Source organism: Mustela lutreola, chromosome 16, assembly GCF_030435805.1.
Source record: "Mustela lutreola isolate mMusLut2 chromosome 16, mMusLut2.pri, whole genome shotgun sequence".
Classification (NCBI taxonomy): domain Eukaryota; kingdom Metazoa; phylum Chordata; class Mammalia; order Carnivora; family Mustelidae; genus Mustela; species Mustela lutreola.
Genome location: NC_081305.1, coordinates 60125544 through 60193272, shown reverse-complemented (window position 1 = coordinate 60193272; position 67729 = coordinate 60125544). Strand labels below are relative to the sequence as shown.

General features: G+C 55.5%; 2 protein-coding genes across 6 annotated transcripts; one reads left to right on the top strand and one right to left on the bottom strand.

The window, feature by feature from the left end:
- Nucleotides 1–3818: 3818 nt before the first annotated feature.
- Nucleotides 3819–9585, bottom strand: ZNF574 (zinc finger protein 574). 2 transcript variants are annotated; one of them, XM_059150988.1, is made up of 2 exons: nt 9371–9585; nt 3819–6793 (listed from the first exon to the last, which is right to left on the bottom strand). In XM_059150988.1, the coding sequence occupies exon 2, from the start codon at nt 6771–6773 to the stop codon at nt 4083–4085; it is 2691 nt and encodes an 896-aa protein (XP_059006971.1). In that variant the 5' UTR covers nt 6774–6793; nt 9371–9585; the 3' UTR covers nt 3819–4082. The 2 variants fall into 2 exon arrangements, with proteins under 2 accessions (XP_059006971.1, XP_059006970.1); XM_059150987.1 differs by lacking the exon at nt 9371–9585 and adding an exon at nt 9211–9358.
- A 3371-nt stretch (nt 9586–12956) lies between these two features.
- On the top strand, nt 12957–64841 carry GRIK5 (glutamate ionotropic receptor kainate type subunit 5). 4 transcript variants are annotated; one of them, XM_059150983.1, is made up of 20 exons: nt 12957–13984; nt 17402–17530; nt 17832–17996; nt 20263–20360; nt 20482–20647; nt 21831–22009; nt 23281–23334; nt 23435–23596; nt 25104–25256; nt 25640–25744; nt 25852–25959; nt 32363–32566; nt 46093–46209; nt 46423–46532; nt 46876–47049; nt 57169–57334; nt 58108–58333; nt 60125–60253; nt 60347–60468; nt 63840–64841. In XM_059150983.1, exons 2-20 carry the CDS (start codon nt 17452–17454, stop codon nt 64266–64268), a joined length of 2946 nt encoding a protein of 981 aa, XP_059006966.1. In that variant the 5' UTR covers nt 12957–13984; nt 17402–17451; the 3' UTR covers nt 64269–64841. The 4 variants fall into 4 exon arrangements, with proteins under 4 accessions (XP_059006966.1, XP_059006968.1, XP_059006967.1 ...); XM_059150984.1 differs by having other exon boundaries at nt 12958–13984; nt 46096–46209; XM_059150985.1 differs by lacking the exon at nt 23281–23334.
- Nucleotides 64842–67729: the final 2888 nt, after the last annotated feature.

Here is a 67729-nt window from a genome sequence, read left to right as displayed (position 1 = left end):
TAACATATGGGCGATACCAAACCTACCGGGTTGAAGAATTAAAGGAGATGACGAGGTAAGTGCTTAGAACAGATCTCTAGCAACACTGCCTTCGGTAAATGAGAACTATGGGAAAGCCGGGAAGCCAGTGAATCCTTCCCCACTTCCATGCCCAGAGGACTAACAAGACTCTTGAAAAACAGTTGACTTTGAAGTTGTCTGGTGGTACAAGGTACACTCTTTCTCAGAGTGACATGAACACTCATTCAAATTTTTGTGCCCAGCTTGACTAGGTCATTTGGCAAGAACAGTCGCTTTACAGGCCAGGCTATGGGCTGATCCCCATGACCTCACTACTGAAAATCAGAAATGCTGTCAACAACTAGGTTTTCTCACTGGCATCATGTCTCCTTGTCACTGTTCCACCCCTCTGATGTATGCTTGGCACACAGATGCTGGGATTCTGCAAATTCAACAGGAGGGGGTGGGAGAGATAAGAGAAAGGAAAAGAACAGAAGAGGGGTTGGATCACTGAGGTACGAAGTAGTGGCATTGCATCATTTTGGCAAGATTGAAAGAAAAAAAGCACCTTTTCTTCTCCTTATGCAGCTCCCATATCCAACTAAAAATAGGCACTGCAAGGCTCCTTAGAGGGATCAGCAAGTCACCTGCATCAGAAATGGTGTTTGTTTATTGATTGGAGGTGGGGTGGGGTGGGGAGAGAGGCAGAGACAATCTTAAGCAGATTCCACCCCCAGCCTGGAACTTGACCTGGGGCTCAATCCCATGACCCCAGCCTTCCCTATTTATTTTTAAATGTTTTATTTTTAAGTAATCTCTACACCTGACATGGGGCTTAAACTCACAATGCCAAGATCAAGAGTTGCACACTCTACTGACTGAAAACAGCCGGTGCCCCAGAATTGGTGTTTAAATGCAGATTTCTAGGGGCACCTGGGTGGCTCAAGTTAGTTAAGCATCCAACTCTTGATTTCCGCTCAGGTCATGATCTCAGGGTCGTGGGACTGAGCCTCAAGTCAGGCTCTGCACTGGGTATGGATCCTGCTTGGGATTCTCACTCTTTTTTTTTTTTTTTTTTTTTTTTTTTTTTAAAGATTTTATTTATTTGTTTGACAGAGAGAGATCACAAGTAGGCAGAGAGGCAGGCAGAGAGAGAGGAGGAAGCAGGCTCCCTGCTGAGCAGAGAGCCCGATGTGGGACTCGATCCCAGGACTCTGAGATCATGACCTGAGCCGAAGGCAGTGGCTTAACCCACTGAGCCACCCAGGCGCCCCGGGATTCTCACTCTTAAAAAAAAAAAAAAGGGGGCGCCTGGGTGGCTCAGGGGGTTAAAGCCTCTGCCTTCGGCTCAGGTCATGATCCCAGAGTCCTGGGATCAAGCCCCACATCGGGCTCTCTGTTCAGTGGGGAGCCTGCTTCCTCCTCTCTCGCTGCCTGCCTCTCTGCCTACTTGTGATCTCCTTCAAATAAATAAATAAAATCTTAAAAAAAAAAAAAAAGAATGGAGATTTCTGGATCTCATCTGGACACGTTTGCTGGATCTGACTCTCTGGGGGAATCAGCCTAACAAACATTAAAGTTCAGGGGCACCTGGGTGGCTCAGGGGGTTAAGCCTCTGCCTTCAGCTCAGGTCATGGTCTCAGGGTCCTGGGATGGAGCCCCACATCCAGCTCTCTGCTCTGCTTGGCAGGGAGCCTGCTTCCCCCTCTCTGCCTGCCTTTCTGCCGGTTTATGATCTCTCTCTCTGTGTCAAATAAATAAGTAAAATCTTTAAAAAAAAAAAAAAAAAAAGTTCAAGAGCCTTTTGCTGTCCAAACCCCAGCATCCAATAAGGGCTTGATTTGTGCCATCTCTTTTTTTAGGACAGTGGTTCAACTGAGGACCATCAAGTTTCAGCGGGGTGATGGTGAACAATGAGTCTTGTTCAGCAGTGTTTGCACACGTCAGCTTTTCTCAGGGTAAGTCTGAAGTTTTCATCAGAGGCTCTAAAAAGCAACCTCTTGGGGCGCCTGGGTGGCTCAGTGGGTTAAGCCGCTGCCTTCGGCTCAGGTCATGATCTCAGGGTCCTGGGATCGAGTCCCACATCGGGCTCTCTGCTCGGCAGGGAGCCTGTTTCCTCCTCCTCTCTCTCTCTGCCTGCCTTTCTACCTACTTGTGATTTCTCTCTGTCAAATAAATAAATAAAATCTTTAAAAAAAAATAAAATAAAATAAAAAGCAACCTCTTTTTGAACAGCTGAGGAAGAGAGCCGTTCTTCTCTTCGGAATCTGGGAGTCAACCAGCACCCTCAGCGTCCCCTTCCCTATCCCCATCCCTTTTCTTTATTCACCCTGTCTGGTTTGGCAGGGACAGACCCTCCAATTGTTCTAAGCACTTACTTGATAGGACTTTTAGGACATTGCTGCTCTTCTTGGGAACAGGCAGTTTGAGAATGACTCTGCCTGGGGACCAAAGGGGATCCGGCATGCAGGGCTGAGGTGGCCTGAGGCCTTTCTGCAGGGTATGAGGTCGTTGAAAGCTGGCGTCCATGCTCCACACACTCTGCTGGAGAACAACTGCTCAACAGGTAACTGCTCTTCGTGAGGGCAATCAGGTTATCCCAGAACCCTGAGATCATGACCTGAGCCAAAGGCAGAGGCTTAACCCACGGAGTCACCCAGGCGCCCCAGAGTGTAGTCAGGTTATCAAACAGGTGACTTGTTTTCTTTAATAATAAGGCTTAGTAAAGTTTCTGTTACAGGTTAGAAGACTTGGCTTTTATAGTCTGTGGCCTGGGCAAATCTCTCCTCTTTTGAGCCCTCACTTTTCACCTGACATAAGGAGAAACCAGTGTATGTCTCCGAGTCTGGGGCCCCGAGACCCCAGGACTAGTGACAGGGCCGAGAGTAAGAGAGTCTGAGTGGGCAGCTCTCAGGCCTCCCTTTCCCTGGTTTCAATACAAACAGCTTCTCTCCACCTCTCAATTATCAGGGTTCCAAATATGAATTTTCTCCAGCAGAAAGATTGGAGTGGGGAGTAACCTTAGTGAGGACTTTTTCTGGGGCTGAGGCCCTTAGAGACAACGCAAGCAGAGCAACTGAGCGTTCCCTCCAGTCGCCATCTTCTCGACTGCCCTCCCCCTCATATGTAGAAGGCAGCAGACTGCAGGGGAAGCATATGGGTGATTAAACCAGATGAAACCAGGCTTCAATTCAAGCTCTGTCCCATGTGGGTTGAATGACCATGGGCAAATCACCTCCCTGCTTCCCTCTTCAGACTCCTGTCCTGCAGGATGTTCTCTTCACAGAGGACTCTGACAACTGTTATAAAAACCTAGGAAAGTTCTTGAGACAAACTAGGCAAATACCACTCCAACCTGCCCTCTCCCAGTCTGTTGGCTAAGTCAATTCAGTTCCAGGCGGGTGTCAAGGTAGCTCTCCTTATGAGGCTGCCTCCCCCCAGAATCTTTTCTAACCACACCATTGGGTCTGTTCCCAGGAGCTACCCTCTTCTACTGCCCTGGAGATCACACCTTTCCCAGACCTACATTTGCGGGCAGAAGCGGTGAGAAAAAAACAGGTTTCCCCAAACTTGTTCTTGCAGCCAACGGAAACAGCTCCAGGTTTTTCTATGGGGCTATGGGGACCTCTAGTGGCAAGACAGCCACACTACTTCCCATGCCGCCCCAGGGTGAAGTCCCAGATCTCTCTGGGCCTCTTGGATTCAGTAAATGTCTACTAAACTACTCCTCCTAGCCACACAGTTCTGGATGTCGACAAAGCAAGCCATTAAGGCAGCTCCCAAATTCCCCCCACACAGCTGGGCCAGACAAAAACACATAAAATGTCCAATTCAGTCTTTATTTTTCACCTTGGGGCCACCAGCACTAACAGGTGGAAGGTGGGGGTGGGGTGGGGCACCTTTTATGCATATGAAGGACCCCAGAGCGACCCCCTTGGAAAAGAGAATCCAGTTACAGAACTTACACGGCGGTTAGGAAAGGTGGAGGAAGGGGCACAGTATCTACAGAGACTTAAAGGGATGCTGGAGAAGTTCTTCGGCAACAGGGCCTGGTGCTGCTGAAGAGGGAAGTGGGGGCAGGGTCAGCCACTGATCTGGACCCCCTCAGCCTCAGCCAGAGGGTAGATCTCAATGGCCTCCACCAGGGGCAGTGCCTCCACGGCAGTCTCCATGACGGCCAGACCAACGGCGGCCTCGGCCTCAGCCAGCTGCTGCCGCACAGCTGCCTGATGCTGCTGCTGGTGGGTCTTGCGGTGCTTCCAGAGGTTGGAGAAGGAGCGGTAGCTCTTGCCACAGTCAGGGCAGGAGTAAGGCCGCTCCCCCGTGTGAATGCGGCGATGTTCTGCCAAGCGCATGGAGATGGCGAAGGCCTTGCCACACACTTCGCAGGCAAAGGGCCGCTCACCTGTGTGCAGGCGCCGGTGGTCCTTCAGGTGGGTACTCTGGCGGAAGGCCTTGCCGCAGTCCGGACACGGGTATGGCCGCTCACCTGTGTGGATGCGCCGGTGCACCTGCAGCGAGGTCTCTGTGCTGAACAGCTTCTTACACTCACTACACTCCAGGCCCCGGCGTCGGGCAGGGGCCGTGGGAGCTGTGGGGGCCGCACCCCCCAGGGTGGTCGGGGAGGTGACTGGTGTGCGAGTGGCCCGGGGGACCCGGGGGGCGGGGGGCTCCTTAGCCAGGACCTCGCCCGGCCCAGCAGCTGCATGGGCTGCCTCATGCGCCTGCAACCGGGCTGCCGAGCCCACTTTCTTGCCACAGGTGCCGCACTCGAAGCGCCGGGGGGCCTGGGCTGCAGCAGCGGCGCAGCGATGCTCACGGAGCCGCAGGGAGGAAGGGAAGGCGGCCCCACAGGATGGGCAGCGGTGGGGCTGGCGCCCGGCATGGGCCACGAGCTGGTGCACCTCCAGCAGCCGGCGCAGCAGGAAGGAGCGGGGGCACTCGCGACACTTGTAGGGGTACTCGCCCGTGTGGTGGTAGCGGTGCATGAGCAGGCGGTAGGGGCGATGAAAGCGCACCCCGCATTCCTGGCAGCGGTAGGGGAAGTGCTGGGCGTGCACCAGGCGATGCTGCCGCAGTGTGGAACTCTGCGTGAAGGCCTTGCCACAGTCCCCGCACCGGTAGGGCCGCTCCCCTGTGTGCGTGAGCCGGTGGCGGGCCAGGTTGGCAGGCGAGTTGAAGGGCTTGGAGCAGTCCGGACAGGGGAAGGGCCGCTCACCGGTGTGCGTGCGCAGGTGGTTACGCACGTGAGACTTCTTCTTAAACATCTTGCCACAGATGCCACACTTGTGGCGCCGCTCCAGCCGATGAACGAAACGTTGGTGCCGGGTCAGCTGCAAGGCCTTGCCGAACTCCCGGCTGCATAGGAGGCAGCGGTAAGTGCCTGGGGCAGTCGGCCCTTCTGAGCTCTCTTCAGTTGCGGGAGGCTCTGGCCCCTCGGACTCTCCAGTCTCTGCCGGGGCTGGCTCGGGGAACCCAATGACAGGCTCCTCTGGGGGGACTGGTGTGGTAGGCAAAGGGACGCCCCCTGCCCCATGTGTACGCCGGTGATACAGGAACTTGGTGAGGTTGACGAAGGTCTTTCCACACGGACACGAATGCAGAGGATTCGGGGTATGGGCTCGCCGGTGGGCCAGGAGCAGGGCCTCTGTGCCAAAGGCCAGGCCACAGTCCACACACAGAAAGTGAGACTCACTGCTGTGGTCTCCGAGGTGCTGGTCTAGACTGGAAGGGCTGGGGAAGACACGACTGCACAGAGGGCATTTAAAGACACCCTCCCGGTGACTCCGCAGATGCTGCTGTAGTTGGTGAGGAGAGAGAAAGAGCTGGTCACATGCGGAGCAGAGGAGCTCCTGGGTGGCTGTCCCGCCTGGCTCTCCGCTGTTGTTCCTCCGGGCCTTGCGCCCCCGGCGATCCCGCCCAATGGCTTCACCGTTGCGCAACTCATAACTGTGGTCAGAGGATGGCAGGGTGTCGGGCTGGGACACAGGCACCTCTGCAGGTGACGGAGTCAGGGTCTCCGGATGCACAGCAGGCTCCTCTGACTCAGGGACTGGGGCAGGGAAGTGGGTGGCCTGGTGCTCCAGGAAGTCGGCTGGAAGCTGGAAGAGCTGGGAGCACTCTGAGCACTTGTAGAGGAGGAGCTCCACCTCAGTGACCACCTCAGTGGTGGCAGCGGCAGCAGAAGGGACAGCTGCCCCTTCCCCACCCTCCTCTGCCTTGCGGTAGGAGTGCTCCACAGCCACACGGGCCTGGCCCACAGGGGGCCCCAGGACCACCGGGGACCCCAGGACCACTGGGGCTGGAGGCTTGGTGGGAGTGCCCCGGAGGTGCGTCTGCCGGTGGTTCAGCCAGAGCTCCTGGCTGGCAAAAAGAGCCTTGCAATCCACACACTCATAGTGGATGGTACTGGAGCTCAGCGTGGGGCCCTTGGGCGGCGGCTCCGCCGGCACTGCCTCTGGGGGAGCCATCATCTTCAGGTGCAGCTCCTGGTGCTCCAGGAGCTGGCTGGGGGACATCAGCAGCTGCCCACACTCCAGGCACTGGTACTGGCTCTCTTGCACCAGGGTCTGGTAGAGGCCCGTGCCTGAAGCTGCCTCCGCTGCCACTGTGACTCCGGGGTCAGCCACACCCACCAGCTCAAAGTGCTGCTGGGGCACATGGGAGTTCTGGTGCACGAGCACCTCCTCCAGGGACCCATACAGCTGGTTGCACTCGGAGCAGACATAGCGGTGCTCGATGTACAGGACTGTCTCCTCGGACTCCTCAGTCATGGCGGCAGCAAGGCCCTGGGCTGCGAGAAGAAAGAGGTGGGGACAAAGCCCAGCTCATCTGCTATTTCCTCGGTCCTTCTCAGGGACAATTCTTTCCCTTTAGCACTCCCCGCCACGACCTTGTCTGTATTTTTTACCCTCTAACTTCTTGCTTCCGTTTCCCACTCCCCTCTCTTCCTCTCCAGAACACACAAGACTACCAAGCACAGAACCTTCCCAGCAGTCCCTTCCCAGAATCTACCCAAGTCTCACCTCTGAATCAAAGTGCATCAAACTCCACCCACCAGATCCTTACAACCTGTCTCGCCCCTCACCTCCCATGCCTCTCAGCGGGTCCACAGCCATGACCATCACACAAGAACCTATGTCCTCTGTACTTGAGCTTCTTCCGCTGAATTCCTCTCCTTACCAACTCACTACCCCATTCCTGCTTCCCGGTGCTTGGGGGAGTCCTCAGGGGCCCTAACCGCTGCTACTTCCCAGCCTTGCTCCTCCTCTGCCCCCTCCCCCAGGTTTCTGACATCTTTTCCACCTGACAACTCAAACTGCCCCAAGGCCCCGCCACTTTGCGCACCCTCACATGGTGCAACCCCTCTCCTTTATGTATGCCTGTTTATACACTGCCTCTTCCTCTGCTCCCCAGACCCCTAACATCAAACCCGCCCTTCCATCAACCAACTTGTCTGTCTCATGTTGGCCTAAGCCATCGCTATACCTACACGTTTCCCTCCTTGACCACTTCCCCATGATACTCAGATCCCTCTTTAAAGTACTTACACCTCTCTACAAATCAAAGCCCCCTCCCACAGCCCTAACTATCCCATCCAGAATACCCAGCCCCACTTCACAAAACCCTAACCCTTTCTTGATACCTATCAACCAAACTCCTGTCTCAGACCCTCTACACATTAATTACTTCTTTACACGGAGAACTCACCTACAATACTAATACCCCCCGGGGTACCCAGATCTCCTCTTCTACCCCAACCACTACAGGGATGCCCTAGGTGCTTCTTCATATCAACCTCAGCCACTCTTCTTTACAAATGACTCAGTCTAACCCATTTCAGGGATGCCGAGATACGTAACCCCTCCTTTACAAATCCATGTGCCTAACCCATGCCAAAAACATCCTGATCCCCTTTCACATTATTAAAATACCTAAGCTCTTCTTCTTTGCAAAAAGACCCTTTCCCACCCTGGCCCATTCTGGGATGCCCAGATCCCCTCTTCATATCATCATAAACCCCTCCTCTTTGCAAAAAGACCCAACCCTGCTCGAACCTATTCCAGGGATGCTCAGACCCACTCTTCATAACTTAGTCTCTCTCCATTGCAAAAAAATACCAGCACATGCTACAACCCAATCCAGGGACATCCAGACAACCCTTCACAAAGGCTTAAAGTTTCACACATACCACCCCCACCCCACAAATTCCCTTTAGTAATATCCAGACCCTGCCTTCTTCTTAGCTGAACCCCTCCACGCTGCCCCCAAGCTAGACAAAGGATACCCAGACCCCTCTCATCAGTTTATTACCCTGGGGGATACCCAGAGCCCCCAACTTCTGGTCAGACTAACAGTTCATTCTCATTCCAGCGATACCAAGACCATCCCCCACTTAGCACAGAGAACTCTCCATGACCCTAACCTCCAGGGACACCAATTCCCACTCCTCACCTTGACCTAATTCCCTATACTTTTCAAACACATTACCTCTCCCCAACCTATCCTAGGGACACCCAGACACCCTTTTCACATAACCCTTTGCACAGACACCCCTCTCAACCCATTCCGACGGTACCTGCCCCCCGCCCCGCGAACTCTTCACATAATGTAACTCCATTCTCAATGCCCCGACCTGGGTTCAGCCCCAAATCCTCCCTCCAGGGACATTCATTTGCTAGTATCTTTCCACACCAAGCCCCTCTCACTGGTCGAATTCCTCCCAGGCATAAATAGGTTTATATCTTTACGTTAACTTAATTACTTCTTTCCTCACGCCCTAACCCCCCTCCCCGGACACTCAAACCCCCTCTAACCGTCCACCCCGCTTCGGTCCTAGACGGCCCCACCACCAGGCTTTGGCCCCGATACCCCCCGGAGCCTTGGAGCCTCTCTCCGGGGGCAGCTCTAACGCCTCCCTTCCCACCCGGGTCTCTCCCAGCCCCCAGCCCGGGGCCCCGCCCCTCCTCACTCAGCCCAGCACACACGACTCTACCCCCTTCCCCACCCGCTGCCCCGGCCCAGACCCCCGCCCGGGCGCCCGCGCGCCCCGCGGGCCGTTAGTGCCGCTCCGCCCTCCCCGCCCCGAGCGCGCCCCCTCCGGCCCTCAGTGCGCAGGCGGGGTGGTGTGGGGAGGCCGGGAGCGGGGGAGGCCGGGAGCGGGGGAGGGGGGTAGCCGGGCCAGCCTGCAGCGCGCCCGCCCGCACTCACCCGCCTCGGCCGTCTCGCACGCCCCGGGCCCAGGCCCGGGCCGCCGCTCCCCCCGCGCGGCCACCCTAGCGCTGCGCCCTCTCTAGCTCCCGCCGTCGCTTCTCGTCTGCTCCGCAGCCTCGCTCTCGCCCCCAATCGCCCTCAGCAACGCCCCGCCTACCTTCCTTCTCGGCCGCTCCGGGAACGGCCGAACGCGCCCAATCAGCGTCCGTCTGGCTCCGGCCGTTCGACCAATCAATGTTCACGTCTCTGACTCTTGGGCCAATAGTGTGGAGCGTCGGGATCTGCCGCAGCGCCCAACCAATCCTCCGGCGATGTCCCCACACCTGCCAGCCCCCAGGTTGATAGTGTCCGCCCCCTTAAGCCCAATGGAGGATGCTCCTCCTCCAGCTGCTCCTGGACTCTGCCTGACGCCTGGGGGCAGCGCAGTGACGTCAGGCGGCGGAGCGAAGCTGCGGGCGCCATCTTGGGGACGCAAGGTGGCAGTCGCGTCGGTTCGAGGGGAAGTTGGAGAAACTGAGGCACACGATACCCAGAGGGTGGGGGCGGGGGCACGGTGCGCAGGAACCCCCGAGGAGCGAAGCGAGAACGTGAAGCTCCCGTCAGCGCGAAGCGGGGAGGGGAAACAGCAGCACCAAGCACGTGGAGGGAGTAAAAAGGGAAACTGAGGCTCCAGACCCCTTTTATTAGAAAGAGGAACGAAGGCAGCAAGAAGGAAGGGGAGAAGAACCGTGGGACTCTTGAGGAAGGGGAAAGGAGAAATATCAAAGGGGAAGCAACGCGCAAACGAGGAAAACCTAAAGAAAGGAGGAAATGGGAAATGGAGGGGATAAAGAAAAAGCAAGGACAGATGCACTGGAAGAAACGGGGAGTGTGGGGGGTAGAAGACCTGAAGGACAACTAGGGTGAGAACCTTCAGGAGGTGACCCTGTAGCAGATGGAATTCTGCTCTGCTGCCTTCCAAGGTGCCTGCATTCTAAGCTGACCCAGGGCGACTCGGACGGCAGAGTTTGTAGGTGTCCACGGGGCCCTGCCCATCCTTACTCATCTGCTGTTCGGGACGTGGGCAAGGGTGGTTACTTTTCCAGAGCTACTCTCTGACTGGGGAGATGCAGAGATTCCCTTGTTCTAATTAGCCGTCCCACATCCCTCCATTTCTCAAATGAGTAAACTGAGTCTCAGGGGAGGTGAATATTTCCCTTCCTGAAGCTAAAAGCTGCTGAGGGACCCCAAATACAGAGTAGGACCTAGGCCTGACTCTTTGGTTCTCAGCTTTGCTGTGTCCTTCAATTGGTTTCTCAGTGGGTGTCCTAACTTCCCACTATTTAAAAATCCCTAACACCAAGCCAGTGTAATTGAACTAGGCTGTCTGGATTGAAATCCTGACCTGGCCACTTCCTAGCTAACGTCTTGAACAAGTTAACTCCCCTGTGCCTCGGTTTCCTCATCTGTGAAATGAGGATTAATAGCCCGTGTCATGGTTGTAAGGCACAGATCAAATGCTGTTGGGAATTATTTTTATTAGGACCTCAAGGAGCCTGGTGACAACAGCGAATGTGTCCTGAATGTGTTATGATGTGCCAAGCATTGTGCTTAGTACGATGTGATTTAACGGTTGAATCACCTCAACAACCCTACAGGGGAGGAGCTACTGTTCTCACTTTACAAAGAGACTGGGGCCCAGAGAAGTTAAGTAGCTTACCCATCTTCAGGAGGAGACAGAGCCAGGGTTCCAACCCAGGAGTTGACTCCAGGGTCTAGGCTCTTGGCCCCCAGGCTCTGCTGCCTGACTGGTGTATGTCCTATCCCTCGTGGTGTGTTGAATGATGAATGCAAGAAGTAGAGGAAAGAACTTGGTGGGAATGCATGAGCTCTAAAGCTGGTAATCTGGGTTTGCCCTCAGTGGAATCAACTGAGGCGGGAGCCAGACGACCTGGAAGCTAGACGCAGCCTTTGATAGGCTCCATGCACTTGGGCATGTTCTCACTCCTACTGAAGCCCCCTTTTCCACCTGAAAACCCAAGGGTCCAGCATGGCATGTCAGGCTCCTTTCTGCTCAGACCTTCTGCTTGGAGTTCCCAGTTTAGCTCCGTTCCTTCCCTTCTGATGATACAGGAGTAAGCTGAGGCCTGGATCAGTCTTTGTGGAGGTGGTGGCATGGGCTAGATTTCTGGGGTAGGTTTATTTTAGGATAGGCATTCTTTGCTGGGGTCCCTGGATTAGCAAAGGCCTAGAGGCTGATAAGAGTCTGGGCTTTCAGCCTTAGCGCGAGGTGAGGGTGAGGGTTAGGAGACTGTAGTTGTTGCCCATGTAGGGTGAGGAGGTATATGCAAAGCTGGTGGTCCTTCAGGGTCCATTGTATGTGTCAAACATATGTCAGGGATGCTCCATGTGGATGAGGGCTTTCTGTACGAGGCTGGTGTAAGGGTTGCCATGTGCTCTGTGTGTGTGTGTGTGTGTGTGTGTGTGTGTGAGAGAAAGGCATATGGTCACGTGGGCTGGGGGGCTGCACGTGAGTGTGTCATTGTCTCCTCCCCATCACGAGCATTGGGGGTGGTGGTGAGTCACGGGCTCAGCCTTCAGCGCCAACTGTCATGTTCCTTCCCCCCAAATTTCACCCCCCACCCAGCCATGCACCACCCACCCCCACTCCAAGATCTGTGTCACTGCTGCTGTCTTCCATCCCCCTGTCCTGCTCAGTTCCCTCTGAGAAGCTGCAGTGGGCTCCCTGGGAGGGAGTCTCCCACTTCTGCAGGCTCTGCCCTCCAGCTTCCTGCCCTCTCCCACTGCCTCTTTGCTCAGGTAGTGGCTTGAGAAGGAGGACCTCCTCAAGCCACCTGCTCATGTCTGTGGGGCCCAAGGATTTCTCTATGCATTATAGACAATCCCCATACTCCCCACTCATCCCTTCCTCTCAGGGCTATTTCTCCTTCGGGGGGCTTCTCCCTTATCTCCAGGGGCTGGTTGCTCCTGCCTTAGTGGACCTCTTGTGTCCACACATCCTTATTTTCATGGGTTCCTGGTATCTGTTCCCCCATCCCCATTTCTGTGACCTTTTCCCACTTTGCTTGGCCCACCTCCCTGTCTCTGTGATATGCATCCTTGTTCCCATTTCTGTGGTCTTTCTCCTATCCCCATGCACCATTCCCCATATCCGAGGAGTGCTTTCTGTTCCCATGGACCTCTCTCCATCTTCCTGGGGGTGCTCTCTGTGTCCACCAGCTGCCCTCGTCTCTGAGGTCCTTTGCTGTCTCTGGTCTGCTCCCATGTTTCCATGGGCTTTTCTGTCTTTTCTCCGGGCTTTTCCCTGCTCTTGTCCTTGTGAGGTTTATGGACCTTGGCTCACCTCTGTGAGTTTTGATGGTCTTGCTATTCCTTTTCATTTTTCTTTATCTCTGTAGCACCCTGCCCCACCCCCAGCCCCAGCCCCATGGCCTTTTCCTCAGGTCTCCCTGCTCTCATCTCCATGGGCTCCTGGGCAGGGCGGTGGCATGGTGGTGGAGGGGGTGGCCCAGGGGTGGGCCCTCTGTCCAATGCAGTGCCTTCCCCTCATCAGCATTCTCCTCGCGGGGGCCCCCCAGCCCCGACCAATACAGGCTCCCCCTCCCCCCTGACTCCCCTCCCTCCTCTTTCTCCGCCTGCTGCCCTCCCTTCCTCCTGCCCGCCCTCCTCCCTGCCTCCCTCCCTCAGCTTCCCCCCCCCCCCCCCCCCCCGCGCGCTCCAGGACCCAGCGCGGGCGGGCGGCGGGCAGCAGGCGGGCGGGCAGGCAGGCGCGGCCTCGGAGGGGAGAAGGAGAGGTGGCGGCAGTGGAGGTGGTGGTGGTGGTGGTGGTGGTGGTGTTGGCAGCAGCGGCGGTGGCGGCAGTGGAGGTGGCAGCGGTGGCCAGCAGCAGGGAGGCAGGCCCAGCTGAGGACCCAGAGCCGGTGGCTGCGCCTCGCAGGGGACCCGAAGTCCGTGGCCAGGCCCTCCCACTGAGGCCCTGCACCGGGCGCCCCCGGGACACCCCACCCTCCTCCGCCTTCCTCTTCCACCTGCTCCTCTCCATCCTTCCCTCCTTCCTCCTCTCCCTCCTCCCTACCCTTCCACCTTTCCTGCCCCCCTCTCTGCTCTGGGTCTTCCAGCACCCCATCATCTCCAGCCCCTCCACCCTTCTGCTTCTCCCCACCCCTAGCATGTTTTTCCCTTGGGGGCTGAGGGCTTGAGGACTCCAGGCCCTCGCCTCATCCAGGGCAGGGCCAAGGCTTTGGGGGGAGGGGGGAAGGGGTGGCCCCCTCCCCCCAATCCAGTCCTCCCCTCCCCCACTCCTCCTGATGGCCGGCTTCCTGGTCTCCAGCCAGTCCTCACCCCCCGTGGCCCCCCCAGGCCGGCCCGGCTAGGGGAGGGGGCGGGGGCCCTTTCCTGGGCCGGCTTCCCCCTCCCCCGGCTTTGCCTGTGCCCCCCTCCCTTCCGTTTTCACCTTCCTCTCCTCCTTTCCTCCCTCCTTCCCCTCCATTTGCTCCTTCCCCCTCTCCTCTCTCCCCTTCTCTCCTCCATTTTCTCCTTTCCCCTTCCTCCCTGCCCCGGCCCGCCCTCTCTGCTTCCACCTGTCCTTCCTCCTTGCTCCCGGGGAGCCCCGTTTTGGACTAGTTGGGGGCCACTCTCGGTGGCGGGGGAGGGGGCCCTGTGGACTGCCCTCTCCCCCCGCCCCAGCCACACCACCACCCAGCGCCAGAGCATCTCCCCGCTGTCTTTCTCGGGCCTCGAGGGAGCCCAGCCCTCCGTCCCACCAGGATCCGTGAGTGTCTGCGGGGCGGGGGTTGGGCTGGGGCCAGCCTGGGTCTTGGAAGGCTGGGCTCATGGCTGCCTGGTGGGGCCCCCACTTTCCCCTGCTCCTCCCTGAGTAGGGGCCTGCCTTGTGTCCCCCATCTCCCAACCGCCATTCCCCTCAGCCTCTTCTCACCGTTCTTCTGGGTGCATAGCTCAGCCTCACCCCCAGCCCCGAGCCTCTGGGGTCCTGAGGGGCTGCCTGGCTCTTACTTGTGGGCGCACTCCTTGTCCGGGACTCTCAGCCAGTCTCCGCCCCTGCTTTCTCCAGCCCTGGTCCCGTGGTGACCGGCTCTGCTCTCTCTCTCTTTCCATCTCTCTTCTTTCCTCCAAGGCTCGTCCTCTCCGCCTGCCATGGGCCTATCCCTATCCCATCCGCTCTCCGTCTCCTGGAATGTCTATGTTTTACAATCTCCATTTCGTGTTCTCTTGGGCTTCTCTCTGACTCTGTCCAACTTCTCTCTTCTTTGCTGTTAGCCTAACTCTTTCTTGGTGTCTCTCTGTTGATCTCTCGCTCTCTCTCTCAAAACTCCCCTGTGTCTTGTCTGGCTCTTCTGGTGGTGCCCACACCACCAGGTGTGGCTCTCTATCCACTTCTCTCCGTCCGTTCCGTGCTCTGCCTGTGGCCTTGCTCCCCTGCCCTCCTCCTCTGCCCTTGCACTTGGAGGCTGTCTTCCTGTTCACTTTTCCGCCCTCTTCCCCCAAATTCACTCTTCTATCCTTAGCCACTCTGGGGCCCACTTTGCCTTTTCCTTGGTGGTCCTACGCCCTTCCCCGCTCATTTTTGCGCCCTGGGCTGGCCTTCGGTCCTCATCCCTCCCCATGCCTTGGGGTTTGTGGGCTCTGAGGATTGACCACCCCTCTTCCAGACCCCCTGGGTGGATGCACCTCAGTGTGAACCAGGCTCCCTTCCGTGGGCGCTTGCCCTGTCCCTGCCTATGCCTCTCCAGGTTACTTGCTTTTCCTTCCCACCTCATTTCCCTCCCTGGCCCTCACTGTCCCTCTTCTAGTTTGTGCCTGTCCCCCTGGTCCCTTCCTCTTTCCACCTGGCCCTCTTCCTTTTCAGAGTTTAGCGATTTTTCTCCTCCCTGTAATCCTTTGCACCTGTGGTCTGTTGTTTGGTTTAGCTTTTTTTTTTTTTTTTTTTGCCCTCTTCCTCACCCCATTTGTCTCACCGATTTCCCTTCTCACCTTGGCCATGTCTCCTGCTTGCCCGCTTGTCTGTCTCCCTCCCCTGGCGGGGCCCTCACTCGGCTCCTTCTGCCCACTTGGCTGCTATGCTTCCACCTTTATTTGGCTTTGCCTGAGTGTCCGGGCCTGTGGGGCTCAGGCCTGTCTGCTTCCCTGCCTCACGCAGGCCATCTTGTCTCTGTTTCTGTTGGTGTCTCATTCCTAGGTAACATGTGTGTGTTCTTCTCTCTTACTTCCTTTTGGTCTGTCTTTCTGTCTGTGCCTTCACGTTAGGTCTTTGTCCGTCCGCTCCCCTGCACTTTTTCTGCTCCCTGCCCCTGTCTGCCACCTGTGGGACCCTGCCCACCTGGCCCCAGGCTCTCCCTCGGGCTTCCCTCCCCTCCAGTGTCTGTTCCCCTATTTGCCCCCAGAAGCCCTTGGTGTCTCGGGATGACCCCCTTGGGCTCCTGTCTCTCTCTGAGCCCCACCCTCTACAGCCCTCCCCTGGAGACTTTTTTTCCTGGTCTCCAACTTGCCTTGCTCCTCCACCCTTGAAGCCTTCACCTCAGATCCAGATGACCATTTGCGGCCCCCAGTCTGTCCAAGATGCCCTTCCACCCACAGCCTGCCTTTTGCAGAGGCCCCGAGAGAGGGACCTGCTCAAGGTCAGGTGGGAGTCGGGGCACAGCAGGGACTGATGGCCTCCTGCTGCCCTGGCCTAGGTTTCCCTGGCTGCTGGGATGGTCTGAAGCATTCATTGCTTGTTGTGCCTCCACACTCCACTGGCAGGTTTCTTTCTGCTCTCTCACCAGCTCAAGCCCCCCTTCTATGGGGATCGGGGAGGGGTGCAAGAAGACCCCTCCCTCCCCACCCCCCCACCCCCGGCTCACCTCATAGCACTCTGGGCCTCACAGTAACCCTCTACCCTGGATACCCAATATTCCTTCCATCAGGGTATGGCTCTTGGCCAGGAGAAGCTGTGCATCTAGCCCAACTCATCCCTTCCCTGGGTGGGGGTGGGGGTGGGCAGGTGCTCCTCAGAAGCCTGGGGCTTCCCTAGGGACTCCAACTGCATGGGGTTGGAGCTGTTATGGGGAGCAGAGATGCAGTGTCTCCCCCTCCTCCTCAACTCCCCAGAGCTGGCTTGGGGGTTGCAGCGCATCACCTGCTTTATCAGACAGCTTCCTACCTGCCTTCCTCACTCTTCCCTTCCAGCTGCTTCTGGTGGCATCTCAAGCGGGGTTGTGTTCTCTCTCCATTCTGTCTTCCTGTTCTATTCTGTGTCTCTCTGCTGCCTTGATTTCCCTCTCTGCTGCCTGTCCTGTGTTCCTCTCCCCATTCTGCCCTTTCTCCACCCCCATGGCTCCCTGCCTTCCTGCCTCTTCCCTAGGCCTGTCCTTACCTCCCAGAAACTCCGCTCTCTTCTCCATCTCTATCCCCCCTTTTCCTGTCTTCTGATCTTCTTGTTCTTGTATTTCTGCCTGTTTTTCTCTTTCCCCTTTTCTGAGTCTCTGTATTTTCTCTGCCTCAGCCTCTTTTCCTATTTTTGTCCCTCTGTTTCTCCCTTTTCTCTCTCTACTTTTTTTTTTTTAGCCCTTGGCTGCCTTGGGTCCATCCATCTGCCTCCATCTGTGTGCCTCTGTGTGTGTCTCCATCTTTCGCCATCATTCCCTCTCTTTCCAAGTTTCCTTAACTCCCGGATACTCTCCCCTCCAGACCCCGGATGTCCAGGCCTCTCTCCCCGTGGGATTGTGGGAGCCAGGGACGTCAGGAAAGTGGCAAGTGAGGCCTGGGATGGGGTTGCCTAGCAACCACAGCATCCTCTCCAGCCAGTTTCTGTTGCTTAGTAACAGCTGCCTGCCCAGAGACAGGGGTGGAACTGGGTGTGGGGGGGTGGCAATTCCTGGTTTTCTTTTGCAGTGGGGTTGGTCCTTGGAATTTGCTCTTACCTGAGATCCCTCCCATTTTGGTAGCTGTGAATGTCCTGCAGTGCCTGTCCCACTCAGCGCTGGGAGCTCTTCACTGGTAGTGCTCTCAGAGCCTGAATTTCCTTCATAGTAATGCCCTCTGTATTGTCAGCTTCTGACAAGGGCAGGGCCCTTCAGAGCTCACCCACAATGTCCCGGGGTCTGTGGTCACCGCCCCGTCTCGAAGTCTTCCAAAGGGCTCTGAGGCCCCCCATGTCAGCAGTCTCCCCATGGGCGGGGGCTCCCTGCAGGTGGCAAGTGGGGGCCGCGGCAGCTGCGTCCCCATGAGGAGGGGAGGAAGATGCCGGCTGAGCTGCTGCTGCTGCTGATTGTTGCCTTCGCCAGCCCCAGCTGCCAGGTGCTCTCATCACTGCGCATGGGTGAGGCCCTACAGCCCCTGCCCCGCCCCCGCAGAGACCCTCCCTAGCAGGCCAGTCCCTCAGAACCCAGGAATCTGGGCTTTAGGTCTCAGCTTCCCTCAGCAACAAGGAACAGCAGTCCCCAGCTTCTTCCTCCTGGACCTAGCAGTCCAGAACTTCAGCTCTGTCCAACCCTAGATCCAGGAGCCTAGACCCCTATGTCTGCATCCCCACCCCCACCTCAGAGCCCAGGGGTGTAGGACCCCACCCTCTCCTTTCTCAGGACCCAGGAGTCTGGTCCCCAACCCCTGTGTCCCCTCAGCTGCAATCCTGGACGACCAGACAGTGTGTGGCCGCGGTGAGCGTCTGGCCCTGGCTCTGGCCCGGGAGCAGATCAACGGGATCATCGAGGTCCCAGCCAAGGCCCGGGTGGAAGTAGACATCTTTGAGCTTCAGCGGGACAGCCAGTACGAGACCACGGACACCAGTGAGCAGGGCCACAGGGGGCGTGGGGTGAGGCAGGGCAGGCTGGTAGCCCTCAGTCTGTTTCTCAGCTTGCTTGCTTGCTTTCTAGCTCCACCTGCTCCTTCCTTCCTTGTCTGCTCTGCCTTCCCCTTCCCAGAGATGGTGCTTCGGGGCATGAGGGGGTGGGGAGAGCGCCAGCCCCACCCCTACCCTATAGGAGCTGAAGACCTCATTTGAAAGATAAGCTGGCCAGGGACAAAGGCCCTAGAGCTGAGTAAGGATGGGCATGGCCACCGAGGCCAGGGGACCTCAGGGGCAGGGACAGCAAAAGGTCTGAGCTCTGAAAGTTGAGCAGGATATAGAAGGAGTGGGATTGCTCAAAGTATGCCCTGTAGCCACATAGTAGGGGTGCATAAGTATTTGCTGGATCCTAACAGATCAAGTGAATGTTAATAGGTATCTCTTGAACAGACATGCTGGCTTGGTATACCCTCAGGAGATGCTGTCTTCAGTGTGTTTTCGAGTGGCTGATTTCTTACAGGCCTTATCAGAGCCTTTGTTATATTCATGCATGTTTCAAATCAGTGAGAGGAAGAATGGGATACAGTGTTTCTTGTACTTTTCCCGACTGGTGTGGCACAGAACACAAACTGGGAGAAGCTGGGATGGAGAGTAAGGAAGCAGATGGTGTTCCAGGCATATGCCTATACTCTGAAGCTGGAGCCGAGGAGGTGGGTATATGGAGCCAAGGAATAGGGTGTGGGGTTGCCCCGTCCCGACTACCTGGGCTTAGGACATGTTTGGAGGGATCGTGAGAGACTCTTGGGCTGAAGTGTAACGGAGCAATAGGAGGTGAGGCTGGGCTGTTGGGCAGGTCAGTTCAAGGAGGCCTACAGTGACAGGCTGAAAGGCGCCATCCTCACCTCTAGGCAGATGAGAGCCATTGATGAGTTTAGGCTAGGGACCTGGGCTTCTGGAAGGTGAATCTGGAGGCTAGATTTGGATGATTAGTGAGGAGACTGTTGCATGTGTGAGATGAGAGCCCTAAAGTAGGGCAGGGGAGGAGGGGGTCAAAGAGAAGGAAACAGATGTAAGAAAATATGAGGACAAAAAAGAGACAAGATTTGTTGACTAATTTGCCTATTGAGAGAAGGATTGAAGGCAAGGATTGTTCCAAGTATTTGCTTTGTGCATATGTGGCCTTACCAATATGGAAGGCACAGAAGAATCAAGTTTGGAAGAAGGTAAGGGATTTAGTTATGAGGCTTTTAGTTGGATGTGGCAGAAGCCCCACTCGAGCTGCTTTAAGGGAAAAAGGGAACTTATCAGCTCATGACACTAGAAGGCCTAGGGACTAATTTCAGGCATGGCTTGATCTAGGTACTGAAATGATATCCCAGGATTGTTTCAGGCATGATTAGATCCAGGTACTCCAATGATGTCCCAGGGTTGTTTCAGGCATGGCTTGATCCAGGAACTTTAATGATGTCCCAGGAATCTCTGTGTCTTTGTGGGCCCTAATTTCTTCTAAGTTGGTTTCATTTTCAGGAACACTTTCACTAATATCCCGGCCAAACAGCTCAAAGCTTCTATCTTACCAGGATAGCACACTTAGTCATAATTGTAGCAGAAACCTGGGGAAGGCTCTTGATGGCCTGGTTTGAGCCTGTCCCTATCTCTGCACTGATCACTGTGGCCAGGACAGCATGGTTCTGGTACTGGACTGGGTGCCGGCCAATCCTGGGAAACCTACGGTTCCCTGAGGAAAATTAGGGTTCTGCCATGGGAAGGGGCACCAGGCAGACAAAAGGAACAACTCCTACTTCCTAGTGTTGAGAAGTGTATGTATTTAAGGGGAAAGAAATCAGAAGAAAGAGAAGTGAGTGAATGCAAGAGAAGAACCATGTTTGGGATGTGGGGCAGAGAAGGGGCCTTGGCTGTGGGTTTGGGGTAGAGGGGCTGTGGGACATACCCCAGGTTGCAGCATGGTTAGAAAGGGGGAGTAAGAGAGAGGCTGGGGAAGCAGGCACCAGCTTTGCTGCCAGGAGGCCCCTGCTCTTTTCTCTTTGTCCTTCCGTTGTTTCTCTCTTGGTCTGACCCACTGCTCTTGCCATTTCTCCCCATCTCTCTATTTGTTCAATGCAGTGGGTGGGGTCAGGGATTGGGCCTCGGGGTCTGGGGTGGCCAAGGGGGATCGGGCTGCTCCAAGCATCAGAGGTGCTTCTGGGCCAGGTGAGGACGGAGAGGAGGGCCCCTGATCGCCATCTGTCTCTCCCCACCCCTTGCAGTGTGTCAGATCCTTCCCAAGGGAGTCGTGTCTGTCCTGGGGCCCTCCTCCAGCCCTGCGTCTGCCTCCACCATGAGCCATATCTGTGGGGAGAAGGAGGTAAGCCGAACGTGGGGCAGGGCAGGGGTGGGTCCCTGGGAGGCGAGGCTGGACGGGGGCAGGGGGCAACAGGACAGGCAGGGGGCAACAGGGCAGAAGCAAAGGCTCCTTCTTTGTCCAGATCCCCCACATCAAAGTGGGTCCTGAGGAGACGCCCCGCCTACAGTACCTGCGCTTCGCATCTGTCAGCCTGTACCCCAGTAACGAGGACGTCAGCCTGGCGGTCTCCCGCATCCTCAAGTCCTTCAACTACCCCTCGGCCAGCCTCATCTGCGCCAAGGCCGAGTGTGAGGGAGAGCTGGATGTTTTGTTTTTTATTCCCCCCAGTTCCCCTGCCCAAGAGCACTGGTTTCCCACACAGCACAAGCTCCCCTAGTCCCCTACCATCCTTCCCCTTCAGCGACCCAGACGCCCCACCATCACCCTAAAGAGATCATCTGGGGAGAAGCTAGATTCAAATTAAAATTCAGTATAGTGCTTAAAAAAAAAAAAAAAAAAAAAAAAAAAAAAAAAAAAAAAGAGATCATCTGGTCCTCAGCTACTGATGGGCACCCACGTGCAAGACCCCTGCTAGGCCCTGGTGGGTGCACACTGGGTGTGGTCCCTGAGGTCACTCCAGGGCCAGCAGGGGACCATGGCAGCCGAGCACCATCAGTGGTCCTGTGGGGTGCTGTTGGAGCACAGAGAAGGGAATCCCACCTGGGTCCAGAAGGCTCAGAGCCCGGGTCACGGAAAAAGGGGCCTCTGAGTGGGACCTGAAGGTTGGGGAGGTGTTGGGGGTCAGGGAGAGGTAGGGTGTGTGGCCGGGCAGAGGCCAAGGGCCCAGGGGCGTGTGGCCCCTGTGAGAGGCTCGAGAAACCTCCCAGTGAGCCCATGCCCGTGTGTGGGAGCCATGAAGCAGCACGTACAGGAGCCACGATCACGCGGGGCCTTGTGTCAGTCTGGAAGGTTCCCACATGGGGCGGGGTAGTTTGCACAGGAGGAGGCACACCTTGGCTTCACTCGCTTGTGGCTGCCCTTTCAGGGATAGCCTTGGGGGCAGGTGTGGCTGTTGGAAGGGCTGAGAGAAGGCTGTGGTTCAGGTGCCCCCTTCCTCCACCCCTGCACGGTGGGCTCTGCCTTGTTCTGCAGGTGGAGCCTGGCATGTTGGGTGTGGGTGGGAGATAGCGGAAGCAGGGAGGCTGGGTTGCCATCAGGGTTCAGGTCTGAGCCCCAGGCAGGCTGGTGGTGGCTTGCATGACAGGAGTGGAATGTGGCTTGCACAAGCGAACTGTGAAATCCCTGTCACACATCCCAGAAGGCAGAAAGGAGGCAGGAGACCGTCGCCTGGAGGTTGAGCTCGGGGTCCCGGGACCCAGTACCCCCAAGAGAGCCACCATGCTCTGGGCAGTGAAGCCCTCGTCCCCTTCCAGGCTCCCCTACACCGGGCACTTGCCGTGGACTCTGACCCGGGCCCTCTGGCTTCCCCAGGCCTGTTGCGGTTGGAGGAGCTGGTGCGTGGCTTCCTCATCTCCAAGGAGACGCTGTCGGTGAGGATGCTGGACGATAGCCGGGACCCCACACCGCTGCTCAAGGAGATCCGCGACGACAAGGTGTCCACCATCATCATTGATGCCAACGCGTCCATCTCCCACCTCATCCTCCGTAAGGTGGGTCCCCCCATCCCTGATTCCCTGCAGAGTCGGGGTAGAAACGTGGCATCACAGAGCAAGTCACCCCATGCCCACATGCCTCAGTGATCCCATGGGGCGTGGAGACCCACTTCCTAAACACAAATGATTAGCTTGCTGCTTCCTGGTTGCACCCCTCATTGGGCCCTGGAGAGTCACCTCCCCTCTCTGCACACTGGCTGCCTCAGTGGATGGCTGCTGTGGAAGCTCCCTGTGATCTTCACTAAGTGCTTGTCCTGCCACGTAGGGGCCCTTGAATTTGGCTCCCACCCACCCTACTGGGTGGGTGTGATAATCATTTTGTAGCCAAAGGAGCTGGGGTTCTGGGGCGGGGGGAGGAAATGGGCTGGCTCAGGGGTACCCAGGCGGGGTATAGTGCTGGGACCTGCCCCCAGAGGCCCGCCTCATGCCCGCCAGTGGTGACCTATGTTCATTCATCACCCATTGCTTCCTTGCACCCTTCCAATAACCATGTTACTGCTGATCATAGCACACAGGAAGATGTGTGGACAGAATCCATAGGGCCTTCGAGGCAGGAAGGCTTAGAGAAAGGATTTCAGGCTTCGGAGGGAGGCAGGCAGGCCTGGGCTGGGGTCCCATAGCCGAGTGACCAGTGGTCACTTTGCTCTCGAGCCTGCACGTCCCCAGCCCTCAGGAGGACAGTACCTGCCACTCCGGCAATGCAGGCTGATGCCGTTTACTGTTCTAATGACCATAGCAGGGACAGGGTTCCCACACCCCTGGTAGGGAGAGGCCTTCTCATTTTGTTCTTCTTGAGGACTGTGAAGAAGGGGGGTGACTTACCTGGCCCGTGAGCAGGCTGAGCCCCACATGGGAGCAGCCCACACTCGACTTTGGGGCAGTGCGGGGAGAAGGCTAAGGTTCAGGGTACCCTCCCAGCCTGCCCCGTTTCTAAGGCATCTCTGTGCCTGCCTGTCTCCAGAAGGCAGTCTTATAAGTGCCCTAAAGAGAGGTGTGGGCATCCGAGGGTGCCCTTTTCTCCTCTGCGGAGACCTCCATCTCACCTGGGGCACCAGTCCACACAGTGCGACAGTAGGGACCGAGATCTCCCTCTGCCCCCACACATCTTCTTCTCCCTGTCTCTGTCTCGGGGTGTCTCTTACTGCGTCTCCCACGGGTGTCTTCGCTATGCCTGTCTCTATATCTCTCTCCCTCTCTCGGCGTCTCCTCTGCTCGGCCCATGGCTCTTCATTTCTCCCACTGCGTCCGCACCGCCCTGTGTTCTCCAGGCCTCAGAGCTGGGAATGACCTCAGCGTTTTACAAGTACATCCTCACCACCATGGTGCGTACCCCATTGAGCTCCTCTGGTCCCCCGCCCCTCCCGTGGTGTCTGGCCTGCCCAAGGCCCGGCCCCAGTCCTCACGCCTTCCTCTGGGTCCCAGGACTTCCCCATCCTGCACCTGGACGGGATTGTGGAGGACACGTCCAACATCCTGGGCTTCTCCATGTTCAACACCTCACATCCCTTCTACCCGGAGTTTGTGCGCAGCCTCAACATGTCCTGGAGGGAGAACTGTGAAGCCAGCACCTACCCGGGTCCTGCGGTGAGCACTCGCCTTCCCCCCCAGGCACACAAACATCTATGTGGGTCCCTTCAGACCTCGAGCAGATGGTGCTCAGAACCCTCTGGCACCCCCACTCGCTTTCTGAGTACATGCTATGAGCCCTCCCATGCCATCTCTCATGCTTCCCAGCCACACTGGCCTCTTCCAGGTGCCTGTGTGGCCCCAGCACATACCCACCCCAGGGCCTTTGCACTCGGTCCTCCTGCTACTTTGTACTTCCCCAGAGAACTAGCGACTTTCCCTCATTGCCAAGTCAGCACTCCAACGTTCCCTCAGTTATAAGACCTTCCTTGGTCCCCCATCTGAAAAAAAAAAAAAAAACAACTGCCCAGTGTTTTAGCTCCCTTCCCTACTGAATTTTTCTCCCTAGCTCCTGTCCTTGCATATCTAATCACCACAGGGGTTGTTCTATATTTTGCTTAGGCATAGATGCAAGTAAATAGATTGTCCCAGGATGACAGGGGTTTCTTCTTTGTTCACCATTGTATTCCCAGCACCAAAATCAGTCTGGTTTAGGGTAGGCATCCAATAACACATGTTGAATAAATACAAGCATACCAAAGACGCATACCTATGTGTGTTTGTTCCCAGACACGTAGTTACCCGCCAAGGCCCCGAGACGCTGTTCCTGCATACACACACATATACATACACACGGAGCCAGGCCATCGGACATCAGGGACCTACCTGGGCAGAGGTGCATTTGTGTACACCTGTCTCCACAACACAGCCGTTCAGACCCTCCCACCGACCCGGCAGAGACGCACTCTCTTGCACACACACACGCACACACCACGGGTCGTCAGCCACAGCGCGGTGTCCGGTGGGTATCACTCACTGGGTGCCGGGCGGTATTGAGCCCGTGTGCACGTTATCCTGTTTGATCCCCATGCTAGAACGTGGTGGAGGCAGAGGACAATCATCCCCATTCTACAGGGAAGGGGACTGAGGTGGACATAGGAGAGTCAGGCCCCCAGCTCAGAGCTTTCCGCTGCACAGGCCCAGACTCCCTCCCATGCCTGCCTCCTAGATGCCACAGCCATGCTGTGTGTGGACAGACAGGCGTGTGTGTCCTGCCTGCGTGTGTGAGCATCAGGCTGTGGCCCTCTTCCCGTGTCCGCATCAGCCATGTGGACACAAATGGCAGGACGTGCCCTCAGGCCCGCGGACATCTCCCTGTGGAGGTGACCCGGCTGGCCATCTAGGCCAACCCTCTTTGACTTCCCCTTCCCCCAAACAGACGCGTGGCTGCATGACTCGGGGAGAGAGGCTGCATGACTCCCCCAGACACGCGGGCAGCATGCACTTTTTCCCCATAGCCATCTGATTCCCTGGGAAAGGCACCCCCGCCACCGCCCCGAGACCCGTCCTCACTGCCTGCCTGCCTGGTTCCACATTCCTGGAGGGATGGGCCTTGTCTGAGGCTGTGGGGTGCCCGGCTGAGCTGCCTCTCTGCCATCCTGCCCCCCCTCCGCCCTCCCTCCAGCTGTCGGCAGCCCTGATGTTTGACGCCGTGCATGTGGTGGTGAGCGCCGTCCGGGAGCTGAACCGCAGCCAGGAGATAGGCGTGAAGCCGCTGGCCTGTACGTCGGCCAACATTTGGCCCCACGGGACCAGCCTCATGAACTACCTGCGCATGGTGAGCCGGGAGCGGGGAGGGCCGAGGGAGCAGGGCCGCCCGCCTCAGGCTGGGACGCTCACTGTGTCCACCCTGTGGCCCCTCTGCCCTCTCCCCTGCTACCAACCCCACCCACCGCCTGCTTTCTCTGGGCCTCTTCCTCCTCCTTTCTGTGGTCTCTCCTCCTGGCCTTCCTCTGCCCGTCTGCGCCGCCCTCTCCCGGCTTCTTTGTCCCACCTTCTTTCTTTTGCTGGGAGTCGTCTTTCTCTTTTAACTGTGGTCTTCCCTGGTCCATCTCCCTCTCTTGTCTGTCTCTTCCGTCTCCATCTCCTCCCCTCTGGGCCTCTCCCGCTTGTACTTCCGGGCCCCTGCCACCCCCCTCTGCCCGCCTCCCGCCCTGCTAGGTAGAGTATGACGGGCTGACTGGGCGGGTCGAGTTCAACAGCAAAGGGCAGAGGACCAACTATACCCTGCGCATCCTTGAGAAGTCCCGGCAGGGCCACCGCGAGGTGAGCAGGCCAGGGGGACCTCCAGAGTCCCAGTGGGGTGGGGGCAGCCCAGGGGGCTGAGGCATCTTCAGGCCGGCCTCATGCTCACGGCAGCTTCTCTGCCCCAGATTGGGGTATGGTACTCTAACCGGACCCTGGCCATGAACGCCACCACCCTGGACATCAACCTGTCGCAGACGCTGGCCAACAAGACGCTGGTGGTCACAACCATTCTGGTGAGTGGCCCTCGGCAGGGACGGCCCTTTCCTGAGTGACGCCCCAACCCAGTCCCAGTGAGGGGGATGCCTTGGTTCAGGCGGCACGCGGACCAGCAGGGAGTGTGACCCATGCACCCAGCAACTCCTGACTGTGGCCAGGGTGTCCCCAGCTTTGTGGCCCCTGCAAGAGGGGAGGGCACAGGCTTTGGCAGCTGGCTGTCACATGGTGGGTGTCATGGGGAGTCCATGGGGCCACACAATGTGCGGCTGGGTGCCACCCCCCGTGTCCGGCCCAGAGTAGGCCCCCGAAAATCACCATTGCTGGCATGGTCATTTTGCCACACTGGCCGCGTGAGGGAGTTGACATGTAACAACTTCATGTCCGTCTTAAAGTTGTGGAAAGCAGGGCTCTGAGAGGCAAGGTGTCTTGCCAGCGGTCCCACAGCGAGGACATGGCAGAGCCAGGGCAGGGGTCATGTCCCTGAGGCTCCAGAGCCTGAGCTGAAGCCGTGGTGCTCTGCACCTGCAGTCCTTTGTACTTGAACTTGAGCACCAACTAGGGACATGGTCCAGGGACCCCTGTGCATGCTGTTCCTGTGGTCAGCAGACCAGAGACCAAGGGGCCTTTGTAGGTCAGCGAGTGTGCATGGAGTGCCCCACCCTGCACCATCCCCTGTGCCAGGCGCTGCTTTACAGACCTGTCAGCCATTCCAAGAGTCTTGTCTTACTTTCCTCATTTTGAAGGTGAGGAAACAGGTCACAAGGCGAATCCTGGTTGGAATCAGGGGATGTGCTCAGAGACTGTGGCCTCTCCCCCTGCACACTGCTGCCTCACACCAGACACAGCAGGCCACTAGGAGGTCAGGACAAGGGGTGACACACAGGCCCCAGTGAGCAGGAGGCAGCCCAGAGCTGCTGGGCCTGGAGGCTGGGGTGCCAGGCAGCCGTGCCCTGTAGAGCAGCCAAGTGCCTGGCATGCTGGCCTCCGCTGTCTGTGCAAGGCCCTCAGCGAGTGTGTAAGCTGCTCCCAGCTGCCAGGGCTGAGTTCAAGAGGGTTGCCACAGGTGCCACAGGATCCCAGCGGCCCCCTCAAGCCATGTGGCGCGGAGCTGTTCTCTCCGTCCCCAGGGAACTCCCAGTCTAATGAGGACCTCGTGTCCCTCTGGAGAAGGGCCAGTGAGCCTGCTGGGGAGGCCCAGATGGCCTGCAGACGGGAAGCCAGACGCCTCATAACAGCCTCCCCAGCGGGCCGGGCTGGGCTGGCTGGGAGAAGTCACGCCTCTGCGCCTGTGGCAGTATGGCCAGACCCAGAAGCTTCCAGGGGCCAAGAGAGCTGAGGTCCTTGGTGGGAAGCAGGGACAGAGGTCAGGGACAGGATGTCAGGGGAGTTGAGCCATGATCCTGGAGGCTTCATCCCCTCCTCATACCTGTCTCCCCTTTGCCCTAAAGCCCATAAGCCAGTGTGGTTCTCTTCCTGAGATTCATTGCTCTTTGGATGGATGGATGGATGGATGGATGGATGGACTCATTCATTCCACTAAATTTACTGAAGCTGCTGTGCACCAGGCCTAACATAAATGCTGGATGTACGTGAATAGTCAGACACTCTGTGGTTTCCTTATTCTTGAGTGGCACTGGGAGAGGGGATGCCATTCTGATGCAGGAGATCGACCTGGACACAACCATTCCAACACAGGTAATGAGGGAACCCCTCCCCACCTAGAAAGGAGGGACTGACTCAGCTTTAGAAGAGTTCGAAGAGGCCTTCGCAAAGGAGGTAGCATTAGACAGGTTTTTAGAAGCTGTGTAGGAGTTGGGTGCATGGAGAAGGAAGGACTGGACATGCCGAGAAGCATGAGCTTTGAGAACAGGGGCTTAGGAGATGTTTGTCAGACCAGATGTGGAAGCAGTGGCTTTGTCTGCACAGCTGGACATACCCATTCGTTCGCTGATGTTTTCTGACATCAGAAAACTGGGCTGGGCCTGCGTTGGACATGGGGGGATTCTGGCGTAAGACTAACTGGGTGCCTGGGACAAGAGCCGGTCAGACTCTGCCTTTTTCCCCCCGCTCTATCCCTGGGGCCTAGAACAGTGCCTGGCACCTAGCAAGCACAGAGAGTGGTAAGTGCTGTGACGGGGGTGGCCCGGCGGCTGTGGGGCTGTTGGAGGGGGTCTCTGGAGGGTATACTTATCCTTTCCCTGAGCCCTTGGAGGGCGTTGAGCTGGAAGGGGCAGGGTCCTCTCTAGATGTGAGAAGAGCTCCGGAGAGGTGCTCCAGGTCGGGAAGTGAGGACTGAGCTTGCTGGGGTTGTAGGAGGAGGGAGGGGAAGCTCATGTGGGTGTTGAGGCTGGCAGAGAGGCTGGGAGTGAGGATGCAGGGAGAGGCCCGAGATGGAGGAAGGGTGAGGCTGTCTCTGCGGTAGAACTCACTGGTCTGGAGCCGAAAGGGTGGCTGGGCACAAGATTGACAGAGGCCCCACAAGGAAGCTAAGGTCCAAGAAGGCCCATGGAGGTAAGGCTGTGTGGGGCCTTCCCTCAACCTCCAGCCTTGCTCCTGCCTGTAAAGGTTTCTCAGAACGCTCCGTGGTCCCCGTGATTGTTTTCCCCATGCTGGGATGTCTCATCCTCATCTTGGGTGAACCTGTGGCTGGTTGGACATCGCTCTCCTTTTGACTTTGCCCTCTGCCACTTCAGCTGGCCTAAACCTTCACCTGTAATATGGGTCTCCTGATCCTACCTTGAAGGGCTGTGGGAGGATCACATGAGGTAGAAAAGCCACCTGGCCTCCCAGCACTAAAGGCATACCTTCCCGAGCTCGCATCCCGGATAAACCAGAACCCACTGTGGCCGGCGTCTCAGTGCCCGGCCAGGCCCTCTGCTCCTGCCGTCCGGTCCTCCTGGCCCCCCCAAGCTTGGTACCCGGATGACGCCCAGACCAACCACATTGTGGTCCTCATTTGTATTTCCCTAACAAGGACGTCAACCACCTTTTCTACATTATTGGCCATTTGATACTCTTCTTTTGGAAATCCCCTGTTTGAGACTTTTTTTTTAATTAAACAAAAATTGGGACATGGGATCTTTTTACCGATTTATGAGTTATTTATATATTCTGGATTTAACTTCTCACTGGATGTTTGTCCTGCAAATACCTTGTGCCTTGCTTCTGAACCCTCAGTCTTTCAATGAAAAGATTTCTAATTTTACTAAAGTCCATTTTATCTGTGATTTTTTCCTTTTTGATTAATGCTTTTAGAATTTAAGAATCCTTTGCCTACCCCAAGGTCGCAAAGACAGACTTCTATTTGTTTTTGAAAAATTTAATCGTTTTACCTTTTACAGTGAGATCTACCATCTTCCTGATGTACCATGTGAGGTAGGGGGACAGGACACATTTATGTCATGGTTTTTGTTTTGTTTGAGATTTTATTTTTAATAATCTCTATGCCCAGTGTGGGACTTGAATTTATGACCCTGAGATCAAGAGTCACAGACTCTTCCGACTGAGCCAGCCAGGCGCTCCCCCAACCCCCGCCAAGCTCTGTTCTATTGTCGGTTTGTCTGTCCTTGCACTAACACCACATTGTCTCAAATACCGTAGCTTTAAATTAAGTAGTAATACCCCAGAGGCTCAGTCCTCCAATTTCTTCTTTAGGATTGCTCTGACTCTTCCTGACCATCCACATTTCTATACACACTTAAATATCCTGCTTCAAATTTTAAAAATATTTTCATAATTAATATTAAAATTTTTAATTAAAAGAATTTATCACATTGGAGGAGGCACTGAAGTTAATACAAACCTACATAAAACAGATTTCAAAGAGCACATGGGGTGAGGAGTGGAAAGCTAGGCTCCTTCCGCTCCACGCACCCCCTTTTTTTCCTCGGAGACCACATCCTTCCAGAAACGTCAACGCACATACAATCTGTAGCTAGGTTTTTTTTCCTTTTCCTCTTAATATATCCGATAGAACTTGTTATTTTAGGAGTTGCCTAGGAGTCTTCGATGACATCAATAATCTTTTTAACCTGTCCCAAATTAGGCAGTTTCAGTCTTTGTTCCCACTGGGAGCAGTGCTGCCATGCTGCCGTTGGGCATACATTTTGTGTACAGATGCACAGCCATTTGTGGGATGGATTCTCAGAATCAGACTTAGCACCAGCCCACTGTCTGTCTGCGGCGCTTCCGCAGAAAACTGAAGGAGTCAGAAAACCCTGCGTGAGAGGCTCCGTCAGACCCTTGGTTCCGGTGGTCTGGGGCTCTGTGTTGAGTCCCACATCAGTGGTCTCTAATCTCAAGTTCTGTTCATAGGCCCCAGTCCCTATTTCTGCCTTTATAAGTTCAGACCCCAATGCTGAGGCCTTGATCCCAAACCCACAACACAGGTGTCTCAGCCTTGGGTCTGGAGATCAGCTGGGCCTTGGCGGAAGGACCGAGGACTTCACAGTGCAAAGCAACTGGGTTTGGAGGCCCAGCTTTGTCCCATCTCCCCTCCCCACTGCCCTGCTTCTGCTCTGTGGCCTCAGTTGAGACGCTGGGCCTCCCTGAGCTTCATTTCCCTGCTCCATATGTCCAGAGAGCTTGGGGGACGGAGGAAGCCTTCCAGCTCCAGTGCTGGTGCCTGCCTAGAGAAGTCTTGATTTCTGATTCTCTAGCTTTGACACTGGGACCGCGTCCCGGGTCTACCTGGCTTCTCCCACGTCCCCCTCGGATTCTGTCCACTTGGCTTCCGTCTAGCACAGGGCCTCAGAGGCCTCAGAGCTGAGTTTTGGAGTCAGCCTGGCTTGTCCATTTCAGCCACTTACAGCTCCACTTCTCGGGACCTTGGTGTCCTCATCTCTGAAACGGGGGTATTAATACCGACCTCCCACGCTGACGGAGTAGCTGTCACACAGCAAGCCTACAAGAAATTCTAGCTACTGATGCTATTATTAGCAGCATCTCACATTCCTACTCCCCGTTCCACAGTTTGGGTCTTGGAAAGGCGGCGTGGTGGAAAGAGAGCAGCGCTGACTTCCCTCCATCCCACTACCCCTCAGCTGTGGGGCTTGGAGTGGTCCGAGAACCCAGAGTCTATACTGAGATTCGGCCTCATTGTGCCGGTAGCTGGGGAACAAATCCCCTTGCTTGACCTCCGTGAGCCTCAGTTTTCCACATGTGTAAATTGAGTCTGATAATGCCTCTGGTGTAAGGTCACTGCCAGGAGTTAAAGGGATCTGTTCGAGGGCTGGGGGTGGGGGACTGGCACTTAGCTGGTACTCAGTATGCGGCCACCATCCTGGATATTCTTGCCAGAGCCCTCCCCGCTGTGTCCAAAGCCCTAACTTCCTTTGTTCCTCTGTCCAGAGAGACACTATACACATACCCTTTCAGACATAACTGTGTCAAGATTAAGATTCCCTTTGGTCGACATCATCTTCTTAATGCCTCATCTTACTAGCCTTTGGCACATTTTCTCTACTTTTATGCTCATTTGGTGCATGGGGGGGTGGTCAGTAAAGTTTACTGGAACCCCTCAGAAATAAGCTTCAGGGTAGCAAACCTGTGCAAAGTCTGAGGTGTTTGGTTAGCTTGCAAAGCATTGCCAGAATCGGTATTAGAATGTGAATTGCTGTTAACCTTTATAATCAGGACATTTTGCAAAACAGCCGAGGATTCCAGAATTCTTGACGTCAGGCCATCTGGCATCTCGGGCCTGCTTCCCTCACAGTGATGTCGGCTGGCTCTTGATCCTGGTGGGGCAGACCCTGTGATCCCTTGCTAGTTCATCAAGTTAGTTCAGGGGGTCGGTACTGATCGTGTGGACAAGAGGGGCACCTGGCTGGCTCGGTCAGTAGAATATGTGACTCTTGATCCCGGGGTTGTGAGTTCAAGCCCCGTGTTGGGTATATTGATATCTTAAAAAAGAAAAAAAAAGAAAAGTGAAGTGGAGCAGAAGGGAAAATAATCAGGGTCTGCTGCCTTTTGGTCCCTAAGGGTAAGGGCTCTTTTGAGGAACAAAGTCTATTTAAATACACATATGCGTGCGTAGGACTTGCGTTGCAAAGTAAAATGTATCTCTTACTATGATCATGGTCAGAAATTTGAAAGCCCCTCTTCCAGTTTGGCATAATCTCCTTCCAGTGTGATTCACTCTTAGGTTACTCGCCTCCCTGGTAAGCATTTGAGCATCAAGTTGGCCGGCAGAGCTGAACACCGCTCCCTGTGATCTGCAGGGAGGGGGCGGCGTCCCGAGACAACAGCCGGCAGCTTCCAGGCCTAACCCCGCTTTGAGCATCTTCAGGCCAGGAACAGGTGCCCTGACTCTGTCCCTCTCGGAGGCAGATTCCTGATATGGCGGCCCCGGCCAGGGCTCCAGGCTCTTTAAGCAGTCCCTAGCTGCTCAGTCTCTGACCTCTCTTCTCTGCTGCTTCCCAGGAGAACCCATACGTCATGCGCCGGCCGAACTTCCAGGCCCTGTCTGGGAATGAGCGTTTCGAGGGCTTCTGTGTGGACATGCTGCGTGAGCTAGCTGAGCTCCTGCGCTTCCGTTACCGCCTGCGGCTGGTGGAGGATGGGCTGTACGGGGCGCCTGAGCCCAACGGCTCCTGGACAGGCATGGTCGGCGAGCTCATCAACCGGGTACGGCTGGGCCAGGTCTGGGCAAGGGGCTGTGGCCTGGGTGGGTGTGGGGAGGCCGGCCGGCAAGCAGCCAGTGGCGAATCCACCAGCCGGGCCTAGGACAGCAGGTACTCTGTGTTCCTCTGCCTGGTGAATGCCACGGGGCCAGCATGGCCAGGCAGAGGGTGGAGAGGCCTCATCTCCTGGGTCCTGCTTTGCCACATGCTCCCCTAGCATCCCTTGGCTCCACTGGTGCTCAGGCATTGTCTGGGTGAACGAAAAAGACACGGAGTTAGAATCAGACAGAGACTGTAGAGGTAGAAAGAGGCTTCTTGCCGGAGGGAGGCCTGGATGGGGAAGATAGGGACGGCGCCCTATGGCTGGTGCCCGCCACTTGGACCTGGCCTGTTGCAGATGCATCGAGGCTGCCTGTTGTACTCACAAGTCCACTCACTCAGAAAGTGTTTATTGAGCACTGTCTGTGTGCCTTGCACCATGCTGGGCCTAGGATAGAGTGGTGAGCACAGGGGATCCGGACCGTGCTCTCGAAAGGTTAGGGTGTCTTTAGGAAGCCGGAGAGCAAATGACCACGAGATAACCCTCAGGGCTGTGATGGGGGAGACTGCGAGGGGGGACCCAGAGGAGGCTCCTGACCCAGCTGGTCCAGGGAGGACTTCCCAGGAGAGGACACCCCAAACAGATTCCCAAAGGGTATGAAGGAGTCAGCAAAGTGAAGGGGGTATGGGAGCAGGGGAATGTGTTCAGAGCAGAGGAAATGGCATTTATAGAAGGGGAGTCAGGGTGAGACAGAGTGGGGTGCCCTGGAAGGGCCCTGAGTGTGGGTGGGATTTGGATGAGGGGGAGGAGGGAGAGAGGCAGGGGTGTGGGAGGTGGGAGGTGAGGGTGGCGTGGAAAACGTATTTTGGAATCAGACCAGTCTGGGTTTGAATGCTCAGGTGAGTCGTTTCTCTTTCCTTCACTTGTCTTTTTCCCTCCCTGGGATGGGGATAATGGCGCCTCTCAGGTCTGTCCTGAGGGTTTCCGGGAACAGGACAGCACCACCCATGCTGCTAGTCAGAGGCAGGAGATCTCAATGTGTGATCCCTCTTTTTATTCCAGGCAGGAGAGACCATGTGGGTGAGGGCCTGGAGCCAGGGCTGTGCCGGGGAGACATGCCGGCCCCAGCCAGCCAGGGAAGGTGTGCAGAGTAGGGACGGATGGCCATGAACAGTCAGGGAAGCCTGGACATTGGACTTGGCTGAGGGCATGAGGGATCCTCACCCTCATGTCTCTTCCAACCCAGAATTCAGTGCATCCAAGTCCCTAAATGTCACTGGGGTAGACTTGAGAAGGCCACTTTACGTGACAAGGGCATTTATTCCTTAGGGCACTGATTTTCAAGAGCTATTTTGACTGCAGAACCACCCCCCCCTCCCCCCCAGTTGAAGGCACCCTCAGAAGCCGGGACAAAGCAGAATAGCTGTGGTGGGGGCAGGGCTGGGAGGGTGTCCCTGGGGTCCTGGTGGCTAGGCCCTCTCCCACCCCACCCCACGAGCAGGCCCGAGGCACTGCCTTGCCGCTGCTGGCCTGTTTGGAAGCTTCTGTCCCGGGTGGGTTCTCGAAGGGCCCGCAGCCAGAATCCAAGAAGGCAGACAGCATGCAGAGCTGGCGGCCCAGCACCCCCACCCCCCGACTTCCATTTCTACATCCTGGTCCTCAGCCATGTGGGCTCAGAGCGTTCTTCAGGGTCCCCAGAAATAGGCAGGCGGCAGGAGAGTAGCCCCCAGCCCGAGTCCCTGTAGTTTCTTCATCAACAAATAGGTAGGTAATAGTCCTCTTTGCAGCTGCATGACCTTGGGGAAGCGCCTCAGGCCTGCCCTGCAGTAGGGGCGGGAGATTTGGAAGATTCCAAGTGGTGTCTGAGGGTGGTGTCTGGGGCTAGAACAGCACAGAGGCCCTGAGCTTTCCGGATGCGCGGGCTTGTCCTTGTGATCCTGAGCCCTGTTGGTATCTTGGCTCTGCTGCCTACTAGCTGTGTGACCTTCGGCGTGTTCCTTAACCTCTCTTCGATGTTTCTTCAACAGTAAAATTGGAGAGATAATGGTAACTAGTACACACCACGGTCTTGAGCGTGAAACGAGTTCTTCCCAGGGCTTAGAACAGGTGCCTGGCAGGTTGTGGGAGCTGCAAGCATGTACTCCACTCACGTTCTTATTAATGTTATTTTGACTGGCTCGGCCAGCACCCGCATACATTCGTGGTTCTGTGTGTTCTCCAGCCGGCTAGCATTCACTGAGGGCCTACTGTATACTAGGCGCTGTGCTACTCCCTGGGAGATACAATAGCCAGGCCTGGCCTTGCTCTAAATGAGCCTGGCTGTCAGCAGGGGGCTCATGGCTAGCCGCCAAAGGTCTCAAGCTGGCTTGTGAGGAAACAATCACTCTGGGTGGGGGTGGGGTTGGGGGTCAGGATGACCTGCAGGGAGGTAGGGGGATGACAAGGATGGAGACGGGGGAGGCTGAGAGTGCCAGGTCTTGGTGACGGCCTGGGGCGGGGAACTCTAGAGAAAGGACAGAGCCTCTCCGTTGCTCGGGCAGCTGGCTGATGGCGATGACATTTAGGGAGAGAACACTGGAGGAGGAGAGATCTGGGAGCGCGAAGGATGGGTGGGGCTTGGCCCTGCAGAGGCTCAGCTGCTGCCTGCCGAGGGATGGCCATGGACACGGAGCTTTCTGCAGGTCCTGGCTGTGACCTCCTGGGTGGCTGCAGCAGCAGCTGCCTTTGTCATCACCACCCTCCATGCCAGAGGCTTTTCAAGTGTTACTTAAAGGACCTCCCACTGCTGCCCTGGGGCTCAGAGGCAGAGGGACTTGCCCCCCTCACCATGGGTCTGCAGCCAGGGGGTCTGACCCAGGGCCTTTCCCAGACCCCTAGCAGGGACTCAGGGAGCCTGGGGTAGACAGGAGGATGCGTTCACCCCATGCCAGGGCCGTGCCCAAGCGTTTTGAACCATGTGAACGCCGCCCCACAAAGAGGGCCTGGTTTTAGCCCAGTTTTCTCTAATGGTGAGTGAGACACCAAGGCATCATGTCCAGGCCACACTGCTAGCGACCAGCAGAGCCAGGGCCGGCCCCATCAGGCTGGTCCAGAGCTGACGAGTGACTCCAGATGGAAGCCAGCCCAGGGCGCCAGAGTCTCCCCAGTCACCCCACCAGTTCCCAGGCCAGTCTCTAATCATCATCCATTTAGTCCACCCAGTGGCCGCTGCAGGAATTGGCCTGCTCTCTGTCCTGTCTGTGTGACTTCAGGCTCCCGCCCCTCTCCCAGCCTCCTCACTGGCCTCTTGGCCTCACGACTTTCTCCATTATGCTGGGTCCTCCAGTAGGATCCTCTACATTGCAAGTCTGACCTGTCATTCATGGGCTGTCGCCAGAGTGCCTCCCCTCCACCCCTCACCTCCCCGCCCCCAGGATAAAAATCTGTGCCCTCCGGCCCTGCCCTCAAGGACAAAGCAGCTGTCTTGGGGTGTTCTGGGGAAGCAGACTCTGAGTGCAGATTAGCAGGCAGGAGGCCTCCTTGGAAACCAGCCCTGGGAGGGCAGGAAGAAGTGGGCCGGGCAGAGGAAGGAGCAGTGTTGCTATGTAGCTCTGATTGAGCCTCAGCTATCCCCCAGGCATCTCTGGGGCTGAGGTTGGGGGGGGGGGCAGGACTTTATACGCCCCCCAACCTGTGATTGGTGGGGGGCGTCCTTAGGGAGGCTCTTCTGCCCACCGAGCTGAGAGCTGAGGGCCCTGAGCCACCAGCACGCTCGGCAGCCGGGGCCATCAGTGCCGGATCCCGAGGGAGAGTCTAAGCGGCCTGTGCCATGGTCTGATAGTCACTAGCTCATTCGGGATCAGGCAGGGCTGGCTTCAGCTGCCTGCATTACCATGTGGTCCCCACAGACCAGGTCCCCTCTCTGGACTGGGGGTCCCCTCTTGAAGTGGAGATGATATTACCTCCATCACAGAGCTTTGGGGCGAGGGGTAGGTGAGGGAGAGTACGAGGTCCTAGAGTGGAGCCTGTTTCACAGGGGACCTTGCGGGGTAAAGAGCTGGGATATTCTTTTCTTTTATTTTCTTTTTTGTTACGACTTTATTTATTTATTTGACAGAGATCACAAGTAGGCAAAGAGGCAGGCAGAGAGAGAGGAGGAAGCAGGCGCTCTGCTGAGCAGAGAGCCCGATGCGGGGCTCGTTCCCAGGACCCTGAGATCATGACCTGAGCTGAAGGCAGAGGCTTTAACCCACTGAGCCACCCAGGCGCCCCTGGGATGTTATTTTCACTGTGTGTGAAGCCAGTGGGAGGGTTTAGGCAGGGAATGTGCCATGAGCTAATTGGCTTTCTCTCTTTTTTAATTGAGGTCAAGTTCATATAACATAAAACGAATCATTTTAAAGTGTATATCTCAGGGTCAGGCAGCCTATTCATGGTCACCTCTACCTCATGCTAAAAACATTTTCGTGAGCCCCAGAGAAATCCCCATACCCGTGCAGCAGTCAGCTCCCATTCCCCTATACCCCGGCCCCTGGCAACCACCAGACTCCTATCTGCCACCACCAGTCTCTCCATCTCCATGGATTTACTTATTCTAGGTATTTCTTATAAATGGCATCACCTGCTATGTGGCTGTCTACGTGTGGCTGCTTTCACTTGGCATCACATGTCCATGTGGAAGCGTGGATCAGTTACCACCTTTTCTAGGGCTGAATAATGTTCCACGGTATGGAAGTATGACCTTGATTAATTTTTAATTCATTTAAAAGTGATTACTCTGGCTGCTCTCTTGAGAAATCACCGTAGTGAGGCAAAAGCAGAAACAGGATTCTCCGTTTAGAAGTCTGTCGGAAGGTCCAGGAGACAGAAGACAGGGGCTGATACTCTGGCGGTGGCTGTGTCAGAGGTGCTCAAGAGGGAGACAGGAATCAGGGGTGACTGCGGTGTGTGGCCTGAGCAGCTGGGTGGGTGGCAAGGCCAGATCCCGCCCTGGGGAGGACGTGGGAGGTGCACTTTGGGGGGCTTGGGGAAAGAGGGGTTGTCTCTGGGCAGGGATTGCTTGAGGTGATGATCCAAAACTCCAGAGGAGAAATATGGATTTCATCGTGCAGCTGAGGATGAATTATTATTATTTTTTAAATATTTTTTTATTTATTTGACATACAGAGATCACAAGTAGGCAGAGAGGCGGGCAGAGAGGGGGACCCTGGGATCATGACCTGAGCCGAAGGCAGAGGCTTTAACCCACTGAGCCACCCAGGTGCCCCGAGGATGAATTATTTAACACATCCCCTATCTGGGTGGTTTCCTGTGTTTGCCAGTGTAGACACGGTCACCGTGCCCTGGGCCTGTGGATTGGCGGGCATGTTCCCGAAGGAGAAACTCCTAACCGCAAAAGCCCCGGGTCAGAGAACGTGAATGTTTTTTAAGCAGAGAGAGACTGCCACATGGACGCTCAGAAAGGTTCCGCCAATTTATATTCCCACCAAAAGTGCACGAGAATGTCACATTTCCCACACTCTTGCCAACAAGAGGTATTATCAATCTTTAAACAAACAAACAAACAAACAAACAACAAAACACCTCTGCCCAAAGGCCAAAAATAAGAGCTTATCGTTCCCACCTAAATAGAACGTTACCTGGCTGCGGATACTCATCCCCGAGCAGTCAGACTGTTATTCACGGACGCATGGTTTTGTACTTTGTTGTTTCCAGGCATTTTTTATTTGTTTGTGCCGTTATAAACAACCATAAGCAGACATCTTCGTGCACTAAAGCTTTGCCTGCGCTGTAGCTGATCGGACCGGTTCTGCAGATAGAGTAACGAGGTCACGGAGGAGGACCCTCTATGACTTTTGTTATGCGGCCTCAAACAACTTTCCAGAAAACTTGCAGTGGGTCCTGTGCAGGCTCCTTCTCACACAGAAGGTTTTTGGTTGGCTTTTATTTATTTTTTTAAATTTTTAAAAATTTTATTTATTTATTTGACAGAGAGAGATCACAAGCAGGCAGAGAGGCAGGCAGAGAGAGAGAGGAGGAAGCAGGCTCCCTGCTGAGCAGAGAGCCTGATGCGGGTCTCCATCCCAGGACCCTGACACCATGACCCAAGCCAAAGGCAGAGGCTTAACCCACTGAGCCACCCAGGCACCCCTTGGTTAGCTTTTAGAAATTGAGATACCTGTCCCCCGCCCCCCAGTCATTTTTACAGATGGCAGAGCACTTTGATTTTTTCTGTTCTGCCTAGTGGACCACAGTGGGCCTGGTCAGGTGATGGACAGAGTCTGAGTCCGAGTTCAGCTTGGAATGGCCCTGACAGGTCCACAGACCCACCCTGAGTTTTCCCATGTCCCACTTGTATACTTGGAAGAGACCTTCATGGCCCACAAATCAGGGCCCTTATGGTCAAAGAACCAAGCGGAAGCTCCTAGAATTGCCCGTCTTTCTCAGGATAGGAACCCCAAAGCAGTTCTACATCCTTTGGGGGAATCACAGAGATCGGTGCTGTCATGCACGGCTTGAAGGAAGCAGAGGTAATGACTTCATCCCTAGTCAGCTGGCCGGTTCGGCCCGTGCAGAAGGCAGATGGATTTTGGCCGATGACTGGGGATTATTGTCAACGGAGTCCAGGCGGTGACTCCAACTGCAGTTGCTGGCCCAAATGAAGTGTCTCTCCTGGAGCACGTCAACACAACCTTGGCAGCTGGCATGAGCTGTTGACCTGGCAGACGTGGTTCTCTCCAGCCTGCTTTCTGAGGCCTACCAGAAGCCTTCCGTCTCGCCTCGGGGTGACTTCCATTTCCTCGCCTTCCGTCGTCATCTAGGCTGTGGAGGGCTTGATCTGGACAGTGTCACTGATCGGATCTTGTGAGCAGGAAGTCACATTTAAGGGGTTTGGCAGTAAAGCCGCCCACTTTCCGCCGGTCAGGGTCCAAGTGGACATGAAAACAACACCAGCTACCAGAACGGAATCACATCAGCTACTTGGACAGAGCGCATTTGATACAAAGAACTGTTACCTAGAGGTCGAGTGGTTAAATACGGGACTGAAAGCGCAGAAAGCAAAGGAAGGGACCCTGGAGTAAGGGGTGCAGGAAACAGCCACCTTCCTGAGGCCTTGGGACGGGGAAAGAGCTGGAAAGGTGAAAACTCAGAAACCCAGACAAGAGGCCTCACGGAGCTGAAACTCAGGCGTCTGAGGAGGGGCCGCTGCGTGTGTGGTACCGGTGACGTGTGGTGGGGCTCAGGGATTTGGAAGTAAGTTGTGTGCCTGCTTCAGGCCACTTACCAAACTCCCCACATGGCTTTTCACTCTGAGGGAGGCCCGGAGCACACCAAGGCGCTGTGACAGATCACAGCCGATCTGCCTCCTGGGCCCGATGACCCAGCAGATCCTGGGATACACAGAGTGCAGGTGGCAAACAGACAGAGGCACCCGGGGGGTGACTCACGGCGCAGACCTCTGGGGTTTGAGAGCAGATGGTGCCGTCTTCTGAGGCTCACTGTTTTCCTGAGAAAATGCTCATTGCCGGGTCCTCCCGGAGACTGAGCAGTGAGGGCCGCTGTGGCCTGAGCGCTCCTGCAGCCTGGCTGTTGTCCTCTCTGTGTGAGTCAGGGTCCTGTCGGGAGACAAGGCATGCGGTATGTTTGAATGAAGAGCTGTTACCATTACCATGGTAACGAAGAGGGTAAAAGTTGAACTCCAACGCAGGGATCAGCGAACTTTTTCTGGAAAGGGCCTGATGTTATTTTCGACCTTTGGGCCATACTGTCACCACGCTGCAACTTTGTTGTTGGATGGAAAACAGTCGTAGGCGATACCTAAACAAGAAGCCAAGAGTGTGTTCCAATAAAACTTTATTCACAAAATCGGGCACTGGACTTGGCCCGAGGGTTGTAGTTTCCACACTCTCACTCCCAGCTCTCACGGAGGTGGCAAGGTAGGAACTGAACTGGGGGCTTCCCTAGTTCTAAAGGAACAGAGAGAGGAGCAGAAACCACTGGAAACTGGCTTCTGGAAGCTGGGGGGCACGGGTTTCCCCGGGTGGGGTGGGGGTGGGACTCGGACTCGGTGAGGCCGGTTCTGCAAGTGCAGGGAAGCCACAAACTGGATTCATCTGCTGCCCCAGGACAAAGGCTGCAGCAGAGCAAGCCTTCACCTTCCTGCCGCCTTGCAGCGTCCCGCTGGCACCCCCTACTGGCAGAATCTGACAGGGAGCTCGTGGCAAAGCAGAACCAGGGTTTGCGCAGAGCTGGGGTAGAGTTTGGGGCCAGGGGAGACTCGCGAGCACGTTGGCTGACTTTTCGGGATTGAGACAGCCTCCCCGCCCCATCGTTTCTGTTTGTTTGTTTTTTTAAAGATTTTATTTATTTATTTGACAGATCACAAGTAGGCAGAGGCAGGCAGAGAGAGGAGGAAGCCGGCTCCCACGGAGCAGAGAGCCCGATGCAGGGCTCGATCCCAGGACCCTGGAATCATGACCTGTGCCCAAAGCAGAGGCTTTAACCCACTGAGCCACCCAGGTGCCCCTCCGCCCCATCTTTTCTACAGATGGCTCAGCATTTGGATTTTTCCTGATTTCATTCCAGAGATTAGATGTCAGCGTCCCCTTGTGGAGGGAAATCTTCTGTAAGAAATAGGGGACTCCACTAGGAAATTTAGGGTGTGGAGGGGGAGGTGGAAGGAGAGTTCCAAAGGCTCTAAGAGGACCTTACCAGAGTTTGCAGGGTTTAAGGATGTGTTTGTCCTCTTCGGAACAAAGTCCAAATCTGACCACTTCTTTTCACCATTACCCAGCTGCCCCCCCTCCCAAGTACTTCCATGGACTTCATTTGGTCCCCAAGACCCCTGCTTTCACTCTTGCCCCTGTGGTGTGTTCTCATGGTGGCCAGATCATCTCCCCCCCTGCTCACACCTTGCGATGTGGTGTCCTGTGTTGTCCTGGGAGTAGAACCCAGCCGCCTTCCCTTCCTTCACGTTTGTCCCCCAGACCTCCCTGCAGCAGGGAGTGTGTCCAAACTAGCGTCTTCCAGCAATCTCGAGTCCTTTGCCCTGCTTTATTTTTCTTCATAGCGCTTGTTGCCACCCACCATTTCATGTTCATCTTCACTGCTGGATCCAAAGCTAGAACCGTGCTTGGTCGGGGGTCGGTATTCCCAAGTATTTGTTAAGTAGGAGGGGATGCAGGACAAGGTGGTGGGTGTTTTAGCATGTTTGTGCTTCTGTAACAGAATGCCGCAGACTGGGTGGGGGGCCTGCTGAACCACAGAAATCTATTTCTCACTGTTCTGGAGACGGAGGACGTCCAAGATCAAGGTGCCGGCAGATTTGGTGTCTGGTGAGGGGCCTCTTCCTGGTTCACAGGCAGCCGTCTTGCTGTGCTGAATGTGGTGGAGGATGGTTCTGCTTTCTGGATGGAATGGGACAAGCGCACTAAATCCGTTCATGAGCTTCTGTCCTCATGACCTCCTCCTCACCTCCCAAGGCCAGCCTCCTAACACCATCACATTGGGGGAGCAGACACGTTCGTGATGTGGCAGGTGGTGGACGCTGGGCGGCATGGGCCTCAAGGGGCTGGGGGAGGAGTACGGGGACAGCGGAAGGAGAGTGGGCGTTGTTGCCAGCTTTAAGCAGGGCTGCTGTGACCCAGGCTGTAGTTTCTGGGGCCCCTTGGGTGGCTGGCTGAGCTTTCCAGTCCTGAGACATGGTGGTAGGGGCAGGAGCAGGGCTGTGAAGTTGGAGGAAGCGATGGATTCCAGAAGTGTTTGGGGGAAGAATCAGGAGAGCGCGCAGATAGAAGCGGTGAGGGGTGGAGAGATGTCAAGGACGATATTGGGGGGAGGGGGGGCTTCTGCCTGCGATGAGCCCGGGGACAGGGTGGGGGCTTCTGCCTGCGATGAGCCCGGGGACAGGGTGGGGGCTTCTGCCTGCGATGAGCCGGGGACAGGGTGGGGGCTGAGTTTCCTGGCTGTATGTTGATGAGAATTTCAAGGACCCATTGTTCCCTCTAGTCACATGCAAAGCACCTGGGACCTGGACCCTGTCCTCCAATGCCGATGCCGCTGGCCTGGGTAGGGACAGTGGACTGGTGAAACCCTGAGAGGGGGACCAGTTCTGAACCACAGGGTCAGCTATAAGCCAGGAGCTTATCTCCACTCTGCTTCCGTTTCTTCACGTGCGAAATGGGAAGAATGGTTCCCTGACAGGGCTGCTCTGGGGACAACGTGAGCTACTCTGGGTGGAGGGAGCCCTGAAACAGTGGCCACAGGGTGCGTGCTGTGTGAGGGTGAGCCTCTGGGCCCAGGCGTTTCCGTGAAGCATGGGGAAGGAGAGCGTTGTCTGTCTGGGTCACTCTGGAGGCCCCTGGAGGAGGGGGGCACGTTCCTCATTCCCTGGGGCAGACACGGTGCCTCCAGCCTGCCCTGCTTCTGCGGGTTCCACTGTGGAGGCAGAGATGCAAACAGATGTTTTCCAAACTGAGCTAAAGGCTGTGGTAGATCCAAGGGCATTGAGCCTGGGAAGGTCTAGAGAAGGTGCCACAGAGGAGGGAGGGTTCAGGGGACCCTGTCGGGGTGGGTGGGATCCAGTTCTGTGCAGAGTGGGGGGCTCCATGCAAAGGCAGTGTTCGCTGAGGTGGAGGGTGGAAAGCAGCTGAGTGAGACGGGGTGAGAGGCTCAGGAGTATGGTGGGGAATGGTGGCAGCCTTGGGGGCTGCTCAGAGAGGCCAGGCTTGGTCAAAATCCAGCAGTGTTTGTTGGGAACCCCTGTGTAGGTTCTGGGGTGCACCTCTAACCAGATGGACAAGGAACTGGTAGTTTAGTAGGAAAGCTAGTCCATGAATAAGCAAACAGGCAGGGTCATCTCCAGTAGTGCAAAGCAGGATATAAAATGGGGTAATGGGTAATATGAGAGAGAAGACCCTGTAAGTGGGGTCTGGAGGCTGCTGTGGAGAGGGCTGAAGGAGGGAAATGTGAGCTATATCTTGAATGGTGAGGCAGAGCTCTGGAGGAGCACATGCAAAGGCCCTGAGGTAAGGAATGAGCCTTCTGTATCAAAGAACAAAAGGCAGCCACTGTGGCTGGAGCCGAGTGGGTGAGGGGAAAGGCATGAGGCGAGGCCAGCAGGTGGTGGGTCTCAGATCACCAGGGCCTCTTGGCCATGAAAGGGATTTGTTGCAGGTTGTAGTGCAAAGCCACCCAGGGCTTTCAAGCAGGGGACCTTCCATTTGGACTATGGGGTTCTGAGTGATGGTTGGGGGGCTGGTGAGGTAGCTGGTGTGGTTATGAGGAGAGCAACTCTGATGGTCAGGGCCTGGACGGGGTGGGGGAATGGACAGGAGTGGACAGATCTGAGGTGCATTTTAGCAGTAGAGTCTCTGCTCTTGCTGCTGGAGGAGAGGTAGAGAATTTGGGAAAGGAAAGAAGTGGGTTTGGCCTAGATATTGGCCTGAGACGAGCTGCCCAGAGTGGGTGAGGAGGCCAGGGAGCAGAGCAAGAGATGGAGAAGAAGGGTACTGGGAGCGCTTTGGGGAGGAAGAGGGCCCCTGGAGCCTGACCTAGGGACAAACAGCCCCCTCCTGATCCCCATCTGCAAAGCTGCTGCCTCCTGTTTTCTGAAGGGGAGACTCGGGCCCCTAGGAAGGGCCTTCCCGGGGTGCACCTCCTGTGGGTGCATCAAAGTCATAGTGCATCAATACAAAGTCATGTATTAGCTGACATCATTCCTGGCAGTTCACATATTAGTCATAAGAGTGGTGAGTGTGTAAGAGGCAAGAAGCTCCTTATTCTCACTCTCCAGGAATTCCAAAGGGTGTGCCTCCCCCACCCCGATCCAGCTGTGTTTTGGGCCCCTGACACAGTTTGCCACCTCTGCATTCTGCCCTGGGACTGGAGCCATGTCCCTCACCCCATGGTAGCTGTTTGACCTGGGCCCCACTTGCGTCCACACCCGTGTTACCTCGTATGAGGTAACCGCCGCTTCTGTGAGTGTGTGTCCCCCCTGGGCCGGTGAGCTGGGCCCTCTATTCTTATTTCAGCCCTATGGGTCTCTGCTTGAATTTGGAGTCAATTCTGGGGTCCAGTGGAGGTGTGGGGGATAGTCTATATGCCTGGAAGGGGTGTCCTGGGAGCCGGGTCCCAACGCCGGGGAAGTGCTGTGTGAGACATCTCACCCAACCCCGTCCCCATTTTGCAGATGAGCAAACTGAGGCCCAGAGACATGGAAGTCCCTGCCTGAGGTCACCTAGAGAACCCAGGGCAGAGCCGGGGCTCCTCATTCCCACACCGGGCCCTTTCTAGTGCCCTGCCTGCTTTGTCATGTATGTACACATTGAGGGCCATGTGTGCCTTGAGGGAACACCCCTCCCCTGTGTGTCTCCACTGCTCCCTACGCTGTGTCGAGGGCACAACTCTGTCTGCCTCTGCCCATGCTGCTAGTATATCACTGGGCCAGCCTGTATCTCAGCCCGTGTGTGTGGATGTGGCGTGGTGTGCACACATCAGTCGTGGCATATGCGTGACCCGACGCTGCTCACGTGTGCCGAGTGCAGTGGGAAGGGTGTGCGAAGTGCTGGCTTTTTCCCAGTCTTCTGTCCAGCCCACAGCTAAAGGCCGGCTAAGTCCCCTCGAGCTAGAGTGAAATGATCCTTCTGGATAAGGGATTCTGGGTATGTCCACCAGACACTAATGTGAGCCATTCTCTCTGTTCCACCCCTCCGGCTCCCCACCCTTGCCACCTCAGACCTGGACCCCAGGCACTCCTCTCCGCCTTGAGACCATTTGCAGCTCCCCCTGAGGTCATTCTGTTGGTTGAGCTGGGCGCCGGTCCGGTCTTGGGGGTGCCTTGATGCACACATGTAGGTCACCTGTGCTAGCCGATGGCGGGAGAGTCGAGGTCCCATCTCTGTGTTAAGGGCCCCCAGCTGCTGCCTTTGCTGACCAGTGTCTTTGCCTCTCTGAGATTCAGTTTCTCCATCTGTAAAACGGGGCTAATAGTGGCCTTCCCGGAGATGTTGGAAGGAGGACTCAAGGTAATCCATAGAAAGTGTTACCTAGCATGGACCCTGGCGCAAAGTCAGCGCGTAGTGAATGTTCCATGTCATGAGCCGTAGAGACAGAAGAGGAAACCAAGGCCTGAAGAGAAACCTGAGTGGGTCAGTGTCCTGGGATCTCAGTGCCCATGTCACATTCTCCCCAGGACCTGGTGATGGGGATGTGGGAGCTAAGAGGGTCTATGGTGGTTTTTTAAGGCAGGGCCTTCACAGTGAACTTGACAGGATGAAGAGGAGCGGCTGGGCAGGGAAGGGGCCGCAAGAGCCTGTCCCAGAGACGTGAGATAACAGGGGTCCAATTCTGGGCCCCAGATGCCGTTCTGGAGCGAGTGCGTGCTCCTGGCCCCTTCAGTCCCTCTCCTTTCTCTTTGCTGGCCTCTCGGGAACTCTCTCTGTGCATATCTCCCTAACTGCCCGTCTGTCTCCCTGGCCCACCCCTCTGCCCCCCCCTTGCTTCCCCTCCAGCAGAAGGCGGACCTGGCTGTGGCTGCATTCACCATCACAGCGGAGCGGGAGAAGGTCATCGACTTCTCCAAACCCTTCATGACCCTGGGGATCAGCATCCTCTACCGAGTGCACATGGTACGGCTCCCCGGACAGGTGGAGGCTGTGGGACAGGGGGCTGGCGGTGGGGCAGGGGGCTGGCGGTGGGGCCGACGCCTGTGCCCCCAAGGGAAGCAGAGGCTGAGGGCTGGACCCTGAGGGGCCACTCGGGCTCATGGACACCTGGCAGGGCTGGGGCAGGGGACGCACGCGGGTCGGGGAGGCTCTGGGCCTCATGCCCTCTCCCTGCAGGGCCGCAAGCCTGGCTATTTCTCCTTCCTGGACCCCTTCTCCCCTGCTGTGTGGCTCTTCATGCTTCTTGCCTACCTGGCGGTCAGCTGCGTCCTGTTCCTGGCCGCCCGGTGAGTCCACCGCCTACTACCTAGGAAGAGCCCTGGGCTGGGGTGTCTGTGACTGACCCGGATATTCCGTGCCGGGCCTCAGACTCCTGGGCCCTCCTTTCTCCCTCTCTGTCTGCGTGCCCTGTCCCACCTTGTGGCTCTGATTTTGTTCTGCTGTTCTCTCTCTGGGCCTATCCCCTTCCCATTCTCTCTCTTTCTTCTCTGTTTCTCTCTGCATTTCTCTGTGCATCTCTTGCTGCCTCTTCTGTGTGTCTGTGTGCCTCTGTGTTTCTTTCTACTTCTCTGTGTGTATTTCCTTTCTACCTTGGCTCCATCCATCCCTCACTCCCATGTCTCTCCACAGGCTGAGTCCCTACGAGTGGTATAACCCCCACCCGTGCCTGCGGGCGCGTCCTCACATCCTGGAGAACCAGTACACACTGGGCAACAGCCTCTGGTTCCCCGTGGGGGGCTTCATGCAGCAGGGCTCGGAGATCATGCCTCGGGCGCTGTCCACACGCTGTGTCAGTGGAGTCTGGTGAGCAGCCTTCTGTCTGTCCTGCCCTGGGTGGGGAGGGTCCCTTCTGAGGCCTGGGTGGATTCCGGTACCCCTCCACCAGCTGTGTGACAGGGAATGGGGTGGGGAGAGCTGAGTCCCAGCTCTGCCGCCGCTAGCTGTGTGACCTTGGGATGTGAGGTCACATCCCCTCTCCACGCCTCAGTGTCCTCATCTGAAAAATGGGGATAGAAATGCCCACATGTCAGGTTGTAAGGATTCAGCTGGGATGCTACACAGAAGTGCTTCTTCCGACATGAGGATTATAATTGGAACCACATAAGCCTGGCTGTCGCTGGCCCAACTGTTGCTGGCTCACCCCCGTGCCCTGGTGGTCACGGAGACCTGGGGCAGCCTTCACTATCCAGGGGTGCCTGTGCCCTCAAAGTCCCTTGGGGACCCCAGTAATGTGAACAGAGCTTACTTTATCCCTGTGATGAGCTCCAAGAAGCCACATGTTGGAGAGCAGACATGGTCAACTCATGTCAGTGTGGCCCACCACTTTTTAAATATTTGAATTAGCATTTAAAAATGGGGCAGATTCACTCAGGAATCCAGATTTCTCCCTCTTGTTGAAAATTCAGGGGCTGTGGTCGTGCTAGATGAGGCGGCATTCTCCCGGGTTCATGCATCTGAGCCCTGAGACCAGGCATTCCCCAGGGCCACTCGCTCCAGCGCCACCCACGCCCTGCCCTGCTCCCCAGGCCCCTTCTTGCTGAACATTTCTTCCTCATCTCCTCCCCATCCCCAAGAATTCATGCCTTGACAGCCAGGCAGCAGATGCTTCAAGAGGCCCTCCTGGTGCCAAGCACTCAGGTGAGGAATCCGGCCTCAGAGGCAGAGGAGCGGAGAAGAAGGAGTTAAACAAATAAACCCAGGAACGTCCTGTTTGACCCCAGGACTAAACAAAGCCCTGAGACAGCATCTCATTCAAAGCTCACTCAAGGCTAACGTTGAGTGAGTGTCAGGTTGTGCCCACCCCACTAGGACTTACTGCCATAGAGCAAGCCATTGGCAGGTCGCTTGGCCCACTGGCTTTGCACCTTTGGAGTCTCGATGACATTTTTTTTTAACAACTTGGGACTGGCATCCTTCCAAGCGTCATGGACCCTGTGCTAGTTTCCTATTGCTGCTGCAACAAGTAAGACAGGTTTAGTGGCGTAAAGCCATATAAATGTATTTTCTTATGGGTCTGGAGGTCAGAAAGCAGAAATCTCACTAGGCTCGAGTCCAGGTGTGGGCAGCCCTCGCTCCTCCTGGAGGCTCTAGGGGAGGTTCTGTTTGCCTGACTCTTCTAGCATCCAGAAGCCACCTGCATTCCTCGGTTTGTAGCCACTTTCTCTGGCTCTCACCTCCTCCTTGCGTACATAAGGAGGCCTGAGATACCACTGGGCCCACCCGAATAGTCCGGGATAATCGCCCCATCTCAAATTCCCTAACTTCATCATATCTGCAAAGGCCCTTTGGCGGGACATACTCACAAGTTGCAGGGCTTTGGATGGACACATCTCTGGGGGTGGGGGTCCTCCTTCTGCCAACCACCTACCATGGCTGCAGCTTACTGAGGTCGTCAAGTATAACGATGTGTCAGATGCACACAGACCTTGCTGTTAAAGCAAAGGGCACATGCAACAACAGTAGGGTATGTGGGTGCTCAGGGAAGCCTCCTTGAGGAGGTCCCATCTCGGCTGAGTCCTAAAGGTGAAAACAGAGGCATCCATGCCCAGGAGAGAGGGATGAGCATTGTAGACAGGCTAGAGGAGGCGCACGGCAGCTGGGACAAATCTGGCCGAGGCCTGGGGTCAGTGGCCGACCGGTGACCTCCTCTCTGCAGGACGTTCCTTCTGCCCCTCGTTCAGGGGCCCCTTCCCCAGCCAGGTGTTCTCTGCCTGTACCATCACCATTAACAAGTAATGGAGACCTGGACCCAGAGCTCACTCCCGTCTTCACTCCCAGTCCTTCCACACATACGCTCAGTCACTGGGTCAGCGGATGTCTCAACAGATGTTTCTTAATCTCTGACTGGGACCCCAGCACCATGATGCGGCAGTCCAATGCCTAGGGGACTTGGCGGCCAGTGGGCCGCTAACCCGCCTCCCGGGCCCTCCATCTTCGGGGTCCGTTGGGGCCACAACCTCCTACAGCCGGCCGCTTCATTCGGGATGGCCCCTTTCCAAGCTCCAAGTCAGTGCCTCTGAGGTTCTGCCTGACCGGCCGCAGCCCCACCCTCCCTGGGCGCCCCCCCCGCCCCCCATTCTTGCGACATGGTCCTTGCACCTCCCTCTTTTCTGCTCTGTGAGCCCTGCCTGCCCTCTGGTCCGTCCACCTCAGGTAGGTTCCTAGGCCACCACACTTTGATCATTGTCCTCAACTTCTCCTCAGGGCGTCCTGTCCTCCGAGCCCTCCCAGCAACCTCAGATTTGGTCCACAGCCTGGCTCCTTACCCCCGGTTCCACCAGGGCCACACAGGACCCTTTTATGGATGCGTCCAGTATACGCGATTAGCTACCCGCCTTCTAGAAACTCCTCACCTCCAGGCTCTTGTGGCCTTATGGACCCTTTGTTTCATTGCACCAGGGGGCTACTGCCCTTTGCCCTCACTCATGCGAGCTCCTCCCTCCACACTGGTGATGTGGCAGCACCTGCAGACCCAGTGCCTTCATTTTATGACAAATATTTTCTAACATCTGCTTTCCCACCCTGATGAAATTCGAGGGTAATATATGTACTTACGCACCTGTCTACACATGTTTTTTTTTTTTTTTTTAAAGATTTTATTTATTTGACAGAGATCACAAGTAGGCAGAGAGGCAAGCAGAGAGAGGGGGAAGCAGGCGCCCTGCTGAGCAGAGAGCCCAATGCGGGGCTTGATCCCAGGACCCTGAGATCATGACCTGAGCCGAAGGCAGAGGCTTTACCCACTGAGCCACCCAGGTGCCCCCTACACGTGATATAAAACAAATCCATAACTCGTCTGACTCCAATACAAGGAAGAGAAAGGGACGTGATCTGTGGTAGGATAGCACGACAGCAGTGCATCAGTGTTCCGGCAGGGCCTCTCCAGGGAGAAAGCAGGAGTCAGGCGGCAACACCGACTTCCAACGGGTACCTTAGGAATGAGGAGAAGTGAGACCGTTTAATAGAGTTGTATCAACACCTGAGACTTGACACTTTAAAGTAGTTGGTCAGTGAGTATGTTTGTACTAATACAAACCACCCTGAGCATGGTGATTTCCCAGTCCAGCTTCTCCAAGAGTCTTGGTTTGGTGCTGCAGAAACCGTGAGCTGGCCGCTGCCAGAGACCCGAGTTCCGAACGGTGAAGGGTTCTTGGCAAAGTTTCAAACACAACATCCAGTTGTTCCTCAGTCTGAACAACAGATGCATTTCTAGAAACTTTGGTTTCTGTTAGAACCATGCAAAACCATGGTTGGCTTGTATGTGCCAAGGAGATAGGCTCAGGGAGTGATGGACTGGATTTTCCCTGTTATTTAGACTGGGCTGCATCGCCAGACACCTGCCCCCACCCACCAACACCAGGAGCTACCAGGGTGGCCCCCATCTGTGTCCCCTTGCTCTGTCTCTGTGAGTGTCCTCACCCCACCCCCACAGTCACCACCACCAGTCAGCCACCTTGTACCCTTGGGGTCAAGGTGGTCCCTGCTATGGACCCGGCACTGAGTAGTTTTGTCTTGATCAGTGAGATCGGCACTTGGGGTAGCTTTGAAGAGACTTGGTTTCCAGAGAGCTGTGTCAGACCCTGCGTCTTTGTGAGTCGGGTTCACTGGGGGGCTGTGTTCGACATCCCTCTGTCCTCCACTCCACCGCCGCCCCAGGGCCTAACTCGGCACCATGCTTGTGAGCTCAGTGAAGGGTAGCTGCCGTCTTCATGATTAAATGCTGGGGGAGGGGCTGGTCTGGGAGGCCCTCCCAGCTTCGCCCCTGTCTTCCTGCCCCACAGATCTGTACCATCTCAGGCAGCCTGGCCACTCTCACCTGCCAGGCAGGAGAACAGACAGGTTCAGGGTAGGACAAGTGGGCTCCGTGGTGAGGTCAGCAGGTGCCTCTTCTCCCCTCCCACGGCTCCCTGCCGTGCCCCAAGCGGCCCATCCTCTGACAACAGCCCTGTTAGGGGCAGCCTGCTCTTGTCCTTGCTCGGCAGAGGAGTCCAAGGTCACATGACGAGCCAGTGAGAGAGCCAGGATTTGGGGATTTTCCAGAGATCTTTGTATTATTGATTTCTTGTTTAGTTCCACTGTGGTCAGAACGTTCTCTGTAGGATTTTCTTCCTTTGAAATACATGGAGACTTGTTCTGTAGCTCAGCGTAGGGTCTGTCCTGGTAACCGCTGTCTGTGACGTGGGTGGTTGCCATGGGCTATAAACAGCAATTAGGGCCCGGAGGCTGCTAGTGTTACTTTAGGCTTCTCTCTCCCCACCGATCTTCTGTCTACTCGCTCTGTCAGTTATTGAGAGAGGGGCGTTGAAATAGCCACCTGTAATTGTGCAGGAATCTTTTCAGTTCTAACATGAAGTTTTTGCTTCATGAATTTTGAAGCTCTGTAATTAGGGGCATAAATGTTTAGAGTTTTTATGTTGTCTTGATGAATTGATCCCTTCGTCATTATATAATGCCTCTCTTTATTCCTGGTAACATGTCTGCTCTGAAGTTACCTTTATTTGATATTAATATAGCTACTCCAGCTTTCTTTCTTTCCTTTTTAAGATGTATTTATGTACTGGAGAGAGGAGAGGGGAAGAATGTGAGTCAGGATAGGGGCAGAGAGAGAATCTCAAGCAGAGCCCACACTGAATGCAGAGCCCGACTCGGGACTTGATCCCAGGACCCTGAGATCATGAGCCCAGTGGAAGCCAGACACTTAACCAACGGAGCCACCAAGGTCTCCTAACCACCCTAGCCTTCTCATGCTTAGTGTCGGTATAGCATATCTTTTCTTACCCCTCTGCTTCTGACCTACCTGGACCATTATCTTTAAAGTGGGCTTCTTGGGGTGCCTGGGTGGCTCAGTGGGTTAAGCCTCTGCCTTTGGCTCAGGTCATGATCTCACGATCATGGGATCGAGCCCCACGTCGAGATCTCTGCTCATCAGGGAAACTGCTCCCTCTTTTCTCTCTCTGCCTGCCTCTCTGCCTACTGTGATCTCTGTCTGTCAAATAAATAAATCTTTTTTAAAAAAAAAAAAAAGAAAAAGAAAAAGCTAAGTGGGTTTCTTTTTTTTTTTTTTTTTTTTAAGATTTTATTTATTCATTTGACAGACAGATCACAGGCAGGCAGAGAGAGAAGGGGAAGCAGGCTCCCTGCTGAGCAGAGAGCCCGATGCACGGCTCCATCCCAGGACCCTGGGATCATGACCCGAGCCAAAGGCAGAGGCTTTAACCCACTGAATCACCCAGGCGCCCCCAAAGTGGGTTTCTTATAGGCAGCATAGATAGGCCTTGGAGCAGGGGTTGGCAAACTTTTTCAATATTGGGCCAGATAGTAAACATTTTAGGCTATGCTGGCCATCCGGTCTCTGTCACAGCTATTCTGCTCTGCCCTGTACTGTGAGAGGGGCCAGAGAGGACACACTGGTGAATGAGTGTGGCTGTGTTCCAATAAAACTTTATGGACACTGACACCGAAATTTGACTTTTCTATGTCATGTGTCATGAAGTGTATGCCTCTTCTTTCATTCTCTTTTGAGACATTTAAAAATGTGAAAGCCATTCTTAGCCTGGGGGTTGTGCAAAAAGAGCAAGACAGATTTGGCCCGTGGGCCATCCTTTGCCAACCCCTGGTTGAGATCACTTATGTTAAATGCAATTACTGTTACAGCTGGGCTTAAATCTGTCACCTTGCTACTTGTTTTTAATATGTCCCATCTCTTTGGGCTCCCTTTTCCCTCTTTTCCTGTCTTCCTTTGGATTTGAGATTTTTAGGATTCTGTTTCATGTCCACTATTGACTTTATTAAGCATACTTTTTTTTTTTTTAAGATTTTATTTGTTTGACAGAGAGAGAGACAGTGAGAGAGGGAACACAAGCAGGGGGAGTGGGAGAGGGAGAAGCAAGCTCCCCGCTGAGCAGGGAGCCCAATATGGGGTTCGATCCCAGGACCCTGGGATTGTGACCTGAGCCAAAGGCAGCTGCTTAACAACTGAACCACCCAGGCAGCCGTATAAAGCATATTTTTACAAATTTTTTCCTCAGTAGTTGCTTGCTTTGGGTTTACAATATGCCTTTTTAATTGATTACAAAATAATTTCAAGTAACATTCCCCTACTTCACATAAGATGGAGATCCTTACGGCAGCATTCCATCCCTCCCATTTGTATTACTTCTGTTTATCTTATGAACCTTACAACATATGAGGTGTGTGTGTGTGTTTAAACAGTAAATGTTTTTTATTTTTATTTTTGGAAACATTTTATTTATTTATTTGAGAGAGACAGAGCATGAGTTGGGGGTTGCTGGGTAGGAGAGGGAGAAACAGGCTCACCACAGAACAGGGAGCCCAATGCAGGATTTGATCCTAGGACCCTGGGATCGTCACCTGAGCCAAAGGCAGACACTTAACCGAGTCACCCAGGCACCCGAAAGAGATTTTATTTTTAAGTAATCTCTACATCCAGTGTGAGGCTATAACCTCTGCCTTCGGTTCAGGTCGTGATCCCAGGATCCTGGGATCGAGCCCCACATCAGTTCCCTGTTCAGCTGAGAGCCTGCCTCTCCCTCTCCTACTCCCCCTGCTTATGTTCCCACTCTCCATCTCTCTCTGTCAAATAAATAAATAAAATCTTTAAAAATATATTAATTCTCCCAGTTTTTGTTTGTATGAAAAATTAGCTAGTGTGTTTCCTTCTTTGAAGGATCTTTTTGACTGATACAGAATATAAGATTGACAGGTTGTTTTTCCCTTTCAGCACATTGTTGCATGGTCTCCTGATTCTGATAAGAAGTGTGTTGTCACTCTAATTTTGATTCTTCATGTATGCTTTCATCCCTTCTGGCTGCTTTTTAAAAATATATATATATTTTCTTTATAAGATTTTATTTATTTATTTGACAGATAGAGGCACAAGTAGGCAGAGAGGTAGGCAGAGGGAGAGGGAGAAGCAGAGTCCCTTCTGAGCAGAGAGTCTGATGCGGAGCTCGATCCCAGAAACTTGGGTTATGACCTGAGCCGAAGGTAGATGCTTAACTGACAGCCACTCAGGCACCCCACTTCTTTTCTTAAAGATTTCTTTATTTGAGGGGCACCTGGGTGGCTCAGTCATTAACCGTCTGCCTTTAGCTCAGGTCATGATCTCAGGGCCCTGGGATGGAGCCCCGCATCAGGCTCCCGGCTCAGTGGGAAGCCTGCTTCTCTCTCTCCCACTTCCCCTGCTTTAATTCCCTCTCTCGCTGTCTCTCTCTGTGTTAAATAAATAAAACCTTTTTAAAACATTTTATTTTTTAAAAAGATTATTTATTTATTTATTTGACAGACAGAGATCGCAAGTAGGCAGAGAGGCAGGCAGAGAGAGAGGAGGAAGCAGGCTCCCCACTAAGCAGAGAGCCCGATACGGGGTTCGATCCCAGGATCCTGGGGTCATGACCTGAGCCAAAGGCAGAGGCTTTAAACCACTGAGACACCCAGACACCCCTAAAACCTTTTTTTTTTTTAAAGATTTATTTATTTGAGAGAGAGAACAAGAGAGCACAGGAGGGAGGGGCAGAAGAAGAGAATCCTAAGTAGAGTCTGCACTGAGGAAGCCTGACGGGCTCGATCTCATGACCCTGAGATCACAACGTGAGCCACAATCAAATCAGATGCTTACAAGACTGAGCCACCCAGGCGCCCACTATATACTTTTTTTTTTTTTTTTTTAAAGATTTCTGTGTTAGAGAGAGAAAGAGAGTTCTGGCTGCTTTTAAGATATTCTTTAGGGAATCCTGAGTGGCTCAGTTGGTTAAGCATCTGACTCTTGATTTTGACTTAGGTCAGGATCTCAGGGTTGTAAGACTGCCCTGCGTCAGTCTCCGCGCTGAGCATATAGCCTGCTTAATATTCTCTCTCTCCCCCAGCCCACCCCAGCCCCTGGCACATATTCTCTCTCTAAAAAAGAAAAAATGTATATTCTCCTTATCACTGGTTTTCAGTGATTGATTGTAACGTGATTCGATGGGTTTTATGTGTATGTGTGTTCATCCTACTTTGGTTTCATTGAGTTTCTTGTGTCTGCCAGTTTATAATTTTTATCAGATTTGAAAAAGCTTCGACCAGTACTTCTTCAAATACTTTTTCCTCTTATTCTCTTCCTTTTCTCTCCTTATGGGATTCCGATCACATAGGTAAAGACCACTTGGTACTATTCAACAGGCCACTCAAGCTTCGTGCCTATTGTCAGTCACTTTTCCCCCTCTCTGACTTCAATTTGAATAGATTCTATTGCTGTCTTCTAATTCTCTGTTCTTTTCTGTGCAGTGTCTGATCTATGTAATCCCTTCCAGTAACATTTCCCACTCAGATGTCATATATTTAATCCCTGGACATTCCATTTGCTCCTTTTCTAAATATTTCTCTCTAGCTACATTCCAGTTTTTCTTTATATCCTTGAGAATTCTGAATATACCCATAATAGCTTTTTAATACCCTCATCTGCTAATTCCATCATTCTCCCAGTTCTGGTTCTGTTTCAATTGAGTGACTTGTCTCTCACTGTTTCCTGCACCTTTGTTTGTTTCCTTTTTTTAAAGAGTTATTTATTTATTTGAGAGCGAGGGAGGAGGGCCAAAGGGAGAGGGAGAGAGACACTTTAGTAGACTCCAAGGTGAGCCCAGAGCCCGATGTGAGCCTTGATCTGACAACCCTGAGCTCAGACCTGAAGTGAAACCGAGAGTCAGATGCTTTACCCACTGCACCACCCAGGGGCACCCTTCCCTGCACATTTACATATCTGATAATTTTTTTACTGAATGACAGACATTGTGAATTTTACATTGTTTACATTGTTGAATATATTACTTTAGAGAGTCTCCAACTTTCTCTGGCAGGCAGTTAAGTTCCTTGTGGATAATTTTGATCCTTTCCAGGCCTATTTTTCAGTTCTTTGAGGGCAGTTCTGGCATGGCCTTTATATTCTCGGGCTGACTTAACTCTGTTTGTAATGTGTTGTCCTTTGGGGTCTTTGCTGAATGTCTCATGTATTCAGTGAGATCTCATTACTCTGACTAGAGAGAGCTCAAAGGATTCCCAGCCCTGTGTGAACCCTGGGAATTGTTGTCTGTCTTTTTCTTTCTTTTTTTTTTTTTTAAAGAATTTATTTGGCAGAGAGAGAAGGAGAGTGAGAGCACAAGCAGGGTGAGTGGAAGAGGGAGAAGCAGGCTCACCACTGAGCAGGGAGCCCTACGTGGGTCTCCATCCCAAGACTTGGAGATCATGACCTGAACTGAAGGCAGACACTTAACCGACTGAGCCACCCGGGCGTGCCTGATTGTTGTCTTTGAAAGCATTTCTCTGGTTCTTGGAGTTTTACCCTAAGTGTACACAGATTGGTAATCAGCCAAAGATTCAAGGGGACTCTGAGCAGATTTCTGGAACCTTCTCTCCCTGTGCATCTCCCTCTTCTTGGATTCTCTGTCCCACAAATTCTAGCCATGTTGGTCTCTCTGATCTCCAGTCTGCAACTCAGTGAGAGTGCCAGACTGGGTTTCCCTTCCTGGCGCCGCAGCCTGTAAATCAAATTCAGCCAGACGGCCTGGGCGATGATACGTCTCACTTCATTGTTTTCTTTTTTTTCCTCAGGGATTACAGTCTTGTGATGCCTATTGTCCTAGGTCTTTAAATAGTTCTCTATAGTCTGTCCAGTTTTCTAGTTACTCACAGTGGAAGGGTTTTTTCTGGGTACCTTATTCTCTTATTTCTGGAAATGGAACTCTCTGGAAGCAACATTAAACCCAGAGAGTCAGGCCCCAGCATCTGTTCTCCCAGCCTTCCCACGAGTCAGCAGTTGCGGAGCCTTCTAGATGCCAAGGTCACTGAGGGGCTCTGCTGACAGGGCACATGGCCACAGTGGGAGGGTGGCAGGCACGGCTCCAGACTGTGGCTCACTCTACCCCTCAGGTGGGCTTTCACCTTGATCATCATCTCCTCCTACACGGCCAACCTGGCCGCCTTCCTCACCGTGCAGCGCATGGAGGTGCCGGTGGAGTCAGCCGATGACCTGGCCGATCAGACCAACATTGAGTACGGCACGATCCATGCTGGGTCCACCATGACCTTCTTTCAGGTAGGGCCTTTGAGTCACCCGGGCTTGCTGCCCCTGCCACGCGTAGCCACCCGGGGTGGGGCTGGGCAGGGCCTCCTGGGTCAGACGTACGTTCGCTACAGTTTGGGAGGCTGGGGAGCAGCTGCGAGACCAGAGAAGTAGGTCTGGGAAATTGCTGAGCCCTGGGGAGAGCCTGTGGGGCACAAAGGTAGAGCAGTGTCTGGACCTCAGATCAAAGAAGGAGGACAGGTGTCGGGAGTCGTGGCAGGGGTGGGCATCCCCAGCCTGGCCTCTGCATGCCCCCCACCCCAGGCTTGTGAAGCTTTGGGGCTGTAACTGGGGCAGGGTGAGGCATTTCCCAGAAGGTTCCTGCAGGGCCTGAAGGAAGTAAACTGTCCTATTTGGCAGGGACACAGGTCTTCCCGACTCAGGCTGGGCCGTGGGTAAATTTGGAATTGAGCTTCTGCATGTAAGGCCTGGGAATGCTGAGAAGACAGGGCTGGGTGTCAGGCCAAGCCAGACCCAGGAGTGGAAGAGAGAAGACAGGCTGGAGAACAGACTGTGGCCCCTTCTTCCCAAGCCTTTGGTCCTCGGGTTCTCACTAGGCTGGTGGGTGTGTGGATAACTTGGACCTGGCCTTGAACGGTCTCATCACTCTGCTCTGCCTTTGGCTCTTTCTGCTCCCTCTGGTCTCCTCGCTCACTCTCTGGTTGAGAGAAGCCTCCTAGAGGGCAGGGGACAGGGCTGAGGGGACAGACCCACCCCTGACATCCCCTTGTGCCCTCTCTGGCCAGAACTCACGGTACCAGACGTACCAGCGCATGTGGAACTACATGCAGTCCAAGCAGCCCAGTGTGTTCGTCAAGAGCACAGAGGAAGGCATTGCCCGTGTCCTCAACTCCCGCTACGCCTTCCTGCTCGAGTCCACCATGAACGAGTACCACCGGCGGCTCAACTGCAACCTCACCCAGATCGGGGGCCTCCTCGACACCAAGGGCTACGGCATCGGCATGCCGCTGGGTAGGGAGCCGGAGGGCCGGACGAGCGGGGGGCGGGGCAGGGGGGCGTCCGGGGCCATGCCCTCCCTGCAGCGGTCTGGGTGCATCGTGCATGTCTTGCATGGCCTCCTGGCTGTGCCACCATCCCGAACCTCCACACTTGGGCTGCAAACACGGGTCTAGCAACAGTCAGTTCCAGCCTTGCATGGCCTCTGGGAGAGCCCAGTGAGACTGGGTGCAGCCCCAGTGCTTATGGGCCGTGACACCTGCCACCTTCCCTTGTGGCCTGAGGACTCCTTGAGGGTGAAGACCTGGTTTTATGGGCCATGTTCTCTGCCTGGAACCGACAGCCTGGCTCACGGGGTACTGAGAATACAGAGGATGGATGGAGGAGGGAGGGAGGGAGGGAAGGTGGGGGAGGAAGTGGGGGTGTCTGAGGGAGGGATGGGTGGATCTGCCAAAACCTGAACCTGCTTTTCCAGGGCCCAGTGCTGGAAACCCACCAATTTTGTCAGCAAACTTTGACATCTTGGCTTTTAAATCCATCTCTCTGCCACTGACTGCCGTTAGTTCTCTATTGCTGTATAACCAATGACCTCAAATCTTAGCTGCTCTGTGCTTCTTGAAGTGCTGGGCCAGGGAAGCAGGCTAGCCCAGTGCTTTGGGGGGCAGGCTCTGGAGTCACACTGACCTGGATTCAAATCCCACCTCCCTCCCTGACTCTGTGCGTGACCTTGGGCAAGAATGTCACGTGCCCCATCCAGAAGAAGGGGTGATAACACCTGATAATAACCAGGATCAGGAGGGCTTCAAATTAATGCCTCTAAACCGAGGATCCGGCTTGTAGAGGGTGCCTGATAAATAGTAATCCCTCCACTCACCCACGGCCCTTGTTCCTGGCCCCTGGCAGGGGCTTGAGAATTGCCGTAGCAAATGAAGAAATGAGTCCAGGGTAGGAAATGTGTCAGGTGTTTGGGACCTAAAAGTGGCTTAAGGCGAGGCTCTGAGGGTAGGGAGGAGAGAAGGGGTCTGGGGCTGAAGCCATGCAGCAGAGAATCATTCACGAGCGGACTGTTGGATGCCCTGCTGTGTGCTGGGCATGTGCTGCATGCTGGGATCCCAGACCAGGGAGCTGCCGAGCCCCCCACCTCCTGCTGGGGGTGCGCAGACAGCAGGCAGATAGTAAACACCTGGCTTTATAAAGCCATATCGGGTGGTCACAACTGATGGGGAGGGATGTGCTTGGAAGTTGACCAGAGATCTCTTGAGGTACCATGTGAGTAGAGCCCTGGGTGACGTGAAGGAAGGAACATTCCAGGCAGAAGTGCTAAGGTGGGATTGTGTCTGAAGGACTCAAGGAACAGCCTGGAGGCTGGTGTGGCCAGAGTTGCAAGCCCAGAGGATGGGGGCGGGGGCAGGGTGAGTAAACGCAGGATCTCTAGGCTGAGGGGAGGACCGGGTTCTCTCTGCATCGGGACCACTGGAGAATTTTGAGCACCAGAAAGGCAAGTTCTAGGACTCAGTTTCCAAAGTTGTCCCTCTGGCTGCTGTGTTAGGAAGAGCCTGGGTGGGAGGTGAGGAGAGCTGCAGGGAGGGGACCGTCACAAATGTGACATGCGGTGTATTGGGGGCATGGCCCAGGGTGGTTGCAGGGGAGGTCAAGGCAAGCAGTGGTCAGACTCAAAGGTGGACAGAGGACCCGGGGGTGTGGTGGAGGCAGGAGGAAGGGCCGTGCTAAGGGCATGATAGGGATTTGGGTAGGCAGCATTTCAGGGCCCCAATGGCCAGTCACCCCCTTGTGTGTCTGGTCCAGGCTCCCCATTCCGGGATGAGATCACCTTGGCCATCCTGCAGCTTCAGGAGAACAACCGGCTGGAGATCCTGAAGCGCAAGTGGTGGGAGGGGGGCCGGTGCCCCAAGGAGGAGGATCATCGAGCTAAAGGTCAGCGGCCCCACATACCGTGCCATTCCCCAAGCCCTGTGGCCCCCGTTCCCGCACAGCCCCGACTCCGTGGCTTTCCCCCTCCACCCCCAGGTCTGGGCATGGAGAACATTGGTGGCATTTTTGTTGTGCTCATCTGTGGTCTCATCATTGCTGTCTTCGTGGCGGTCATGGAATTCATATGGTCCACAAGGAGGTCAGCAGAGTCTGAAGAGGTGAGGGGGTTGGCAAAGAGGGTCGGGGGGCGGGGGAGTGTGCCCGGGGTGGAGGGGCGTGGAGATTGTGGCCTTCCTGGAGGAATGTCAGAGGCAGTAAGGGACTGGGAGGGGGGTGGGGGACATGACCTGAGAGACCCCTGGGGCAGAGGGGGTTCAAAAGAGGTGGGGGCAGACAGAAGGGAGAGGGGAGCCAGGTGGAGGAAGGCCAGAGACGGGAAAGCTGCAGGGACAGAGCTGAGGATGAGGGGGGAAGGAGGGAGAAGGGTGTGGAGAGGGGCAGGGGGTGAAGCCAGGAGAAAGGAGAGGTGGGTGGGGCCAGAAGATGGCAGGCTGGTTTCAGCTGCTGCCCAGTGACACTCCATCTCCTGCCCCTGCCCCTGGCCCTGCATGCTCCTGTGGCCTTCCACCTCCCCTCCCAGCCCCTCCCCCTCCTCACCTGGGCTGACCTCGCTTCCATTTCTCTGAGAAATGCGGAAGGAGCCCAAGGAAAGCATGCAGACTTCACATCTGGTCACCTGCCTGCTTTCCCCACGACCTGGTTAGTTACTCCAAGGCAATGTGCATACTCCCACTAAGTCGCCCTCCCCTGGGCCCCCATCTCCTCTCTCGCCAAGGACATTCCTCTGTGGTTCTCTGCACCCTCCCCCCATCGTCAGTTTCCTCCTTTCTGTTGGATCAAGGCTACCTGCATACAAACATGCTGTCTTCTCTCCCATGTTCCAGAAATTTCTCTTGACCCCACTTCCCCTCCCAGACACCACCCCACTTCTCCCCTAACCTCCTAACCTTACAACCTTGAAAGAGTGCATCTGTCTGCTACTTCAGTCCCCCTCCTGCATTCTCTCTTGAACATGCTCCCATCCAGCTGTTGTCCCCACCTCCGCACTGAAGCCACTCATCACCACTCGTCATCCCACGACTGGGATCCACTGCCGGAGTTTCAGGCCTCACCATACGTGAAGTAGTGATAGGCTTCAGCATAGCTGATCGCAGTCCTAAAACCCTCTCCTCTGGGCTCATGCCTCACTTTTCTCCTTCTTCTGTGACCAGTCCTTTGTCAGGGCCCCTAGGGCTCCTTCCTGGACTCTTCTCTGGCTTTCTCCTGCCCCTTGGTGATCCCACCCAGCAAAATGGTTTGTGAGGCCACCGCTGTGCTGATGACATGTATTAGTTACTTATTACCATAGCTCACCCTAAGACATAGCAGCTTCGAGAAGCACGCTTAACATCAGTTTACAGTTTCTATGGGTCAGAAGTCTGGGAGCAGGTTGGCTGAGTGATTCTAGCTGCCAGGGTCTCTAGTGAGGTCATGGTCATGCTGTTGGCCGAAGGCTTGCCTGGAGCCAGAGGGTGCACTTCCAAGGTGGCCTACTGTCTCCCGATGCACTTGCAGGATTTTGATTTAGGGAGGTGACTAAGTGATGACACAGAGAGGCCAATGCCATTGAAAGAAGATTCTTATTTACTTATATTTCCCAGGAGGGGTCATGCCATACCCCACTGGGCCACAGGGGTAGGTCAGGGGCTGGAGCTGGTTTGGTCAGGGGCTGGAGCTGGGGGACAGCCTGGGCCACAGGCTTCACTGGGGTTTCTGCACAAAAGGCAAGGCCGGCAGGGAAAGCAGCTTAGAACTGGCTGATGTTGATAATGTCAGTAGGCTCTGGGCTAGAGGGGTGGTCTCTAGTGGTGTGTACCTGGTCCTGGGTGATTTAGGGCAGCTGGGTATGAGAATTAGGTTAAGTGGGTGGGGGGCTGGGGTGGGGGCTGCAGAGGTATTGGGATTGCTTGGTTTGCATATAAAAGGTGGGCTCCCAGCCCTTTGCTATCCCTAAGAATTGTCTAGCCAGTCTCCCTGGCCAGCAAGGTTTTTAAGATGTCAGAACATTCTGAGACAGAGCAACGAACAGGAGGAACACACACTCCCCTGGCAGGGGCAGGAGGCCTCAGTCCCTCCCACGGGGACCTCTCTGTAGGGCTGCTGGGGTGTCCTCACACCGTGGCAGCAGACTTCCCCCAGAGCGAGTGATCCAAGGGCGAACCCAGCAGAGGCCAAAATGTCAGCTGACTAGTCAGCTGACCAGCTGTAGTCTGCTGGTCACACAGCAGCCCCAATCCAAAGACAGAGGGGATTCCGGAGGGTGGGAACACTGGGGGACAGGACTCTAGAAGTTACCTGCCTTAAGCCCCCCATGTGCCCCCCCCGGGGGGGCCTATCCCTGGACCCAGGCTTTGTGCACTCGGCCCCATACTCCACATCTCCCTGTGGATGTCTGACAGAGAGCCCACGGCCAGACGTCACGTGGCCAGTGCAGGGCTCCTGCCCACGCACCAGACACCGCCGACATTCCGCCTGCTCAGGCCGCAGTGTGATTACCCTTCAGCCTCCTCTTGATCTCAGCCAGTTCTGTTGGCTCCACCCTCAAAAATATACCCAGAATCCAGCCCCTTCTCACCTCCTTGGCCACTGCCCCTTGGCTTGCCCTTGGCCTTCCTAGTCTGTTCTCAACATAGTGAAAGTACCACAGTCCTCAAAGCTCCCCAGTGCCTCCCACCTCACTGGGAAAAAGCCAAACCCTCACAGCAGCCCAGGGGCCCCATTGCTCTTCTGACCTCCTCTTCTCCCTCTGTCCCCCTGCGTCCCCAGTCCAGCCACCCTGGTGGTTCTCCTCCACCTCCCAGCACCTCTGTCCTTGCTGAGGTACCTGCTTGCCCTCCTCCCAGGCTCCAGGGCTCACTCCACACTGCCTTTCAGTCTCACTGAAGCTCCTCTTTGCCATGAGTGTTCCTGAACGTCCCTACTCCAGATATGGCATGACCTCCCACCTCTCTTCCCTCTCTTATTGTTCCCCAAAGCACTCATCACCACCTAACCTGCTACCTCGATTTACAGCTTTGTTGTTGTTTGGGGGGGTTGTTTTGTTTTATTTTTTTGGTTTTGGGTCTTTTGTTTGGTTGGGTTTTTTGGTCTCTGCATGCTGGAAATCACCCTCCAGGAGGGCAGGGACTTCCATCTGTTTTGTTTTGTTTTTTCTTTTCTCTGCATACAGCTGGGGCTCAGTAAATGTCTTGCAGTAATGGTAGCATGAATGAGAGGCAGAAGATGGAAAACAAGCAGGAGGTGGTCAGAGACTCAGCAGTGATAAGAAAGGGAAAGAGAGGAGCCGAGATAGGAGGCGAGGGCGGACTCCCTGAGAATAGAAGGGGCTAGGGAAGCGGAGAGACAGGGTGGAGAGGCGGAGAGGGAGAGGTGAGGGGAACGGTGAAGAGGAATGGAGCTGGGGGTGGGGGGAGGGAGAGAAGACGAGGAGGCCGGTCCAGGAGTGGCGGTCGGACGGTGACCCACGCGCCCCGCCCTGCGCCGCCCACAGGTGTCGGTGTGCCAGGAGATGCTGCAGGAGCTGCGGCACGCGGTGTCTTGCCGCAAGACTTCGCGTTCCCGCCGGCGCCGGCGCCCGGGCGGCCCGAGCCGGGCCCTGCTGTCGCTGCGAGCGGTCCGCGAGATGCGCCTCAGCAACGGCAAGCTCTACTCGGCCGGCGCGGGCGGGGATGGGGGCGGCGCGCACGGCGGCCCCCAGCGCCTCCTGGACGACCCGGGGCCGCCTGGCGGGGCCCGGCCCCTAGCCCCCACGCCCTGCACCCATGTGCGCGTCTGCCAGGAGTGTCGGCGCATCCAGGCGCTGCGGGCGTCTGGGGCCGGCGCGCCCCCGCGTGGCCTAGGTGCCCCCGCCGAAGCCACCAGCCCGCCCCGGCCGCGGCCAGGCCCCACCGGCCCCCGAGAGCTGGCTGAGCACGAGTGACCACGGGCGGAGCCGGGCTGGCGGCCGGACTGATTGCAGGGACGGGGCCCGCCCTAGGCCCGGGCCGCCCCCGTTTCCCCAGTGGACAAGGGACGGGACTTGTGCCCCCGGTACTCCGTACGCCGCGATTTTGCCTTCGGCTCGCGGTGAAGTCCAAGGCCCGCCTCCGGAGCCTTCCTGCGCCCCCTAGTGGACTCGCCGGAGGGTGCCGCGGACCCTGCATTCCGCCCCCGACTGCGGACAGGAGCGCAGAAACCGAGGACTTCAGGGGCCGGCGACTGCGGGGCCATTCCAGAAGCGGAAAGCAGTCCGCGAGGAGAGCCCCATCCTGGGACTGCTCAGGCTCCCCAAGACTTGACACAGCCCTCCCTACTTCTGGAGGAAGGGAGGGCTTCTGGGCAGATGGGTGTCCCCTGGCGCCCCTCAACTCTTCTCTTTCTCTCTTTTTTTTGGGGAGAAACCTCGGAATTTCTATGAGACCCCCCCCAGGGAGGAGGTCAGTTGGGCCCCCATCCCTCCCCCTGCCACACACCCGGTCCCTGTTGGAATAAAAAAAAGAACAAAACCCCAAAACTGGGGATACCTGGGTCTCATTTCCTGGGGATGTGAGGGCATTAAAGGCTTGGGCTCTCCAGGGAGTCTGCTGAGAACTACACACTGGATGGTCACTCCTGGACTCTCTTCACCCTTGGGCCCTGCCCTCAGGCAGCAGGTCAGCCTAGGTCCTGGCAGCTGGCCCCTCTCCACTGACCTTCTCTCAGGACAGAAGGAGGCTGTGACAGAGACCCTGAGACAGATGGAAAAAGATGCAGGGATCTGGAGAGGCGGAGACACCAGGGAACAGAGACACAGAAAGAAACCAGATGGGGTTGGGGGGTGGGGAGGGTTAGAGAACTGCTTAGTGTGGCGGTGCCTGGTGTGACCACACGGTGACAAGTGTGTGCTGGGGCCAGGGTGATCTGGTGACTTTTAAATTGTGAACATGTGTGTGTATGTACGCCCGTGAGGCCGTCTTCAACTGTCTATGGCTGTGACCCCGTGTTTCTGCTGAAAGTGTGCCTTCCCAACCCCCAAGAGAGGAAGTGAGAAATCTCAGTGATAGGGGTGGGGGGTGGTTGAAGGGCTGGTTGCGCAGGGAGAGGGGCAGGGAGGGGGTGGGTCTGCTTTCTGTCCCCGCCTTCCCTCCTTCCTTCCCCCTCTACCCCCCCCCCACCCCCGTGCTCTGCTGGAGGTTTCCACTGGAAACTGCAGCTGAGAGAGGACGAGTGAAGGTCACACAGCAAGAGCCATAACGAGGCCGAGTAGAAGGGGGAGAGGTGGAGAGGTGGAGAGCGAGGAAGAGATGGGGCAGGGGTGGGGGAGAGAGAGATGGGGAGAGACTAGGAGGGGGCCAAGAGGGAGGGGGAGAGGCAGAGGGAGACACCGTGATTAGGTGAGATAGAATGGAGAAGGGGACAAGAGACTGAGACAGGCAGGGAGATAGATGAAGCAAGGAAGTTAGACGCCAGGGAACTGGTGCTGAGAGAAGCAGAGCTTGAGGTGAGGCAGAAGCTGGCTAGCGATGGGAAGCCGAAGACTAGATGGAGAGGGGAGGGGGCCGGAGCGGTGAGCAAAGCCAGAGGGAGTGAGACTGGGCTGGGAGTGGAGAGGCTGAGCCCTCCTCTCGGGCAGGCTGCCGGAATAGGGAACTGTCCGTTCAGCACCGGCATGGTGGGGACTGGTGCACACTGCCGTCTCCCTTGCGGGGCTTAGGCAGGCCACATCCAGGAGACCTCCTCATCTGGTACATAGCACCCCCAGTCTCCACTCAGCCCCTTCTGCGTCTCCGGCCCTTGCTGTGTGTGCCCCTTGGGGACAGGTGTGGGGGCGAGCTTGTCTCAGGGACTCTTTGGCCCCACATCTATTGGTCAGACTTTAATCAATGTCTCTGCCCTTGGGATAGACGCTCAGTCTGTTGAGGTGACTAGAATATGATTGCAGACGTTTTTGGTCTCTCTAGCTTTCTGTCCCCATACCATGCAGCTGATCTATGAGGTCTCTCCCCATTTCCGAGTCTCCCCACCCCTCCCTGTTTCTGCTCCATGTATCTCACTGGTCTTTATCTCTGAGTTTCCCCAGTTTGCCAAATGTGTCTCTTCCTGGCTCTCCATGTCCCTGTGGCTCTCTGTCACCTTCACGGAGTAATTCTATTGCTCTTATTTCCCTCCGTTTGTTTTTTTAATCTGTCTTTGCCAGTCTCCCTGCCTTTGTCCATCTGTATCTGCTTCTACCTGGTTCTGAACGGTGTCCATTTCTCCTCTTAAGTCTCTCCTTATGTCTCCCTCACCAAGCTCCCCTGTCCCTGTCCATCCCTGTGACCTTCCTAAGTCTTCCCTCCTCCCCACCCCAACTTCCGCAGAGCCTCGCGCTGGGAGCACGGTGCACAGTCATCAGTCTCACCAGGCTTGTGTCTGAGGTGGGAGTGCATAAAGGCGGACACAAGCCTGTATCTGGGGTGTCGCATGGTGGGACCGAGGTCTCCCTCAGCCGAACTGGAGAACAGGGAGAGAGAGAACCTAGAATCTCCTGGGATCCAAACATCTTTAGGCATCTCTGTCCCCCCAACTCCCTTGCCTGTGGTCCAGGCCCATCCCTGCCAGAAACAGACAAGGTGTAAGTGGGGGGTGGAGAGAGACAATATGTTGACAGATCCTCCCCCCACCACACACACTCCCAGGAAGGGGGCAGAATTGCAGAGGGGACCTGGGGGCCAATCACCTGGGCTAGAAGATATGGCTCCCCCCCTTCCCCAGTCTCCATGGAGACGGGCCAGGTCTGCAGGCCCAGCCTTCTTTGCTGCATATTCAGCCTCCCTATTACCATGGCAACAAGGGACAGCAGGGAGGGATGGGGATGGGTCAGAGTACAGGATTGGGCCGAGGCTCTGGGTGCTGGGGAAAGCCAGGGAAGCTGACTTCCTGTCCCCCTTTACTCCCAGGCCCTGTCTCCTTGTCCGTGTCTGTCTCTCTTCAGCCTCAAATCTGTCTCTCTGTTTCTCTTTATCTTTTTTTGTGCCTCATTCTGGTTTTTAGCCTTTCACATATTTCCCTGATCAGACCCTTAACCTTCACCCCCCCACACACACATCAGGCCTACTCTGTGCCCCTTGCCTGTGTCCCCCATGCCTCCACTCCCACAGGTGGGGAGAATACCCACATTCTGAGGAAGCTACAGGGACAGACTTTCACTTGCTCTCTGCCCCTTCTATAATCCCCAGGGCAAGTCTGAGGTGTTCCTCAGAGAGCAAAGAGTGGGGGTGAGAGGCTGTGACTGCTGGGGCTATGATGAGTGGCTGATGGGGTGTTGTGTGTATGTGGCAGGCCTGGGTGTGTGTCTGCATACGCACGCTGAGCTGGGACATGTGTGGCGTGTGGGTGGGGGCACTGGGGGGAGTGTTTGTAAGTGCAGCAAAGGTGTCTGTG

Coding starts and splice junctions, on each gene's coding strand:
- ZNF574 (XM_059150988.1), bottom strand. CDS start 6,773: ATGACTGAGGAGTCCGAGGAGACAGTCCTGTACATCGAGCACCGCTAT.
- GRIK5 (XM_059150983.1), top strand. CDS start 17,452: ATGCCGGCTGAGCTGCTGCTGCTGCTGATTGTTGCCTTCGCCAGCCCC. Junction 20,361..20,481: donor ATATCTGTGGGGAGAAGGAG/GTAAGCCGAACG, acceptor TTCTTTGTCCAG/ATCCCCCACATCAAAGTGGG. Junction 60,254..60,346: donor GGAGGATCATCGAGCTAAAG/GTCAGCGGCCCC, acceptor CTCCACCCCCAG/GTCTGGGCATGGAGAACATT.